The 64047-nt window shown below is 44.2% G+C and overlaps 2 protein-coding genes across 2 annotated transcripts; both read left to right on the plus strand.

The window, feature by feature from the left end:
- The first annotated feature begins 692 nt into the window (after positions 1 to 692).
- Positions 693 to 55604, plus strand: LPCAT2 (lysophosphatidylcholine acyltransferase 2). The gene is made up of 14 exons (XM_024551432.4): positions 693 to 993; positions 6835 to 6974; positions 9435 to 9652; positions 10953 to 11065; positions 12978 to 13038; positions 13877 to 13935; positions 15137 to 15171; positions 18355 to 18409; positions 26420 to 26502; positions 26745 to 26870; positions 28169 to 28322; positions 46867 to 46965; positions 50580 to 50715; positions 53748 to 55604. Exons 1-14 carry the CDS (start codon positions 823 to 825, stop codon positions 53930 to 53932), a joined length of 1635 nt encoding a protein of 544 aa, XP_024407200.3. The 5' UTR covers positions 693 to 822; the 3' UTR covers positions 53933 to 55604.
- Positions 40551 to 42207, plus strand: CAPNS2 (calpain small subunit 2). Its single transcript, XM_024551433.4, has one exon. The coding sequence runs from the start codon at positions 41288 to 41290 to the stop codon at positions 42026 to 42028; it is 741 nt and encodes a 246-aa protein (XP_024407201.1). The 5' UTR covers positions 40551 to 41287; the 3' UTR covers positions 42029 to 42207.
- Positions 55605 to 64047: the final 8443 nt, after the last annotated feature.

Raw genomic sequence — 64047 nt, forward strand, 5'->3', positions numbered from 1 at the left:
GACAGGCCCTTGAACTTCCTTTCTCAGGGTGGAATGGGGCCACAGGCGAAGTCATTTCTCTTTGAGAGAGCAGGTTTCTCACCTAGTGCAGAGGGCAATATTGTTTTTACCTTCTCATAATAGTAGCTCAATATTCCTGTCAATTCACTGTCAGCCATGTTTTCAGTGGAACAGATTCCACTCCTGGTATCAAGTTCTCTCTTAGCCAAGACTCTCAGTTCTAACTGATAAACATCCAACCCAGGCAGGTTTAAACAAAAGCAAAACGCCCACCACAAATAAAGCCCAGCTCGAGTAAATTAACTCACTTAACAGTACAAGCCCAGGGTCTCCCCTCCAATAGCTGGATTCAGGAGGTTCTGTTGATCTAAGTTCAGTTGATGCCCCTTTTACAAAAGGAGGCAGTAGGGTCATGGAGATGGTGATTTGGACAACCTCACAGAGTCAGTAAAACCGATAGGAAGCCTGACCCTGAAGCAGAGAACTCTGCCTGAACTGTCACTGGCGTGCGTTGGTCCTAAAGAGAAGCATTCACTTCCAAGGGGACAGAGTGCTATCACCCAAGGGAACAGCCAGATACCTAAGAGGGTGGGGCTAACGCTCAGGGGTGGGGCCAGTGCCTGGGCGTGTTCAGAACCAGAGGGGCGGGGCGATCAGAACCAGATAGGCGGGGCGAGACCCGAGGGTGTCCAGTCACTTAAGCGCCTGCGCAGAGGCTCAGCCGGGCTCGCGCTCCTGTGCGGCTCGGACTTAACCTTGGCTTCGACTGGCTCCAGTGTTCTGCGTGAGTCACTTCTGTGGGGTCCGAGGCCGGGCTCCACCATGAACCGGTGCGCCGAGGCGGCGGCCGTGGCGGCCACGGTGCCTGGCGCGGGCGTCAGGATCGCGGGGCCGCGGCCACCCATCGTGCCCCGCCAAGCGTCCTTCTTCCCGCCGCCTGTGCCCAACCCCTTCGTGCAGCAGACGCGGTTGAGCGCGGCGAGGCGCATCCAGGTGAGGGGGGAGGGTCAGAAAGCTGAGAAAGATCCAGGTGAGGGGCGTGGGTCAGAGAGGGGGGCGCAACCAAGTGAGGGGCATGCGTCAGAAAGAGGAGGTGTATCCAGGTGATGGGCGTGGGTCAGAGAAAGGAGGTGCGCCCAGGGGAGAGGCGTGGGTCAGAGGGAGGAGGCAGGTCCGGGTGGGAGGTGAGACGGTCTGAGGGTGCCATAGGTGTGACACGGGTAGCAGCCGAGGGGAGCATGAGTCTGGGAAGCAGAGGCTCTGACGAAGAAAGAAAAAGATGTAGATCTGAGAGAGGAGGGCTCGTGCTGGGGTCAGGAGTCTGCAAGGGGCAGCGACAAGGGTCCGAGGACAGAGGGCCCGTGGAGGATGGTCTGAGGGGTGTGGGAAGAGAAGGTGCAAAGAGCATGTGGGTCTGAGAGGAAACATTCACTGCATGCTGAGAAGGGGAAATGAAAATTTGAGTTCGTGAGAATGTAGCAGGGGGACAGCCTACGACAGGAGAGTGGGTGTGAGTAAGTCCCTTTTTCTTCTTTCTTTTCATCCCCCGCCCCCCAGCCCCCAGAGCCCAGGTCTGGAGTTAGAACAGTGAGTAAGGCCCTGGGATGATCTAGCTGAGCCGGGACGTCAAGGGTATGACATCAGAATCTAAGAAAAGGGACAATGGGGTTTGAGCTTAAGGTATTTTAACAGGTTTTGGTCTTGAATCAGTCTTCACCCAAACACTTGTAGTTTCAGGAACGAGAGGTAGCGCAGGCTTTTCCACTGTTACATGGTTACATACAGAAAGGTAGTTTCCTTTCCTTTTTCTTGTAAAGCACTGCCTTTACCATGAGCAGTCCCACTCTCTCTTTGGACTTCCTCTTTGGTGAAGTTAGCGATTAAAGAACAAGATAGACTATGTCCGGTGTGGTCTGTAGGGAAAAAAAAGTGGTTTTTGATGGTTTCTTGTCCATATCACAAGTTCCTTTACTTTGGATTTGAAATAGTGTAATTTTTGCACAACCTACGTGTGTGCCCTGAGACCGTGGTCCTCTCCAGTGGGCGCAGGTTAAGGGCTGGGCGCAGCAGGGGGGTGGTTACAGTAATGATAGATGGGTGTCTGCTGGAAGAAGGGTGTGAGAGAGGAAGAGGAAGATGATGTAGTAATAGCTCTTTGTAAAGACACAAAATGGGTAAAGCTTAGGTCTTCGAGTCTGTAAATGGGTAGATGTCCCCTTTGTATCTTAAAATTTGAGAAACACTTCTGAGTTAATTGACTATCATTCAAGATTAATTTTAGCCAACTCATTCATACTTAAATGAAAGTATGTCCATATATTTGGCCTCATATTTTTGAAAGAGGATCAAAGAATTTATATTGTACCTAGAGTAAATTATTAACTTTTCTTTTTTTAATAGCGTGGCCTGTTATGTTTAGGGTGCACTCCGAAGTAACTCTACAAGAGCTATGTCACAATGGAAAGGTCACCAGTCTCGGCCAGAAAACATCTCAGGCCCTGCTGTCTATTTGTTGTATGACTTTGGTCAAGTCCCTTAGTGGCTCTAAACTCCACTTTTCTCATCTATTAAATCGGAATAACAATACATCAAAGGAGGGTTAAAATTAAGTGAGGTAATGTGTGAAAGAATCTGGTATTGTTTGCTGATCTTTCCCAAGATTATTTTTGCTTTTCTTAAAATTTATTTTAGAGAGAGGGGAAGGGAGGGAGAGAAGCATGGACGTGAGAGAGAAGCATGGATCCATTGCCTCTCGTACGCACCCAGACCGGGACCAAACCCACAACCTGGCATGTGCTCTGACCGGAAATTGTACCCAGGATCTTTCAATTTGCAGGACCACGCCCAACGCACTGAGCCACACCAGCCAGGGCTTGTTTGCTGATCTTAATATTGATAATTTTCTTATGCTATTTGTTGTCTACATTTTTAACATAGTACTTAAAATTTACAATCTGTATTGAATGGAATTGAATATAGTTCGAGTATTTTTTAAAAATTAAAAATTCATGTAAACCAGAGATACCAAATAAGTTTTAATGACTTGAATGGTCTAGGTAAAGGGAAGATTAAATAGACATAATTGGAAAACAATGTTGGCTATATTTTCCAGTTTAAAAGATACATATACTTTAAGTATGACTTAATAGGATTGATTCAGACTCAATAAACTTGAATTCAAATTTAATCTTGAATGATAATCAATGTCTTGCTTAAGGACTGTTATCGCTTTTGCATCTCATAACAGGGCTTAGCTTTGTCCTTCCTCTTTCGACTGTTTAAGGGCCTGTTACTTAGTGGCATGGAGAAAAGTAGCCTAGCTCTCATTTCCTCAGTAGAATATGGAATGGAAATAAGTGTTTAGTAGTAACAGCGGGGTCATTTACTGTACAAAAATATTTGTTGAATGCCTACAGTGTGCGAGGCACGATGCAGTTCTCTGGAGATACAGCAGTGAACAAGAGAAATAAGGATGCTGCCTCTCTAAAGCTTACATTTCACTGAGAAAAACAAGTACAAAAACGTAATCTCATGGTTTAGTAAGTGCAATGAAGACAATTCAGAGAAGAGGATAACCCCAATACAGTGTTGAAAGAATGTCTCCCTACAGAGATGACGTATCACCAAATGGAAATATGATGGAGAATCCTCCTCATTTGTCAGAGTTACTCAAAAATGGTGTACTGTTAAATACTATTATTTGTTGCCAACCTGGAAGTAGCACAGAAAAAAAATAAAGTTGCCCAATGTTTGACAACTCACTCAATTAAAATCTATGTTAGCTGCTCGTTTTGAAAGTTAGTGAATATTATATGAATATGCTGTAACCTCATGTCAACTTCACATTCAGGGGCTATGCTATGGTTATTTCTTACATTCAAGATTATTTCCTGGTCATTTGCCAGACTGTCTGTATTTGACCTGCTTTGGAGCCAACCACTGCAGTCTTTGCTCTGGGGCTGTTTGTCAGAAACTATTAGAGGCAATTGCTTAACAGCACAGCTGCCGGAGGGAATAAATAACGATTGTGGCAAACACTAAGCTAACCAAAAACCTTACAAGAAAAAGCTTGTAACTGTATGCTGTCTGAAAAGACACACTTTCAATCCAAAGACCCAAACAGGTTGAAAGTAAAAGGACAAAATATATACTGTGGAAACAGTAACCAACAGAGAACTGGAGGAGCTACATTAATATTAGGTAAAACAGACTTTAAGACAGAAAACTAGAAATAAAAGAACGTTTTATAATGACAAAGGGTCGATGCATCGAGAAGATGTAGCAATTATAACCATATATGCATCTAACAACAGAACCCTAAATATGCAAAGCCAAACTGATAGACTGAAGGGAAAAATAAACAATTCAGCAAAAGTAGTTAGAGACTTCAATTCCCTACTTGCAGTAGTGGTAGAGCAGTGCAACAGAATGCCAGCAAGGAACTAGAAGACTTAAACAACACTATAATCGTCCGTACCATATATATATATATATATATATATGACATACTCCACCCAACAACAGCAGAAAACACATTCTTCTTAAGAACCTATGGAACATTTTCCAAGACAGACAATTATAAGAGGTCATAAAATAAGTCTGAGTAAGTATAAAAGGATTATAATAATACATTGTTCTATAACCACAATGGATTGAAATTAGAAATTAGAAATCAATAACAAGAAAACTTAGGAAACTCACAAATGTGTGGAGATTACATTACACGTTTCTAAATAATCAGTGGATCAAAGGAGAAATCATAAGAGGAGCTAGTAAGTACTTTGAGAAAAATGAAAATGAAGACACAACAGACAAAAACATGTGGCTAGCATTGTTTCAAAGTCTGAAAAAGATGTTTTAAGACAGGAAAATTATAGGCCAATTTCCTTCATGATCATAGATATAAGAATTCTCAACAAAATATCAGCAGGTAAAACACAGCAATATGTGGAAAACGAAATATATCCTTCTAAGTTTGGTTTATTCCAGAAATGCAAGGTTGGTTTAACCTACAAAAATTTCTATTTCAATGTAATTCATCATATTAGCAGAAGAAGCATATGATCATTTCAATAAAAGCAAAAATTTTGTTAACTCATTTGACAAAGTTCAGCAACTACTGATGTTTGAGAAAATTCTCAGTAAAATAGGAATAAAAGGGACATGTCTCAGCCTAATGAAGAGCACCTATCCATCGCAATAAAAATCTCGACAAGCTTTTTTGTTTGTGTGGGAACTGACAAATTAATTCTGAAATGTATGTGGAAATGCAAAGGATCTAGACTGGCCCAAAAACAGTTTGAAGAAGAAAAAGGTGGAGATCCCTGATTTCAAGACTTACTACGAAGCTACAGCAGTGAAGAGAGTGGGAAGTTGACCAGGGTAGATGAAGAGATAAATTAATGGAACAGAATAGAGAACCCACACATACATGTTCAATTGCTTTTTCACAAAGTTGCCAAGAAAATTCATTGGGGAATGTCAAGTCTTTTCAACAAATGGTGTTGGAACACTAGGTAAATCTATGGATAAAAATGAACCTCGATCCCTACTGCACACCACAGGCAGAAAAATAACTTCAGATGGACCTAGGCTAAAACATAAAAGCCAAAACCATACAGCTTCTAGAAGTAGAAGAAAATAGAAAATACCTTCCTGACCTTGAGGTAGGTAAAGATTTCTTAGGACACAGAAAAGAATAAAAATAAAATAAAATAAATTAGTTTTCGTCAGAATTACAATTCTTCTCATCAAAAGGTACCATTAAGAAATTGAAAGGGAAAGCCATGGAATGGGAGAAAATATTTTCAATACATACATTGACAAAGGACTTTAATGTATAACATATAAAGATCTCCTACAAGTTGGTGTAATAAGACTAACAACCCAATAAAATGGGCCACACATTTGAAAAGACACTTAAAGTAAGAAGTCAAAGGAATAGCCAAGAAACACCTGGAAAATGTGTTCAGCATCATTGTTTATCAAGGAAGTGTGGGTTAAAACCTCAGTGAGATAGCATTTTTCACCCACTTGAATGGCCACAAAGGCTGACCACACTAACTACGGGTGAGCATGTGGAGCGACGGGAGCTTTCATCCTTTATGAAAGTGGAGACGTAAAATGGTACAACCACTTTGGAAATCAGTTTGGCAGTATCTTACAATGTTAAGCATACCCTGACCCAACAGTTTCACTCCCAGTGAAATGAAAGTATGTGTGCACACAGAGACCAGAACATTCATGTTCATGGGAACTATATTCATAATAGCCAAAAACTTATAATAGATCCACTGCCCGTGAACAGATGAGTGGATAACTGGATTGTAATACTCATGTACTTATATCGTGTAATGGAACCACACGCCGCAATTAAAAAGTCTACACCACTAATGCACAGGACAGCGCAGTTGAATCTCAAAAATATGAAGTGAAAGAAGCCAGACATAAAAGTACATCCCATGTGGTTTAATTGACATGACGCTCTGGAACAGGCAGAACAACAGGGAAAGAAAGTTATGGGTGGCCAAGGGCCGGGGGAGCGTGTCTAGGCTGCACGGAGGCACAGGGGACCCTTTTGGGGTGACGGGAATGTTCTATAGGTTGAGCATGGTAGTGTTTGTGTAGCACTATACATCTGAAAAACTCATAATCCCTACACTTAAAATAGGTGCATTTTATTTTGTGTAAATGATGTCTTAATCAAATTGATATTTTAAAAAGACTATCAACACCAAATGTTGGCCAGAATGCACCGTGGCTGAAATTCTTATACATTGTCTGTGACATTTCATAATGATCCAGCCACTTATTTTTACCAACTTGGACTTTCAGATTTTCTTCCTCGGAATTTTCCTGCTCCCAATTCGTGGCTTATTCCTTGCATTAGTTTTATTACTGGCATGGCCGTTTGCTGCGCTTTCAACGCTAGGCTCTCCTGAAAAGCCAACCCATCCAATCACTGGTTGGAAGAGGTAAGACATAGTTATGTCTGAATACTAGGTAAATCAAGGTAAAGAAGAGTTTGTCATAGTTTAGTCATCAATGGAGTCACCTAACTGCTACCTATGCAATTTTAATTATTTTTGTTTCTCAGATGGCACTGTTCTTACTTTATCATATGTACAAATTTCTGTCCAAGAACAGATAGTCTTCTGTTGAAGTTATCACTTCCTAATTTAAAATATTTTGTTTTCTGAGTTCTTGCCTAAAAGTGATAGGTCCCTGGTTCTCAAAGACCCAGCTAGTATGGCTAAATCAATAAAGTTGAAAAATACCTGGCTTTTTTTTTTTTTTTTGCTTTTCCTCTGTTTCTGTTTCTCTCTAATAACTACATACTTTATTCAGTGATATAATTAAGTGGATCAGTTACAGTATATTTATTCACTGCTTTAGTTGTTATTATTAACAACAATTTAACTATTAATCAGTAGAGCCTAGCTTTATTAAACATTAGCGTTGAGCCCCCTGCACTGCTTTTCAAGCATTGTGTAATAAGCATGGTATTAGCGAATAGACGGACGATGAATTACAGTTACTAGTAGAAGTTCATTCCCATCAGGCTGGACCCACTTGTCACATGCATTGTGTCCTGAAAGTGAAGGTTCTTCACGTGCACTCCTTGGATGTTGTAGAAATCCATTGATGGGTTTTAGGGCACTGTTAAACTCTCTGAAGTTGTGCACATTTTTCTTTTTTTTTTGGTACACAAGGGTCTGTTCCTTTCAATCTAAACCTCAAATAAGAATGTGTCCTCCAAAAATTTTGAGAAACACTGTTGTACAAACTTTTTAAGAAATATGCAATTTGCTGTTCAATTCATGTTCCGGTGAACAAAGGTCAACATGAAACACACAGCTGGCTCGAACTGGAACCAGCTCCAAGGCTGGCAGTTTCTTGAGGGCAATAAGTCCCACCTCCGTCCTTGCAAATCACACGCCTTTGTTCTAGGACCCGAGGTTGTAGTCACTGAAAACATACTGTAAGTGATATGTTTCGTCACTCACTGATTCCTCTCAATCGTTTCCTTGGTTGCTGTGTTAATGGCTTATGGAAACCTATGATGATGGAAGGAACAGCCTAAATATCCAGAAAACAGGTCAAATACACGTTGGAAAAGAAAGGTCTACTTTTGTCAGTTAAACCAGTATCTCTACCTCCTTTCAAACAGGTAACATTGGAGTTATTATGCAGCACTAAACTTTTAGCCATTTATTTAAAAAACATTTTAAGTAGAAGTATTTCAGGACTTTGGATATGGGATACTTTGATCATAGTTGTCAGAAGCTACATCTCTATAAATCAGAAATCATGAAAGGGTGAGCTTTTTATCCTTACATCAACAGAGATCTGAACTCGAAATGAAAGGGCAAGAAGGGGAGAGAGACAGTCATTTCTCTGTGCTCTCTTGAATTACCATTCTTGGTCTTTCTGCATCTCACTTCTCCTCGCTGTGAAATAAAAGGCAGACTAACTTCCTCAGTAGCTTGTTGCTTAATAGTTCCTCACTGTCATATCACAAGATGGTTGAGAAAATTAGATAGGAAGTCCATTTTTTTAAAGCCCTCATTCATTGTCTGAGGGCAGGATACACACAGTACTTTCGTGTTTCATGAAAAGCTTTCTGCTCATTTGCATCCTGACATATGCAGGCTGCGTTTGCATTTCCAGGAATACGCTTCTGTGTCCCTACTCATCTGGGCTCATCGAGGACGGAGACTGGGCCTTACTTGTCTTGTGTGTCCAGCATAGCTCCTGGCACAGTGTGACGAATGAATTAATCTTTAATGACAGATGCTTTTGGAAAAGGAAGCGATTCCATTTCTGGAATTGTTGCAAGTGCCTCTCTGTTCCAAGGGAGTGAGAGAGTGGATTCCTTAAGATTTTTGATGATGTCTTAGAAGGCTGACTTTTAAAAAATTATTCTCAAAATCACTCTGAGGACAGATTCAGCAGAGAATGCTAACAGTGGTTGGGGGGAGAGCAGCATCTTGGTGACACAAGCGAAGGTCCCCAAGGTAGCTGCTTTGAAGGGCAATATCGATGGGAAGTTCTCAGAGGGATGTGTGTCGAAAATTCATTCTTTTCACTTGAGAGTCCCAGAAGAATGGAACCACTTATTAGCCATGTGTCCTGGGTAAAATTACTTCTCTGTGCCTCAGTTTTCCCATCTGTGAAATGGGGTTAATAATAAATAACACCTATTTTATAAAATTGGGCTGAGGATTTAAAGAAATTAATATGTGCAGCACCCTTAGAATAGCGCCTGGCAGATACTGAGTGCCCCGTGGAAGTGTGAGCCCTTCTTCTTAGCGTATATTTTCAAACGAAGTGTTCTGATACGTCCTGGCTTCTGCGTTGTGTTTTCAAGTAAAGCCCGGCGTCAGCTGCAATGAGCAAAGCTAATCCTGTCTTTTCCGTATGTATCTTCCAAGGCAAATTACTCAGCCAGTTTTGAAGTTTCTGGGTCGTGCCATGTTCTTTTCGATGGGGTTTACGGTGACTGTGAAAGGAAGGATTGCAAGTCCGGTGGAAGCCCCCATTTTTGTGGTCGCCCCCCATTCGACCTTCTTCGATGGGATCGCCTGTGTCGTAGCGGGACTGCCCTCCATGGTTTCCCGGAATGAGAACGTGCAGGTCCCTCTGATCGGCAGTAAGTACTTGGAAGGTGCCATAGATAAACCATTCTCGTGCTCATGCCTTACACCTAAAACATCGTAGTTAGTTTATTGGTAGACTTTTAAGAAACTTTAAGATAAAGAAAGATTTCAAACATCCTTGCTTTCTTTTAAGGAGGTACTATGTCAAAAGAATGACTTGGTAAAAAAAAAGATTAGTCTTCCCTATATAGGTACCCATATATATCTTTTAAAGTCTTATTTTTATCACTGTACCATCATCTTGTTCTGTTCGTATACATAAAAGACCAGTTTTTCAAATACCAAGCATGCTTGATGTTCTTTCCTTTTTGTGGGGAGAGAGAATTGAAGCAAAGAATTTGTGGGGACACCCGTGCATGCTGTTTTATGAACTTCTTTTCAGGGCTTTAGGCTGAAGCACACACTACGTTTTGTCTCCGAACTGTGTTTTCTTCATTTCCCCCAAATTTCCATGAGGAACCAATGTGTAACTCTTTGAAAATTAGGATGTGGAGCAATAAGTGCTTCCTGTCATAAAAAAAAGAAATAACAAAGCAAGTGAAATGCTTTTCCCACTGGATGCCTGGTCTCTCCCTGGGGTGTTCGTCTCCAAGTAACTTTCCCCTGTTGTTTCGAGGCCTGTGCACGAGTCAGATGATGAGAGAGTGAGTATGAAGGTTGCCTGATATCGCCTTGGTGCTCTGCAGAAATGATAGTGATTCTCGCAGCTCTGTCGTTCAGCTAAGACAGACTCTTTCTGCGTGTAATTCCTGCTTTATGTAATAAGGCATTTTCCTGAAAAATTGCGTAGCAGTGGGTTTTTGGTAAATTGAGGTTGATTTTGCGTGTGCTAGGAAGTTACGTATTTAGAAGACTGTTCTGCTGAAAATGTTACTAAAATGAGTAATAAAGCTTCTGACCCCTGTGTGCCATGGAGTCACATAATCAGTTTTCAGGATGTCCCCGAAATAAAACCAGATGACTTGTAGCACATGGCAAAGTTTTAATGGCAGTTGAGGAAGACCTGTGGGGAGTAAATTGCATTTCCTTTTTTTCATATTCCTGCTAATTTCTGTTAAATCAATGAACTGTTTTTTTTTTCGGTATAAATATCCACCACTCTTTTTGGAAACCAGAAACTAAGTTCTAATAAACATTGAATTACAGGGTACTTTTAAAGTTGTTTTTTTTTTAATTTGCTCTCATTTTAATTTCCACAAAATTTGTTTAATGATTGAGCCAGCGTAATTATTTTGGTAGCTTTAGTCAAAAAAAAAAAAAAAGACCTGACCGTGGATTTGTTTTGTTTTAAAGGACTGTTACGGGCTCTGCAGCCGGTGTTGGTATCCCGTGTAGACCCGGATTCTCGGAAAAACACAATAAATGAAATAATCAGGCGAGCAACGTCGGGAGGGGAATGGCCCCAGGTAAAACACAACAGCTGTGGACGTAAACGCTCTGAGAGTCTATTTATGGTACATTTGTAAACATATTCATTTGGACCCACAGACGGCAGGACATGGGGGACGCCCATGCTAGGCGTCTTTAGCGCGATAGAAGCAGAATAATTGAGTGAGCCTTAAGAAGTTCCTCTTCCCCATGAGATGCTCCACGGACTTAAACATATCCTTCTTTTTTTATTCTCCAAAGTCTTTGAACCGATTTTTACTCTGGATTCTAAAAAGTAATTCCCTACCTCTTGAGTTTATTGACCTTGAAAAAGATGAGATGCTAATGCTCAGTCGTACTCAACCATACGATGGGTTTACTAAAAACGTAATTAAGATCTTTACCCTTATCTGAAGTATATTGCAATAGTGCTTTTCAGTTGCAGGGGGCCTATCAGAGTCACCTGTAGACCATTTCAAACTTGACCATCTCGGTATCCCCTCCCCCTGGAACAAATGCCCCTTGAAGGTGAGGGAGGGGCGACACTGATGGGATAAAGAGAGCCCGAGGGTGGTGCTGAGAAGTTCGCCTCTGCCTTCACCCAGGGGAAAGCCAGTGATACTGGCAGAGCCAAGCGCCCTGCAGTGACCTGGCCATCCGTGACGATGGGTAGGTGGTAGAGTGCCCAGAGAGTAAGACCAGCCCGGAGGCTGTAGAAACCGAGGCATGTGTGGAATGGTTCAAAAAGTGACTGGGAAGAAGTGGCACTGGGAAGAAAGCTTCCATTTTTTCTCTTTGGATGTGAAAAATATACCTAGGACTGGTAGGTGGAAGTTACCAGGTAGGCAGATTTCAGCTCGTTTTGCTCAGCTCAAGGGACTTTCTGTCCAGAGGTCGAATCGCTCGATTGGGAATTCTTTCCTGGACCTCTCAGGCATTGGCTGGGCCACCTCTTGCGGGGGTATTGTAGAAAGAATTCCAGCCTTAGGCATGCTGGATGACTTTCAGTGCCCACTCCCGAAATGAGACTTTATGATTCATCACTGACAGTGTGGCTGTAGAATGGCCACTGAATGAATCATGTTTGCTATCGGGTCTCAGTGTCATAGGAAACTGATTTTTTTTTTAATAGGAGGATGGAATGGCACCTATTTGTAATTTTAATTTTAATTTTACAAATAACCTGGTATGGTGGCAATGTAGCCTCATGCTGTGTCCCTCTCTAATTACTCTACAATACACATTACCAACTGCTGGGGGAGGAGCAGGCATTTTCTGCTGCGTTTGATGTACTGTACTTGGCAATTTATTCATCGCTAGAGTTGAAACACTCCAGAAAATCAAGCTGTTATGCAGCTAATGGGAAACTGACTACTTACTGCCGGTCTTTCACATGGAAAACCTACGGAAGTACGTTAAGAGCTAGAAAGACTTCCTCAAAAAGATATTAAATTGTGTTCGATACGTCAACTCGGTCAAGTAAGCACGAAACATACTGTAAGCAGCTCTCCCTCCACGGATGCTGTTGGGACTGAGTATCATCTAATGGGAGACCTGAAACAAAGAGGCAGCAAATGGCTCGGTTTAGGATGTACAGCAGCAGCAGAAAGAATGTAATGTTGCCTAAATGTACACTTGACCGTGACTCAGGTCCCCATCTTCTTCTAAGTCTATGCAGATGCTAAGTATCATCAAGAAACATTTGCTAAGTGTCTACTCTATTCAAAGCTTGAAGCTATTTTCTAATTATCGGAATGGTGAGGCTACACTTTTAGCAGAAAACCAAAAACCCATCATCTGATTCTAGCTTCCACTGGAATCCAGGGTTAGCCTGTGAGTTCAGCTTTGTTTGGTAAGAATTGGCAGCTATCTGTGAAGTGATAAGAAAATGAATAATGAGCTAATCTATTCATTAGACTGAAATATTAAATCTATTCCTTTTCTCCCAAGATACTAGTTTTCCCAGAAGGTACTTGTACTAATCGCTCCTGTTTGATTACTTTTAAACCAGGTGAGATAAATTAAATTATGTATTGTGACAAAGTAGTGTGGGAGATTTCTCGAATGAGTTGATAGTAACACACGAAATAACTCGTTGGTTTGCTCTGAGCATTTCTTCTTCTCCGAGAAAAAAGTTTTTAATGTTGTGACACCACAGAGCACACTTCCTTACTTTCTCTTTTGGTATCACGGCTCCTTCGTCCTTGGAGAGTGTGTGCGTGAGTGTGTGTGTTTGCGCAGAAACCACCGGCGGGTGTTGCTTCTCCCCCAAGGTTTCGTCCCAGGCACCCTCTGTCATTAGGTCGAAAACCTGTGTCCATTATCGTGACAATGCCTTCTAAGGCTCACTTCCTTCTTTTGATATTATGAAGTCGTGCGTTTCATAGTAATGTGTAACTTTATAGCAGTTGGTCATACTTTAAAATGTTTCTGTACTGGCTGCTAGAAGGCTCAAAGCCAAAGTTAGAACTCACTTCCGATAACTGTGGTAGTTCTTGCTTCAAGCATTTGGTTTTGTCTAGATTTTCTTATTTTCTCCTTGTCATTACCTTACAAAAATCCTGTTGAATCATAGGTATTCGGAAAACGGAAACAAATGGAGATGTAAATAAATGAATATTTTAACTGAGGTGGGCACATTTCACATTTTGCTTAGCTAATTCTGAATTTTCAAAATCTCTCACTTCGGTAAACACTAGGGCTTTACCAACATTGAGCAACTAGTTTTTCAAATGTCAACTCTTAAACCATTCATTGTGGGTGTGTCATTTTTTATGAAATGTTTGTCTCTGTTGTAAAGCCTGTGCTCGCACAGAGAACACGCTCTCAAACGTCTGTCGTGGTTGCAGGGGCCTTCATCCCGGGAGTCCCTGTGCAGCCGGTCCTCCTCAGGTACCCAAACAAGCTGGTAAGCACCGAACCTCACTGCGGGAAGCCCGTCAAACATTCCAAACAGCCCCCAGCCCCCAGGGCCCCTTTTGCTATTTGACTAAAGGCCCGAGCAGATCAATGGCGGAAGCCAATGGTGGGACTCCTTCTCCTTGCCTTGTCTGGTTTTCAAACGTTGGGAAGATGGGCCTGTATTTGTCGATGCCAATGTCGCGCTCTGTTTTTGCTGCTGCTAAGCCACAGGAGGACACTTCCCTTGGCTTCTTGCTCTGTTGGGATGCGATGAAGTCTCCAATTTGTAGTCTCGGTAGGAAACTTACACATGTTTGTGACTGTCACTAAGCCTGGAAGGACACTTGCTGATTCCCTGGTCATTGCTGGTGGACAAGGGTTGAAGAGGCAGGGTAAATTGGGGATAGGCTTGGTGTTTAATTACCGGCTCAGTCCTTCCTAGCTGCGCGACTCTTTGCAAGTAGCTTAAAGAGGACAATATTTGGGAAGAACCAAAAATCCTGTGAGATGTCCCCAGCTGGCTCAGGAAAGAGTCCCCTCTGCTCCAGCTAAGCCGTGGCTATCTTCTAGACATTGGCTGTGTCACCAATTCCCCACGCACAGGTTTTTGGAGGATGTTTTGGTGTCGAGAGAAACTTCCTTTACGAGGGAATTTCCATTAAAAGGCAAGATGTAGTTATTAATGACCTAAGTTATTTCAGATTAAGAATTCTTGATCAAGGCCACTTTCTATTCAGTGGCTGGTGTCGCAGCCTTGGACACCTGTAGTTAAAATTTAAATCTACCAAACTTCTACTCATTGTATTTCTGACGGCGGGTTTGCATTTGTCCTTTACTCGAATTCCTTCACTTTGAGTTACTTAAATCTTTTCTCCCAAATTACTCTGTCTCTTTTTGAAAACTGATGTATTTCAGGTTTTGTAAGCACATTCGTTATCCAGGTATGTTTATATTCAGAGAAAAATAGCTAAGCATGCACGATAGGTTTGTAAAAATCCAGAGCAACTTAGCTCCACGAAAAGGTGGTTACACGAAGGACACAGATCTTTGCCGTGGAGATATACAATCCAAGGATGCAAACAAGCTCGTTTCGTTTTTCATCGTATTGCTTTTCATTCAGAAAGTGCATGAACGCCCATGGCAAGGTCGGGTTTTTGTTTCCCGTGGTATTCTCTGAACTAACAGTTTAAAAACTTTCATTATTTTAGGACACCGTGACTTGGACGTGGCAAGGATATACATTGTAAGTCACTCATATCTGTTATTTATATACATCTTATTCTAGTGAAGGAGATTTTTTTAAAAGACTTGTTCTGTGAAAGTAAAGATTTCTAATCGGATCCTTAAATCTTGTAACTGGTGAGCCTCTATACAGAGCATAAGCATCTTGCCCATTAACCCCCGCATCTCCCGTGTACTGGAGTCTAGCCATGTCATGTTCTGATGGGTCTTAACTCTTTATCTACCAACTTTTAAGAAACATTCTGACAAACAGTGACCTAGTATGCATCATTTCTAGCTTTAATTTTGTAGTTTTATTTTCATTGAAGATTTAGCATTCTCTAACATCCTCATTGTCATTTTCCTAAATACCAGTTCAGGCAGTCCAGAGCGGTTTAGTCATATGACTGAAATGCGAGTTGAGAAAATAGCTAACCAAGCTTTCAGTTTTGGTCTGGGATGTTAAAAGTATAGGCCTCAGCAGTTTCTAAAAGGCCTTCAGAGAGGAGAGGAATTCAGTTTCACTAACCAGCAAGCCGAAGTGAAATAGGACTTTAAATAGAACAGAACGCGTAGAGTCCAGCTTTCTCTCCAGCAGCCTGTGTACATTTTCGTGGGAACCACGTAGAACACGTGAATTTGGGGACTTTGCCCAGGGCCTTTCCCAGGAATGCCTTCTGATATGTTACATACAGAATTCAGGAACCATTATTGGGGAGCAAGTAACAACCACTGGGAAATATTAAAAGAAAATCGTTTGCCTTAAAGTATATGGTGGGCTCCTTTAGACTAACCTTTAATTTACACAATCCAAACTACTTCTGAAAGTCAGATTTTTTAAAATACTTTCTCCATTTTGTGTGCGAATTGCATTGCAGTAAGAAACGTGAGTCGGAACAGGTAACTGGCGAACCAGTTCCATCTGCTAATGTTGATTAGGATGTGGGATGCTTGTGGTCCCCTTAGGCTCCAGTCCTTGAAGTTAAGTAAATGACCCCGGCAATAAAGAACCTCAATCGTAAAGGCTAAGGCTTTTATTCATTTCGCTAGAAGACATGTTTCATGGTACTACTGGTTTTGAATGACTGGTTTTCAGCTTTTCTACGAGGGAAAATGAGGGGAAACAAGGAGAGTGAGAGCATTTTAGGAAAAGAACCAAAAAATCGGGGTGGGGGGTGTTTATATTTCCTAAGGCCTCGGTGTCGTCCTAAGTGCCCTCTTTGGGGCCTTTGCAAATCAAGTTCCCTGAGGAGCTGGTGACATTGACTGCTCAGTCAATGTGACTTCTCCCCCCGTAGATCTGAAGGTCAAAAGAGAGAAGGCTTTTCTGGAAGGGGGACCAGGGTTAGAAAATAGAGCACTTCCGTCCATCTAGCCTTCCAACCTGGGAAGTGTGTGATAAAGGGGGACAGGAAATAGGAGAGAGAATTCAGACAAGAAAGAGGAAAAACATACGGTTGGCGTGAAAGATTTCTTAGGACTTAGACTCCAAGACAAATTCTTTAAAAGGCACAACTTGGCTTTGTCCAAATGCCACACTGCACTCACCTGTGGGAACCCTCCTTCCCACCTCTGCCCACTAATCCGCTTCACAGCAAATTTAACACCGTGTCAGTTACTGCCCAGTCCGTTTCCTCAGCCGCCCTTGCCTCAAGGACTGCTCTGGACTCGGATTCTAAGAAAGAAATTCTATCCCAAAGCAGATACCCTGACGGAGAGGGCTAATGACCTTGGGGAATAAACTTGGAGAGGGCCCAGCTGTGGAAAAGGTGTTTTGTGTCAGTCTAAGAAGGGGTGTTGGGTTTGCGTGCAGCGTGGACGACACAGGTGTAAGGAGATCCTAGGTGTGGTTTTATTTGTTTTTTCTTAGAGCATTCAGAATTTTCAGAACAGTTATCTATTCAAATCACTCACTTCCAAAATGCAATTTAGATAGTTAAAGAATAATGTACCTTATGGCAGATAATTTGAATTGACTTTGTTTGCCCGAAGTGGATAGTGAAAGATTTTTTTCCCTTGCAGATGGAAGGTTTGAGTACTGATACTTATATTAAAAATTTATAATTAATTATGGAATTGGTAGGTCTATTTCCTAAATTTCCTCTTTAACTAAATGCCTTATTTAACTTTCTAAAATTTTTGTACTAAGTCCCTTCAAGTAATTGTTTACAGTTAAATCATATTTTAGTTTCTTTTTTAAAAAAGATTTTACTTATTTATTTTTAGAGAGAGGGGAAGGGAGGAAGAAAGAGAGGGAGAGAAACATCCATGTGAGAGAGAAACATTGATTGGTCGCCTCTCGAAAGTGCCCCGACCGGGAACCAAACCCACAACGCAGGCCTATACCCTGACTGGGAATTGAACCAGTGACCTTTCGTCTTGTGGAATGATGCCCAACTAACTGAGCCACACCAGTCAGGGCATATTTTAGTTTCTTAATAGCAAAAAAATTTTTTTTTTAATAAAAAAACATTTGATTGGTTGTTTTCATAAACATGTAGTTTAATCCACTCTGCCAGATTTCTGGGCCATCTGTCTAGATGAGGTTAAATTAATATCCCATAGAAATCTTACCCCGAGAGGCTAAATATATACTAGAAAGCTTCAGGTTGGAACAACTATTTCAAAAATTATCTTGGAGAGGGTTGATTAGAACCCCCTTCGTGAAAGCCTTAGTCTAGCTTTACAATGAAATTCGAAACCTTTCAGACAATTTCTCCACAAGGAAAACATTCATTAGTGACTGAGACAATTATGATAAAGTTTCTGCTTTTAAGAAAGGCCAACTGACATTGTTTTGTAAACATTGGAAAAGAGTTTAGTAACCCAATATTCCACTCAGGAGTCACCCTGCAAACACATTTAGCTGCCTTAAAATGTGCGGCCTTGGGTAGTTCCTTTAGGGACTTTATTAGCCTCCGAGTCTGCACCGTCCGGGAGACTTCAGATTTGGTGTTTAGTCTGCTGAGCTGTGGCTCTGACTCACAGATACATATATGGTATTGCATGGTGCCACTGAACTGTTGAATGTCAAAAATAGTTGTCGGAGCCCAAGCAGTGATAGAGCTGCCCTGTCGCATTTTCAAACCCACAATACGTATGAAGTGTGACCGGGGGTGCGGTGTGTAGAGAAAGGGGTGGCTAGGTAACATTAGATGATGCTTGTATTGCCTTATAAAGGGGACCTTCTCTTCTTCCTCTTCAGCTTTCAGCTTTGCGTGCTCACCTTCTGCCAGCCCTTCACAAAGGTGGAAGTTGAGGTAAGTCATTCAAAATGTAGCCGTGGAAGTGGCGATGTGGCCTTTCCTTTTATTCTGAATTCCTCGTCTGGAGAGGTGTGCAAAGGCTGGGAGTTAAACCCACCCTCTTTGAAATAATCCCGTTTATAATTCGTGTACCTACACCCAGGCGATCAGGTCCAGCCCTTAGAATTACAGCAGGAAACACCTCTCACTTCTGGGAACGTCCAACATGTATGTAACCAGTGTGGCTGGCCAGATTGGCATCACCGTTTCTACGTTTTTATTCTTTCCAAGGCTGCCCTCTGCCAAGAAGCCTTCATGTCCCTACAAGAAGAGCTGCAGAGGCTGAGAGCCCCACAACTCCTTGAAAAGTAGTAGGTTCCATGAGAGCTGAGACGTGCTGCGGGGGGCGGGAGAGAGGCACAAGGCTCAGAAGCCCGAGGAGGTCATACCAGCCCCTCATTCACAGGACGGTCTTTTTGTTCGAGCCGCAGTGGCAGACAGGGAGTGGGGGAGTAATGAGATCATTCTGGAAGTTCTGACCACATTTTTATGACTCAACATTGAGTCTCCAGAACTAGTCTTAGTTTCTAGGAATGATATGGAACGGGCCCCTGAAGTCAGAATCTAGATGGTGTTACTGGGACTCTCAGGCAGCCTGCGCGGGGAGAGGGTCACCTATACACACCCGCATATCTGAATTTCCTGTAAGGTTACCCCGTCTCCAGCTAAAACGGGATCCGGGGGCATGTGGAGATGCACGTAGAGCTGTCCTTTCTTCTGAGCACATGTGTCAGTGGTCACAAGGGGTTACGACAGAGGTTTACACATCGCTCATTGTTTCACCCTGACCACTGTTACCCCATTTCCTCTCTGTGTCATGGCTGGCTTTTTTTCTTTCTTTCTTTTTTCTTTCTTCCTCCTCCTCTCTCTCTCCCCTCCCCCTCCCTTTCCCCCCTCCCTCCCTCCTGCTCTCTCCTCCAGTTACAATATTTACTTTCTCTAACTGGTTCTCAGACCTGTTGGATAATATTTTCTGGCAAAGAAAGGAAAGAATATGTCCTTTGTTCAACAACTTCACAAACGAAATGGCTTTTGACCAGCTAAAAACACCTGAATTGGTAGGGATTTATTTCACGGATTGGAGTTGTGGTGGTGGACAGAAAGATGTGAATTTGTACACTTCAAAGGTAGAACGCTTATTTTAATTGTATGTATTTTAGATTTACGATGCTACCTTTCACCCAGGGGGCTCCTAACGACTTGGTGACTTTTGAATGTTTTTATTACCCACTGTGTAGATGCAACTGAAAGCTGTATCCCAGCAGCCCTTGGGGCACTAAGCATAACCACCACACACTGGCTCAGGACTGTGGGGGGCTGCACCCTGTCTCTGCAGCACCAGCGTGGGCCGCCCCGCACCTCGCTTAGTTAGAAGTCTCAGTTCATTTAGCTGCAGCGGTTTCGGTTGTCTTGGTTATTCAGAGGCACCCTCCTCTCTTTCCTTTTTCTTTAAAATTGATGGAGATCCTACGTATTATTATTTTTTTAAATCCTCACCCGAGGATATGTGTATTGATTTGAGAGAGAAACATTGATGTAAGAGAGAAACATCAATGGGAGAGAGAAACATCGATCAGTTGCCTCCCGTACGCGCCCCACGGGGGATCAAACTTGCAACCTCGGTATGTGCCTTGACTGGGAATCAAACCCACAACTTTGTGGTGAACAGGACGATACTCCAACTGACTTAGCCACCTGGCCAGGGCCTACGTGTTACTTTTAACGTGTTTTTAGAGCTTCCTCTTGAGTATTAATCGGGTAAGCCCAATGCACGATGTGTCTCTCAAGAATGTGGCATTAGTTTTATGGCTCTTAAAATGAACTCGGAGTGAATTGTTCAGATGTCCTTTTAAATACTTGGCTCTTGTGAGTCATAGTCATCTCACTATGCTGAATCCTCTGTTTATTAGTTTCACGAGTCTCCCATCCTTAACGATGATTGTCAGACTCATTAATTACAGACATCACTGAATATCTAGAGAATGTGATAGTGAGGAATATGTCCTCACCTCCCCTTTCCCTCCTTCTCTGCTTCCCCGATACGGAGGCTTGTTTTTGAAAAGGTGGTTACTTTCTTGACCCTTGGATCTTAAAAATACCATAAGTTCCAAACCTCACACCCTGTGTAATTGGTCTCCTGGTTTCCTTGAGGAAGGATGCCCTGGGTGTTTCCAGAATGGTTCTACCGAAAGTCATTCTTTGAATGAGAATGTGGCCTAGTGGGCGTACTCAGAGTCCTCCGTGGTGACCTCCATTGGCCCGCTCTACTATGGCTTAGGCGCATGGGCACTATGCTGGTAGGAAACCTCCCGACGTGGGACGTCAGTGAAGAGCCTGCTAGATTATCTCCTGAGAGAGGATACGGGTGAAGTCAGACTCCCTGGCACTACGTGGGCAGCAGCTGGTTTGCGAATGGAAGCACGGCGTTCCCACTGACTGTGGTGTTCTTTTTAGAAGCCATATCTCTGTGTGCATTCCAAGCACGTGGGCTTTAAAGCCACCCATTATATTATAAACACACCAGAATGTCTTGTCTGTAGGCACACAGACAGATTCGGCTTGAGGGAAAGTTTTTTGCTAAGCTTATGGTGAGCGTCTAGTGGCCAACATTAGACCTACAATCCTTTAGGATGGGTGATCGATTCCTTGTCTTAAGTCATAGAAAGAGATTTTTTGTTTCATTAAAAATGTGTGATTTAGGAAAGGGTGGTAATTGCTAATGAGTGTTAGGATCAACCCTCATTATTTATGTTGCTTTTAAAAATCTCCAAAGAGCTAATTACTTAGGAAAGGTTTGAATACATTTATGTAGCTTATTTCAATATCCAGATACACTAAATGCACACACTATTCGTAGTTTGGAATCTAAAATGGGCTTTTTAGAGAAGGTTTATCACACAAATACGCACACACACACACACACACATCACATATGTATTTGTTCCAACAAAGCTGATTTCTTCCGGAGCTTGGAAGAATTCTGGAATCGGTAAGTAGGAGCAGTTAGAGACACAGAGCATTATAAGAAGAGTGGAGCTGGGGTCTCCATTTCAATGCCGCTACGTCCCACCAACATCGAGCAAATGACTTAACCTCTCTGAGCCCGCGTTCTCACTGGTGAAATGGGGCTGACACATTATTTTATGGGGCTGTCAGGATTTAACAAGGTTATTTATGTGCTGACGCATGGCTTGGGGTTCAGTAAGCATTAACTTTTATTTCCCTTACCATGTAGATTTTTCTGTGCTCTCGAAAAGGAAGCAGCACGTGTCCTTGCTAAGTACCTCCCTTGTTTTACATTTTCTCTTCGTGAAAACCGAACAGGAGGCCTAGCATTACACACGTGTCAAGGCTGGCCTGTTAAAGTTCTTTTCTGTTTCTTGGAAAAAGATAAGATTGTGTAGTATCAGCACTCATCAATCTCTCTCCTCCTTATAATCATTTTTTTTGGAGAAGGGAATATGCTTGCTGTGGTCAGGAAGTGAACAAACCAGTTCTGGGGGACGAGTATTCATATAAAGCCTGGATGACAGGTGGCGTTAAATCACGGCTGAGGAATTTGGCTCTATCTTGTGTGCCATCTGAGGCCCAGGAGGAGGGAGGAGGCTCTGGGAACGGAGGCGCAAACAGGAGGTCTTGGTGTGGGAAACACCTCCTCACCTGGGGACAGGATGGAGCAGAGGTAGCAGGTGGAGCAGGTGGAGGACCGGAGGCCGGTGGAGGGAGGAGGGAACGGGGCTGTGCAGTCAGTTCCCAGGGGATGGAAGGGGAAATTCAGGTTCCCATGGGCTGCTGTAGGGGTGGAAAGACGTCCCTCTCCCCACCCGGATTCTATAACTGGGTCTATGAAATAAACTGGCAACAGGTAGATTAACAGGGGAAAAGGTATACAGATGTATTAATTTTAATATGTGCACAAGGGCATCCCAGGGGATAAAAACTGGACACCTGAAACAAAGGGGTGGCATGTTTGAGAGCTCATATACCATCTTCATAGACGAAGGGGAGGGAGGCTGTCGGCCGCTTAGCGGGGAGTAAATAAATGACTTCCAGGAGAGACACACCAGCCCTGAGAAGACTAGATGAGGGCCGTGAGGAGGCCATGGGATAAGGCTGGTCCGGGTGTGAGGAAGGCCTCTGGTCTCCTCTCCGCCGATGAGAGTCAGCGCCCCGGTTTGAGGAATCTGTGTGGGAGGTGGTTTATGACGTTGAACTCCTTCTGGAGGATCTGTCTTCAGGCGGATGATGGAGTTCAGAGAAAGCCACTCCCTGTATTTGCTGCTTTTCACGTGACTTCAGCTAAAAATAACACACCCACGTGGCATATTGTGGGGTGGCACGGCCTGATGTCCTTCACCGTCATCTCTCTGAAGGTGAAGGAGAAACGCCACCGAGATTGAAAGTGGCATCGCAACCCGAGAAGCACGGCCTGTGTCGCAGCAATAAAATATGGTGGCGGCAGATCAGAAAGGGACAGTGGAGGGCTGCCAGGCAGCGGCGAGATGCCACCCAAGTAACTTGACCCTCACCCATCACACAGACAGGGAGGAGATAGACTCAGTGTTAAGAAAACGTGTTGCCACACCGGCTAAGATAAAGGAATATCTTCAGCAAAAAGAAAACAAACCAAAGGCTGTGTTTGTGTTTTGAGGCAGGATGGTCACCTTGGGAAAAGGGCCTAGTTTTCCAGCAGCCGTGAGGACGCTGTGGAAGTCCACATGGATTGGTAGTAGCCTCAACCTGTAAGGTTTTCTCTCGCACCCCTCCATGGCCTCTGCCGGAGCGAGACCGTGGGACCAGGAGAGGTGACCGAGGCTTTGTCATTAGCACCGGCGGTGTGTGGCAGAAGCGAGAAATTCCGGGTGACAGAAAAGCCACGTGGAAGTGTCTGCCTGCCTACGACCAGTGTCGATAGGCAGGCAGATGGTGCAGGAGGGGCAGGTGAAGAGGTTGAAGTGGGTCCTGAGAGACACCACCAGGCAGGACCAGGTTGGGAGAGAAGCAAACACCCACAGGTAATGCGGGGAAACTGGCTGAAGAACTTGCCAGAGGAGCAGATTGGAGCCGTACGTTCGTTTCCATGGCTGAAAGAGACTCGAGAAGGATCTCTGTGACCAGGTGAAGAGGCTGTGAAATCAAGGGGGCTGCTGGGCCACCTGTGTGGCTGCTGGGGGTGATGAGAGCCTGGGAGGGTAGACAGGGAAACTCAGCGTCCTGAAGTCCCTGGGGTGTGTAGATGTGTCTTAGGGGACAGAGACAGATAGTAGCCGTCACACTTCTCTCTTTTTGGTGCATTGTCCTTCCCAAATAAAGGGCACGTTCATGCTGTGAGCCTTGAGGCTTCGTACAAAATGGAAAGGAGATAGAGAGGGCAAGGTCTTATCCAAGGCGAGGTGCCTTTGTTTAGAATTTCTTTTGAATTGCTTCTCAGGAGGCCTGGAGCCCACGTGCATCACATCCAGATTTTTTTTTTTTTTTACTCTCGGTGGATTTCTTTTTTCCTCCAGAATAAAATGCCATGCCAATACGAGAGTTATTAAATATTATTTTATGGAAAACATCTCCACTCGAGCAGTGGAGCCACAGTTTGTTTTTCAGGGGCTCAGTGTGTGCTACGAGTCAGATGTATGTTATGGAAATGGTCGTGTGGCTTTTTGAAAGAGGAAGCATCACAGGTCAGTTTAAGACTTCGTTATACTACTTTGTTGGGGATTTTAGGAACATTGATTTTAACGCAGTGTTTTCTTCCTTGGATTTCATGCTAAGCAAATGGAAGGGATTCTATTATGCTGGAACAGGCTGGAGGGAATTTTCAGAAATAGTTATTTGCAGTTTGATCTTCCGGATAGATAAGTGTTGTGGGGACCTCTGGTGGCTCCGTTGAATTTTCCATCTCAAAGAATAACGAGATACTGAACTGAAAGCCAGACACAGGATTCCTGTCGGGAGGACCTCAGAGATCATGTAGTGGCACTTTCCACTCAGCAGGAGAGGGATCAGAGGCCCACAGGCTGAATGACTTCCGGGGTCACGCGGCTGAGCCAAGACAACAAGTGTCATTTCCGCAGCATGCCACTGCCCCTTGGAGAGGATGGTGTTACCAGAATAAATGTGGAGAGTAAAATGACATATAGCAGATTATGCTCTGGTTCCTATTCATTTTACCTTAGACACTCCACTACCCCCACCCTGCCCCCTGCATCCTCACGCCCTCTATTCCTGGCCTTGCCACCTCCTGCAGGTGGGTTGCACGGGGCTCTCCCTGCTCTGAGTCTCTTTCTCTTTGGCTTATCCACTCCCTGCCACCAAAGGTGCTGCTCAAAAACTTGGGCCTGGGCACGTCGCTCCCCTGCTCAAGCTGCGCCTCTGAGTCACCATTGCGCATCGGCTTCTTAACATTGACTAACAGGGTCTGAGAACTGGCCCACGTGAGTCTGGAAGGGGTGTTACTTATACAGATGCTTCTGTTCTTTCCAACTGTGGCCCTGACCCAGGTGTGGAGTTGTAGCTCTATTGTTTGCCCTCTCCTAGCCACGTTCTTGTAGCCAATGGAAATGGTAGAACGTGCCTCAAGGAATCGTTAAGTGAGTTCATCTCATGAAGACCCTCTCATAGAGTACACAGCACACAGTAGGTCCTTAACGGACAGACTTAGCTCCTTGTCATAAATTCCCGCCCCGGTACTGGGAGAGTCCTGGAGGGCAGGGACTTCACTGTCATATCTTCAGGGCTCACTGCAGGGCCCGGCACATGGCAGGCACCTAAGCAGTATTTATCGAGTGGAAGTGGTCCATGGAATCTTGAGCCAGTCATTCGACCTTTGTGAACCCAGTTCCTTATGGCTAAAATTGGAAGGGTCAATGAAATGCAGTGATGCACATAGAGCACCTAGCACGGGACCCGGTTCGTAGGTATAATTCCATGAACAGTAGCTGTTGGAGAAAGCATGTTCATCCTTAAGAAGCCAAGGTCAACCATCAGCTCTCTGTAAAGCCTTTTTGGCTGCTTTTCCCTGCCCACTCCTGGCCAAATGAATCATTTCCTCTCTCTCCCTGGCATGCTCCAGGAAAGGCGGTTTAGTGGGGAAACCAAGGGCTTTAGAATCTGATAGACCTTGGACTGAATCCTGGTCACATGAGCTGTAGGTCTTTAACTAAGTCAATGAAGCTTTTTGGCCCCATCTGTAATTGGGGGTAATAAGGGTAGTGGTACTTAGCACATGCTGTGTTGGTCTATCCCACAGAAATATCTCTCTTCTTTAGAACATGAGTAGGGTCCTGTTGACCTTGCCTGGTATACAGTAGGTGCTCAAAAAATATGCCATGACTTAACAATGGCACCAAAACCTTGTTAATGTCAGAAAACCATTAATAAAAAGAAGGACAGTACAAATGAGGCATCACAGAATGTCAACTACAGAAAAAAGTAAGATTTAAATGATGGTAAAGCCAAACCAGGTGTTACATAAAAGCTAGAAAGCCAATACTAACTTAAAAAAACAAAAAGAAGATGAAATGACCAAACATGAAGTTCCATCAAATGATAAAAGTATGGCTGATCGAGGAATGGATGGAGAAGATAAACTACAAGAGACAGAATAATCATCATCGCTATACCATTCTTATGCAAAGGGGTCATAGTGGTAGAAAACACAGCTCTGAGAAGATCTTAGTAGCTACGGCTTTCCACCTTCCCAAATTCTACGTGCTGGTTCATTTCCTCCTCACCCCAGCCGGGGAGGTAGGGGATCGGAGCCCTCCTTGTAGAGTCGAGGAGACCGTTCAGAAAAGTTAAAGGACATGCTGTTAAAGGTTAACACACGGGAAGACCCAGGGCTTGGAGGCAGATCTCCTGAGGCTAGAAAGGCAGGATAAACAGAAAGGTAGGTGACTTGTCAATTAACGACTTCAGCATTTAATGTCTGAGTCCCGCCAATTGTTACGGAAAGCTGTATTTGTCTTTCAGTTTATGCCTGTTCAAGTGCCAAGTGATGAAGAAAAGAGAGACCCTGTCCTTTTTGCTGGAAGAGTCCGGAATTTGATGGCTCAGTAAGTGTCTACGTGTGACCGCAATCAGTAGAGAGTTGGGACATTATTAGTAAATGACATTTAATATACTTTTAAGGATTTGGGTGTTTCCCTGCCCTAAGGTCCTCATGCTAGCTGAAACTCCTGGTTTAAAATGCAGGAACTCCTCCATTTACTGCTGTTTGTTGGCCTGTTCAGGCCTCATGAAAAATCACTAGCTTTTTAAACAGATCGAATGCCACTTTGCCTTTGAATGCCTTCAGGGCCCTGGGCATCCCGATGACAGAGCACACCTATGAAGACTGCAGGTTGATGATCTCAGCAGGCCAGCTCACGCTGCCTATGGAAGCCGGGCTGGTGGAGTTTACCAAAATTAGCCGGAAGTTGAAGTAAGTACATTTTAAAATTACTAGACTTTCATGAAGGTGTCCAAAAGAGATCTACATCCCTGTATGTTTATTTTCTCTGGATTCATTAAGGCCCAGCTCTGGGGTTTATCAGGGAAGCTGGGGTAGTGAATTCATCTCCCCTTTAGTTCACCTCCTTCTGTTTTTTTCAAGAGCAGTGAATTCAAAAATATAGGAGTTGGCCACAGGAGGGCAAGAGACAGCAAGTGGGGGCAAGCAGAGCTCCGTCTCTATACCCCGAAATGGCTAAGTTCGTCCCGATACCCTTGTACCAAAAGTACAGCATCGTTCGATGACACTGGCCTGCGGTGGTCGGGACTTCTCTTGTGAAGTAGGAATTGACTTGGAGAGTAGCAATCCTGGCCATCGCTAAATCTTACGTGCTTACTCAGGATGCACCTTGTTAACTTCTGGGCATGTGATTTTGTATAAAAGGGCAAAAACACCCCTTTGTGTTTCTATGATGTAGTTTAAACTATTTGGAACATTCCTTTTGAACTGTCTGGTATGAAAGGTGGAACCCCCGAATCCTCTGTTCCTACATTTCCTTCTCTTTTTATCCCTACTGGGGATTTGCTGGACCTATCGATTTGATGGCCCTCAGCACCCTCCCTCAAAGGGAGCGCCAGTTCCTGTATGAAAAACATTTCAGACGTGCGGGGACAGAAAGAGTCTCGCCTTCGGGTGGTAGCACCCAATGCTACATACGCAGGATGTGTTGTAGAATTCTGCACTCGAAAGTCATATGATCCCACTAACCAATGTTGCCCAAATAAAATTAATTTAAAAAGAAAGAAGGTAGTGTACGCGGCAGTGTATTTTCCTGCATTTATCACCCTGACTTTACTGGAGGAAGTGTGTATGGTCTGATGAGTCTCCCTGTCCCAGCTTTTTGTGAAATATGAATTTATCAGCCTGAAAGCTCCTTAAAAACAAACAAAAAAAATTCTATTTTTTAACAACCCAATAAGTACTATTGACTTACTAAGTAATGTTTAGATTTAAATCTCACAAGTCATTTATTATTCTACCACATTGCTCTTCTCAATTACTTTTCTTCCTCTCAGATATTTGGGAAAATTACAGTTATACTCATATCCTTTAAAAATAATTAAAAGCCTGGATACCTGTACAGTTTGTACTTTAAAACACACATTTTACTCTCCTTTTCAAATTCAAGACTTGAAATGCTTCCCTAAGACAAGCGAATAAAACTGTTCACAAAAAGGTCACGTGGGTTGCAAAGGGCTAAGACGCCGTCTTTCTCATTCTCTGCGTAGATTAAATTGGGACAGTGTCCGTAAGCATCTGGATGAATACGCAGCTATCGCAAGTTCCTCAAAAGGAGGAAGAATCGGAATCGAGGAATTTGCCGAGTACCTGAAGTTGCCTGTTTCTGATGTGCTGAGACAACTTTTTGCGCTCTTCGACAGGGTATGTGAACATTTCATCGCCGACACGCCGACGTGCTCAGGCTCTCCGCGGGGTGGGGACCGATATGGAAGGCCACAAAAGTTTGTGGGCGCGGTGTCAGAAGAAGCCGGGCCGAGCCCCTGGCTTCATGGCATGATTCTGCTTTGTCCCTGAACAGGAATAACAACATGTGTGTGTGTGGGGGGGGGGGGGGGGTGACAGTTATGATAATGTGTATTGATTTTAAACACCCGGCCAGAAATAAATATTCTGACCATATAATCATGTTTGTGATATAGAAGTGGGAAGGTTTACATAACTGGTAAGAATTTCTAAATTTATGTCAAAACTCATACATCAGTGACCCAGGTTGGACGATTCTATTCTGAAGAATTGGGACTGTCCCCAGAATGGGCGAAAACCAAGTAGATTTCATTTTAAAATAACGTTTGATAACAAAGGTTTCAATGAAAGCTTGGCCATCCATTTGCCATAATATATTGAGGATACAATTTTCTGCTTGTGAATCTGTAAGTGTATTTAAGAACTTAGATAACTGTCAAATAATTTCCTTGGCACAGTGTATCAACACTTCAGGTTCTCTATTTTTTAAATTTGTTTTTAGTATATAAAATTATTCACTCTTTGGGTTACAGTTGTATGAGTTCTAACGAACACACAGAAGTGTGTAATACCACCCCAGTCAAGATACAGAACAGTTATAAAAAAAGTCACCTTGTAGCGCATCTTTTGTAGTCAAGCCCTTCCCCGACCTTTAACCCCTGGCAACAGAACCTGCCCTTTCGAGTCCGGCTTCTTCCACTTAGCAAACTGCCCCTGAGATTCAGCCAGGGGAGTGTTGTGTGTCTCAATAGCCTCTTTCTTGTTATTGCTAGGCCGTATTCCGTTGCATGGACATACCATCCTTGCTTTATCTATTTCTCAGCGGAGGGACATTTGTTTTGTTTCCAGTTTGGGGCAATTACAAATGTCAGCACTCGGAGCCTTCATGCATAAATTTTTGAGCAAACATAGGTTTGGCTAAATACCAAGGATTGGGATGACTTTATTTTGCACTCATTCCCGGAGGGTATATTTGTTGCACAAGCAACACGGAGTTGAAAGCTCTTTCCTTGCAACAACCCATACAGGAAGTCCTGCTGTCCTCAGACCTCCCCACTTTCCCTGCCTTCCTGATGGGGCCTCAAGTTCTGACTTTGCTCACCAGTCCTCCTGGGGTGGCCTGTTGCCCAGAGGTAGCTGCTTTTTGTATTCTGACCAGGGTTTGTAGTCGTAATCAGGAGAGGTAGACGAAACGGGCTCATTTCATCTTCTCTGGCGCCAGTAGTCCCCGTTCTCTAGGAACCGCTGGAAAAGATACTTTGCAAAGAAACTGTAGCCTGATGACAGAAACGAGGACAAGGCTCTTTGTGTTTTTCCCCCAGAGCACCCTAATATTCCTAATGACTTACTCTGTGACCTCATAAATGAACTATTCTTTAATACCATGAAGTTAAGAACCTTCTTCTGCCCTCGATGGTGTAGTTCAAGTGGCTTGAGTGCCAGCCTGTGGACCAAAATGTCACTGGTTCAATTCCCAGTCAGGGAACATGCCTGGGTTATGGGCCAGGTCCCCAGTTGGGGGTGTTCCAGAGGCAACCAATTGATGCTTATCTCCCTCTTTCTCCCTCCTTTCCCCTCTCTCTGAAAATGAATAAATAAAATCTTAAAAAAAGAAAAAAAGAAAAGAAAAACCTTCTTCTATAGGGAGTACCAGGCCTCTCTGCTGGGCTTGCTTGCATGATACAAATAATCTTTCCTCGTCCCTGCAATGTCCGATCTTCACGACCCTATATAATAGCACTTCTGCAGATGGCTATAAAGTGTAATGAAGATTTGGGGGAAAGGAGAAGAAAATTATTGGGTGTAACTACAAGTTGGGAAAACAGGAACTTTCTGCTCCTGCTATGACTAGTCTCTCTGAGAGAGTTCCATAGTGTGGCTCTAGAAACCATGCAAGTGAGTTTCAATAAAGTGTCTATAAATGTGAACTTGGTGACAGGAAGGAAGATGACAGGGACATACAAATAAGGACAGGAGACAGGGAAGTGGGAGATGACCTGAAATAGGAACCGAGGAGGAAGTTTAGACTTCGAGCTCCCCAGGATTTTTCATCCAAATTAAAAATAGTATCTAGACAGGGTTCCCTCTCTTTCAGGTGTCAAACTGTCATAACTGGCTGTGACTGGTGACACCTGCCACCAGCCCCATTGTTCCTATAGCCCTCAGTATGGGGGGATTTGGGAGTGGGGAAGGGGTTGGGAACCAAGAATGAAAATGACCCTGGCCGGACAGACTGAGGCACTCTGTGCACGAGACTCCAGCCACCTCCCGGAGGTAGGAGGCAGGTGAGCCTGGGGAGCCGATGTGCTCGATCACATTTCAGCACGGTCTGCGTCAGCTGGCTCGCGTATCAATTATAACTGTGACTTCTCTCCCCTTCTTTGTGTGCTGTTACTTGGCTTCTTTAGACAGAGACCACGAGCTGGCCTTCAGAGCACTTTTCTTTCGACCTCTGACATACTGGAAGGCAGAGAAAATTGTCCGGAGCATTAATGACTAATGCGTTTGACCGTCTTTTCTGTCCTCCTTCCCTGCCTCCTTTCTTTCTCTTTTCCTCTGTCTCTGCCTGCTGTCTCTATCTCTTCTGTTTTGTTTGTAACATACCTGCATGTCTGTGCCTGTGCAGATCTGCTTTGTTTTGAGAAGTTCAATTATGCAACTGGCTGTCACACCCTGTCCCCAAACCCACTTCCATGCTAGGGAATGTTCCATCGGAAAGACAAGGAAGTTCAGTAACTTCATAGTTTGTTTCTCTCCCAGTGGCTTATCTTGCTAACCTCAATGCTTAATGAGGGATGGGGGGGAAGGGGAGGAAGGGTGGGAAAGAGAAAGGGTGGGGTGTTCCTGTTGCTCTTCTGGCAGCTATCAATTTGTGCGTGGCTCCCAGAGGCCCCTCCCGTGTAGCTCCCAGAAGCTCCTTTCCTACTGTATCCTCCTTTCCCCCTTCTTATTCCTCTCTCAGTGTTTCCCCACATCTCCCATAGTGTGGTTGCTATTTTGGGGATGGGGGACAGACCTGAATATCTCTCCACATTCTCTCGCTCTTTCTCCCCACGTACATTCTTGGCTGGTCTACGAAAATGTCATAATGGCTTTTGTCGTGATTTGTCATAAAAAATGGCCTATCCAGCTCCTTCTGATGTTCTGACCTGTTCTTCTAGACTCTCAGATATTTGACAACAGGTAGGGTCCAAGAGACAGGTGGCATTCATGGTCCACAGCAGGGCGCAGTCATGATTCTGGGACACACTTCCCTTCAGAGAGGTCCCATCTCTTTAAGAAAAAAGACCCTTTTCATCGTTAGGTTTCATTTAGCTTCTTTAGTTTCACTATTGTGTACCGAACTTTCTGGGTTCAGAGAATCATTTGGGGTTAGTCAAATGTCGGGATGGTTGGAGTTGAGGGCTGAGAAGCTAGTTTAGAACAGTGTCTGCTCAGCATGTCCGGTGTCAGGAGCCAGTGTACAAGACAGTTGTCTTCACAGTGACCGCAATGTCCTGCGATGCCACCACAGCATCGGCACTCCTGCCGTCCTTCGTTGTCACCATCGTTGGGAAAGCCGCATGGTGTCTGGCTGACAGTGTCTCATTTACGTGGGAGACCAAGTCCTCGAGTGTCCCAGCGCACACGTCACCTTTGTTTGCAGCCTCACAATCTGCCTCTTTCTAACCACTTACAAGGAGCTGGGTTATGTCTCCCCGACACTGTATCACATGCTGCCTCCAGCTGAATGTCGCATTTGACGCGTATCACCACAGCAGCCTCCATCTGCCCTGGTGACAAAGCCACGTTTCGGGTTCTGGCAGACGTTTTCTGTGAAACAGCCAGATAATAAATCTTTTTGACTTCGCAGGACACACGGTCCCAAACTTTCAGAACAACTTGTACAATTGAATAGAAAAGTTCCTTATTGCCCCTCAGAACGATTTCCCTGTTTATTTCCAATCACGTAAGCCTTGTACGTGCCCATCCTGCCTCTTAGCCTGAGCAGAGAACCTGCAGAGTGCGGCGCCCTGCCTTCTCTAGCAGGAAGGCACAAGCAAGGATGCTTGTTATTATTGGCATGCATGATTTAGCACTTGAACCAAGACCAAGAACAGGGCAGACAGGAAGAACTTGGGATAAAGAAGCGCATTCATTCCACGTAACGAGAAACGGTAGTAAAAGATCTACAGACGTTTACAATAGCCACAGATGCTGGATCGTCAAAGTGCTAAAGGGAACGCACATGCTTCCTGTCTAATATTTAAACAGAGTACGTGGTAAAGCCAGAAGAACTAAGTGCCAGGTAGAAGGCAGAAATGGGAAAACTCATGACCGTTTTCAAATTTTTGCAGAATGGAGAAAGTATCTAAATTTTATTCAGCTCTGGTCTCTTGTGAGCATGATAGTATTTGGTAGAAGGAGAGAGTGAGCTCACGCCAGACTGGAGCTTAGGAATTAGACATCAATCTCACTCATCTATAAAGATGAGCAATATTCCACTAGTTAGAACTGTGGGAAAATATCAACAAGAAGTAGACAGAGTAGTCCAGAAAAAAGATTCAGAGTAACCTGCTTTCAGTAAGATATGGAGGATCCTACAAACTAGCAATGATTATTGTAAGTCCCGACTGCGACCCTCCAGCCCAGTCCTTAAAACTTCTCAGCAACCTTTGCTATCATCAGCTTAACAGGGGTCAGCAAATTACAACCGATGGACCACATCCAGTCTGAAACTTCTCTTGTTAATAAAGTTTTATTGAGACACCACCACGCCCATTCCTCTAGGCAGTGCCTGCAGCTACTTTATCACTACAGTGAATCGATGCAACAAACAGTGACGTCTTCTATCCTTTACATTTCCAGTTCAGGTTTGATATGGAACATAGTCATTATTTCACAGCTCATGTGAAACAAACTCATCTTGATTCCCACCTCAGTCGATCAGGATTTGTTGTACAACATCTGCTCTATAACGTATAGATCTAATGAACAGAAAAAGGCTATAACTTTCTGAGTGGGATGGTGGAACATTTCCATTCGGTCGTACGAGTTGTCCCGGAAGTTTGGTGGTCCCATCTGTCTGACCCCTCCCCTATTCAGTTTTCAGGTTGACTTAGCTCCCGCATCAAGTCCATCATCCATCAAAGTGTTTTCCCTCACCGAGCGGTGGTATGCTAGGGATACCTGCACAAGCAGGAGGCTTGTCTGCTTTGTTTTTGGCTCCCTCACGCAAGTATACCTCGGAGAGGCTTAAAGGAAATGGAAAGGAGACTGCAGCATTTAAAGCTTAACTTTCTAACTGGAGCACGTGAGCCATTGCTGGCCTCCTCCAAGAGCGAAAGGAAGTAATGCACAGGGCTCGGTAACGAGCAAGTTGTGTCAGATCAGTTTAATTTCCTCCTGTGGCAGAGTGACAGTCTGTGATGGCGAAGAACAGAGGAATAGATACTATCTATACGGACTCTAGAAAGCTATTGGGTTCCATCCAATGTGACATTCTTATGGATAAACTAGGAAGACCTGGTCCAGGCCACGGTGCAGTTGGGAGAAAACCCCGCCTGGGAGAAAGGCTGCCCTCAGGGTGGGGGTTCTGTGTTCCCTCCACGCTGTGCCAGACCTGGTTCAGTGCCCCCACCTTGGAATTGTATTTGGCGGTGCTTCAGACTTGGTAGGTTGCAATCAGAAATATTTTTGAAAACCAGATTTGTCAAAGTGGGGAAAAGGGTAAGTAACCACATGTTTAAATGCTTTGGGACTGGACCCAAGATAAAGAAAGACTGACTTGAATTCATATGTAGCAAACAAAGACCTGGGCACCAGAAGGAAACTGAATGAGTGCCAGGTAAGAAGGATGCTGTTGTCACAGTTTCATGGAACATTAGACTCAGAGAATGTTAGAGCTGAAGGACTGAGGTGTCACTTGGCCCATCTTCCTCATTTTGCAGAAGGCTCCAGCCCTGGGGAGGAAGTGGCTGCAGGGCCTGGACGAGAACTCCTCGTTCAGCATTCTTGTTACAACAAACTGTCCTGCTGACTTTTTAAAAATGACTTTATTGAGGCATATTTTACATATGATGTCATTTACCCCCTTGAAGCGCACCATTCAATGATCAATTTGAGTAAATTTACCAAGCGTGCGACCATCAGCATCAGTCAGTGTTGCAATATTGTCATCACCCTGGTATGATTCTTTGTGCCTTTGACCTCTAATCCCTCAGCTCTAGGCGACCATTGTAAAGTTGTCCTCCTAGGTTAGTCTAGATCCGCTGTACGATAGAGACCTTCTATCTCTATAGATTTGCCTTTTCTAGACATTTCCCATAAACACAGTCATACGGTATGTGGTCTCTTGTGTCTGGCTGCTTTCACCTAACAGGTTGTCGAGGTCCATCCAGGCCAGAGCATCCCAAGTAAAGGAAGTAATCCATTCCTTTTTCATGCCAAAGAGCGCTCCACTGTGTCACATTTTGTGTATCCACTCACCCGTCGGCGGACATTGAGGTTGTTTCCACTCGGGGGCGATTCTGAAGAACGTTGCTGGTGGCATTTATGGGTCACTTCATGTGTCAGTGTGTGCTTTTGAAGTTCAGGAACTCTTCCCCCTGAAATTGAGGATAAATTTTCTGTCCGATGTCATCTGTCCCCCTACCCTTTGTCTCCAGGTTTTAGACAATAGAGCTTCCCAGACAGCGACCAAACTAGCTATTACTGTTTTAATAAAGAGCCCTTGGGGGTTAAAGGGTCCAGAGGAGAAAAGGCTTGTAATGTAATAACAGTGTTTCATTTTGTGATGGCTTATGAGAAACTGTGAGCCAAATGCCCTCCCTCTTCACAGAAAATAATTGAGAGGAAGTAGATTTAAAGCTCAGTGAAAAACACTTCAGGTAGGTGTAAAGGGACATGTTTTGGGGTTTTTTTTAATATTTTATTTATTTATTTTTAGTGAGAGCGGAAGGGAGGGAGAAAGAGGGGGAAAGAAACATCAATGTGTGGTTGACTCTCAAGTGACCCCCACTGGGGGGCCTGGCCCACAACCCAGGCATGTGCCCTGACCTGGGAATTGAACCGGCAACCCTTTGGTTCGCAGCCCACACTCAATCCACTGAGCCACACCAGCTAGGGCTAAAGGGACATGTTTTATATGGCAGTGGATGCTATGAAGGTAATTTCTAATGCCCTAAAAAACAAAGTCCATGGAATTTCCTCTGAGAGAAGCTTGTATGCATGGGTTTAAATCTGTCAGAGGCCAGTTGGCCCCTTGTGATCCCCTAAAAGGAAGATACTCCCTTTACCAAGCTGATTCTTTGTGATTAAGGAAGCCATTTGGCCTTAGGTGTTCCCAGAGGCCAGTTATTGGAGTGGTTGTGCCATAAAACCAGTCAGAGGGAAATTTTACACGAACCTCTGGGTGTGGCAGAAGGAGACATCACTGTCACATCCTAAACAGAGCTGTGTCCCTTCCCTACTCTCCTGTCCCTAGTAACAGTTAGCATAGTCATCATTCAAGTCTAGAATTGTAAAGTTCACAGAGTCACTTCATAGCTAGTTTGGGGTTTTTTTTTTTACGTCACAATTGGGCTGTCCGTGGTCTCCGTAGTGAGCTGTGAGATGGGCTGTTACCCGTCTCCAGTCCAATTCTACGCTCTTCTGTCCCCTCATAGTCCACATCTGTGTGGAGACCTCAGCGTCAGTCTATCGTGAGGCCTCCACGTGATCTCTCCTGTAGGTAAGCGCTGTCCTTGCCTTTGCCTCCTCGGAATGCATTGCCCCCCCCCCCCGTGGGTGCTCATAGTAGTTGATAATACAGTGGAATGTGTTAGTAGCTGTACGACCTTCAAGTGGTAGCTTCTCTGAGTTTTTCTTTCCTTATCTGAAATCCTATTGTATCCATCAGAGGAATTGCATGACGCCTAAATCCCAAAGAATATGACACACACATGAAATGGTTTAGTATCAACAGTAGGGATATGAACACAGACTGCAGACTGTAATTACAGCTAGTGCTCTGTGGGGGTACTCGATTCCCAAGCACGGTGGTCCTGACGTGTTCATCGCTGGGTCCTGAACACTGAGCCCAGGTGCTGATGCATGACAAAGGAGACTGAATCATTACGAAATAGGCAGGGTAGATACTCCGCCTAGATTTGAAATCGAGGCCCCAAATGCTAAGTGACATAACAATTTAGTTATTATGTCCTGACCATCTTGCCCTGAGCTCACCAAAAGAACCTCCAGAGGCCTCTGGAGGGTTGCGCCCTGGCTACTTGGTCTCAAAGGTAGGATTTCTCCTAGTGCTATCTTGGTCTAGCTGGCCTAGACGGACTTCTGGACATACTTACTAAAACTATAAAATCAAATCTCACAGATGTGATTTTGAAGGGGAAAAAATCCAGACACATAAGATAAGAAATGAAAAAGAGGACACTCTCTTTCACAGAAAAGAGGACCACTTTCACAGAAAGAGAAAGTGTTGTAAGAGAGTACTATGAGCAACAGTGTGCCAGCAAACTGGATAACCTGGATGAAACTGAGAAATTTCTAGAAACACACAATGTACCAAGACTGAATCATGAAGAAACAGACCATCTGAACAGGCCTACAACTAGAAAGCAATGAATCCATTAAAAAAAACAACAAACAAACACCCTGACTGGTGTGGCTGAGTTGGTTAGGTGTCACCCCACAAAGCAAGGGGTCGCCAGTTCGATTCCCGGTCAGGTCACATGCCTGGGTTGTGGGTTCAGTCCCCAGTCAGGGCATGTGCAAGAGACAACTGATCGATGATTCTCTCGCACATAGATGTTTCTCTCCCTCTTTGTCTCCCTCCCTTTCCCTCTCTCTAAAAATAAATAATTAAAATCTTAAAAACAAAACAAAACCTCCCACCAATGAAAAGCCCAGGACCAGATAGTTTCCCTAGCGAATTATACCAAACATGTAAAGAAAAGAAAAATTAACAGCAATTCTCACACTATTCCCAACAATTGAAGAGGAGGGAATACTTCGTAACTCATTCTACGAGGACAACATTATCCTGAGAGCAAAGACAGAAAATGATAGCCACCTGAAAGGGAAACTGTAGACCAATGTCTCTTGTGGATATTGGTGCAAAAATCCGGACAAAATACTAGTGAATGAAATTCAGTAAGAGGATTTTATATCATGACAAAGGGGTATTTATTCCTGGAATGCAAAGATGGTTCAATACAAAACCATGTATCACACCACGATGTAATACACCACGTTAACAGAACGAAGAGGAAAAAACATATCATCTCAATTGATGCAGAAAGAGCATTTGGCAAAATTCAACACCCTTTCAGATAAAAACACTCAACAAACTATGAATAGAAGGAAAATACCTCAACACAATAAAAATCACATATGAAGAGCCCACAGCCAACAGCATACTCAGTGATAAAAGACTGAAATCTTTTCTCTAAGATCAAGAACATGAAAACGATGCCTGCTTTCACTACTTTTATTCATCATAGTACTAGGATACTTGCCAGAACAAGTATGCAAGAAAATAAATAAAAGGCATGTACGTTAGAAAGGAAGAAGTAAAATTAACTCTGCTCATAGACGGCATGATCTTATATGTTAAAAAAAACAAACCCTGCAGATCACACACACACACACAAACTGTTCAAAGTAATAAACTAATTCAGCAAAGCTGCGGGTTACAAAATCAACACAAAACTTAGTTGTGTTTCTATACACTGACAAGAAACAATCTGAAAAGAATATTAAGAAAACAACTGTATATACAATAGCATTAAAAAGAATAAATACTTAGGAATAAACTAAGGAATTGAAAGACTTGTACACTAATAACTATAAATAAAGCATTACTGAAGGAAATTAAAGACACAAATAAATGGAGATTAATCCTGTATTCATGGATTGGTAGACAATATTGTCTAGGTGTAAGTACTACCCAGATGATCTACAAGTTCAATGCTATCCCTATAAAAATCCCCCCCAATTTTTTTTCTAGGAATAGAAAAATCTACCCTAAAATTCATGTGGAAGTTCAAGAGACCCTGAATAGCCAAAACAATATCACAAATAAAGAACAAAATTGGAAGTCTTACACTTCCTGATTTCAAAACTTACTACAAAGCGACAGTAATCAAAACAGTGTGGTACTGGCACAGAGACAGCCATATAAACCAATGGCATAGAATAGAGAGCCCAGAAATACACCCAATGCTTTCAGACAAGGGGGCTAAGACCACTCAATGTGTAAAGAATAGTTCTTTTCAATAAATGGTGTGGGAGAACTGGATAACCACATGCAAAAGAATGAAGTGGACCCTTACCTTACGCTATATAAAAATTTACTAAAAATGACCCTGGCTGGTGTGGCTCAGTGGATTGAGCACTGGCCTATGAACCAGGCTCAGTGGATTGGGCACTGGCCTATGAACCAAAGGGTTGCCAGTTCAATTCCTAGTCAGGGCACATGCCAGTGTTGCGGGCTAGGTCCCTGCTAGGGGGCATGTGAGAGGCAATCACACACTGATGTTTCTCTCCCTCTCTTTCTCCCTCCTTTCCCCTCTCTCTAAAAATAAATAAATAAAATCTTTCTAAAATTCACTGAAAATGGGTCAAAGACCTAAACACAAAGGCTAAAACTATTATTAAAAAGAGCTAAAACTGTTGTTTTGCCTTAGACAAAAACATAGGGGAAAAGCTTTGTGACATTAGATTTCTCAGTGATTTCTCAGCTATGACACCAAAAGCACAAACAACAATATAAAAACTAGATAAATTAGACCACATCCACATAAAAACTTTTGTATATCAAAAGACTATCAACAGAATGGAAAGGCAACCTATGGATAGAATAAAATATTTACAAATAATATACTCCATAAGGGGTTAATATCCAGAATTCATAAAGACCTGCAACTTGACAATGATTTAAAAAAAAAACCCAATTAAAAAATAGCAAAGAACTTAAATAGACATTTCTCCAAAGAAGCTCTAAAAATGACCAACCAGTCTGTGAAAATGTTCTCAATATCAGTAATCATTAGGGAAATTAAAAGTACTTCACATCCAATCAGAATGGCTATGTTAAAAAGGAACAACAGAAAATGACAAGGGTTGCCAAGGATGTGGAGAAATTGGAACTCTCATGCACTGTTGGCAGGAATGCAAAATAGTATGACCGCTGTGGAAAAAAGTGTAATGGCTCATCAAAAAGCTAAGAATAGAATTACCATATGATCTGGCAGTTCTATAATACTTCTAGGTATATATCCAAAAGAAAGCAGGAACTTAAAGAAATATTTGTACATCCATGATCATAATGGCATTATTCACAAGAGTCAAAAAGTGGAAGCAACCCAAGCGTCCACCAATGGATGAGTGGATAAGCAAAACGTGTTACGTACAAGAAATGTAGTATTATCTAACTTTGGAAAGGCAACAAATGCTGATGCTACAACCTGGATGAAATTTGAAGACATTACACTAAGTGACATGAGCGAGTCACAAAAGGACAAACTTATGATTCCACTTGCAGGAGGTACCTAGAGCCGCGCTCTTCATACAGATGCGACGTGGGGTGGTGGTCGCCAGGGCCTGAGTGGGGGCAGGCATGGGAGCTGTTGCCTAGTGGGTACAGAGTTTTAGCTCTGCGAGATGAAGCATTTTCTGCAGAAGGACGGTGGTGATGGTTGAACAAGCGTGTGAATGTCCTGAATGCCACTGAACTGTGCGCTTAAAAATGGTTAAAATGGCACATCCTATGTTACGGATTTTATTACAATTTTTTTTAAGACCTCAGAAAGGTTATACTGCATGATTCCATTGATTTAAGCTGCAAAAATGAACCAATGGTGTTAGATGCCAGTAGAGTGGTATCCCTTGAGAGGAAAGAGTTAGTTACTTTAGGAAAGAGGCATGAAGAGGCTTCTGGAGTGCAGGGGGTACTCTGTTTCTTGACATGGGTGTGTACAGTCTGTGTGGAGTTGCTCATGCTAGATCTTTGTGATTCGTACATTTTTCTATATAAATGTCACACTTCAGAAGATACTCCAGTAATGTAGGTCACAAACCCCATAGCAGACTACAGAATCAGAACCCCTGCATTTAAAAAAAACCCTCTTCCAAGTTTTTCTTTTAAAAAAAAGATTTTATTTATTTATTTTTAGAGAGAGGGAAAGGGAGGAGAAAGGAAGGGAAAGAAACATTGACGGTTGCCTCTCCCATGCACCCCAACCGGGGTCCTGGCCTGCAACCCAAGCACATGCCCTGACAGCGAATCAAACCAGCGACCTTTCGGTTTGCAGGATGATGCCCAACCCAATGAGCCAGACCAGTCAGGGCCCAAGTTTTTCTTAAGAACATTGGACTTTGGAAGTCTTTGCTAAAGGAAGGCGATGGGATAAATAGGCTTCCATTGCCCAAGAATTCTTCAACTCTGCGCTTACAAAAGCACTTCTCACTTTCCTTGAATCATTTACCTTCCGCTAGGAAACTGCCTGGCATCCTTCAGGTGCTGAGAAAGAGCTCTAAGATCAATGACACACAGGACGTATAGTTAGCATAGTCACTTACAAATATTATTGCTTCTCATTTGTCCTACATACTCTAGTTTGTGAATAGTTATTAGACATATTAGGAATATATGGTGGAAAAGCTCGATATTATGTTGAGCCCCGCCCTTATAAATGGCAGGTGCTAGGACCCAATGGAATTCAGGCAGCTTCAGTCCAAGGGAAGGCATCACACCCACACGGTGGGGCGCAGCACGGAGGAAGCAGGTACAGAAAAGCCAGTTCTTCCACATGGGAGCTCCGCAGACTCCATTTCAGCTCTCTTCATCTGTCTCCAAGACTTTGGCAGCTTGTTAAGCCGAAAACATGTTTCTCGCAAAGGCTTTTTTGGAAGGAGCAGATCGGGGCCTTGGGGAAGCCCTTGGAGGTCTTCTTGGAGGAGGTGGTCAGCGCGGAGGAGGAGGAAATATTGGAGGGCTAGTTGGAGGAATTGTGAATCTGATCAGCGAGGCTGCAGCAGCTCAGTATACCCCAGAACCCCCTCCCACCCAGCAGCATTTCACCAACGTGGAGGCCCACGAAAGTGAGGAAGTCAGGCGGTTTCGGCACCAATTTGCACAGCTGGCAGGACCAGACATGGAGGTGGGTGCCACCGACCTCATGAACATCCTCAACAAAATCCTTTCTAAGCACAAGGACCTGAAGACCGACGGCTTCAGCCTGGACACCTGCCGGAGCATTGTGTCCGTCATGGACAACGACACCAACGGGAAGCTGGGCTTTGAAGAGTTCAAGTACCTGTGGAACAACCTGAAGAAGTGGCAGTGTGTGTACAAGCAGTACGACCAGGACCATTCTGGGTCTCTGAGAAGTTCGCAGCTGCGCGGGGCCCTGCAGGCAGCCGGCTTCCAGCTGAACGAACAACTTTACCCCATGATCGTCCGCCGCTACACCGACGACGACGGGAGCATGGATTTTAACAACTTCATCAGCTGCCTGGTCCGCCTGGACGCCATGTTCCGTGCCTTCAAATCCCTGGACAGAGATGCAGATGGGCTGATCCAGGTGTCCATCCAAGAGTGGCTGCAGCTGACCATGTATTCCTGAGCCGGCCACGAGAAGGCCAGCCCTGCCCCGAAAGCCACGCCGCGCCCATCTGCAGGGCTGCTGATGCCCCGGCTCCCACAGCTGTCATCTCCTCCCGGCCCCTCTTCCCACACCCCCACCTATGTCTGGGCTTGTGCCCGCTTTTTACTGCTTAATTAAAACAGATTTGCCATGAGAAATGTGGCGGGTGGTGTGTGTAGCCGCTGTTTGAGATGCTGTATTTATGTGGACTTCCAGATGCGATGAGGGTGCAGGGCGGAGCTGTAGGAGACTGGATTTGAGTAGGTTATTGCTCCTTTAGTGGACGAATACCAAGGAGCAGGGCATTTGTTGGTAAGAATGAAATTTTGAGGGAAAAAATTGGAATAAATCAAGAAAGCACTCAGGAGATGCATTTTTCCCCTTGAGAAAGGTGAGGAGGCGGCAAATTCAAAACCTGTTTTTCCTTTTAATTTTACAGCTGATATTTCCATTATGTAAAAGAAAAATGAAAAATGCTTTCCTGGAATCCTATTTAACTCTATAGAAACAAGTTCAGGAATGTGGATGGAGCTGTTTTATATAAGGGTAGTAATATATATTTTTTAATGGTGGAGCAAGTATCTGAAATTCTAGAATTCTTTAGGTGTAGAAAGCATGTAGCAATTTTGTTTTGTTTCAATGTTTGTGAAGAGGGTCAAGGGCACTGGGGAGTGTCTGGCTGTTGTAAGGATCCAAATGATCACTCCGGCACGCATTTCATTCACACTCAGGCGTGCCCAGCCTGCAGCCAGCTCTTGTCATGTCTTGCCTTGCCTTGGAACAAGGAATATTTTTTTAATTGTTTATGCTATGTCAGTTGTCCCCACCCTCCCCCCGCCCCCCACCCTCCTCCACCCAGCCCTAACCCTACCCCTCCCCTCAGGCATCCCCCATGCCATTGTCCGCGTCCACAGGTCATTCCTTTATATTCTTTGGCTAATCCCTTCACCTTCTTTCATCCCTTCTCTGCCTTCCCCCCCCCCCATCCCTCCAACAGCTGTGGGTCTGTTCCATGTACCCACGCCCCTGTTTCTGTTTTGTTCATTAGTTTACTTTGGAACGAGGAATATTTTGGTGGTTGTTGCCCCTCTCTGAAAACCAGGCAGGAGAAAAAGTAAACAATGAAAGAAAACAAGAAAAGAAGAAACACTTCCACAAATCCTCATCAGTTCTGTGGCGTATAAAGCAACACAGAGAAATGTGTCAGCGTCTCTGGCACTGTGTCGCAGCGTTTTCCGCCCTGGCTGTCCTTCAGACTCCCTGGGCGGGCCCTTGGGGGATACTGATGCCTGAGTCCCACTCCAAATAGTTTACTCAGAATCTTCAGAGGTGGGGCCCAGAGTCTTTTCACAGCTTCCTGGTGGTTCTAATGAGCAACCAACGGTGCCGGCTCTAAAGTAAGGCTGTCTCACCGCGTTTTCCAAATGTCTTCCCCAAGAGAGGCCCGGCCAGAGAGTCAGTATTGCTAGTGTCCAGAGAAGCGAAAGGGGCCTACCAAGAAACCAACACCCCAGGCCGGGGCAGTCCCACTTTTCTTGTGTATGTGGCCCTTGGTTTGGCTCTATCATTTTGATTCAGGTCGTGATGGCAGGGCAAGGGGAATCCAGCATCCAATCCATTGCGCGGAGATGCCGCCAGAGAGGCCTCATCTGCAGGTACTCAGTTTACCTGCCCATAGCCAATTGGTTCCCCCTCCTGCTCGCCTGGTTTTCGGTCCATTTCTTGTCTCTCCCAGGCTACCTCGGAGGCTCCTGCTGAGTTGGAAGATAAATTCTTCCTTTCTCTTTTGACTCATGTAGAGGAGAGTTGTAACTGTGGAAATGATGTGACTGGTTTGTTAATGGCTGCCTGTGGGAAATCCCCCGTGAAATTAGGAGAAGGTGGCATTTGGCCTCTGTGGTCACCGTCCTCTCCGTCACATCATATTTATGAAACCACATGCATATAACTCTGCACCGAGCTGAGCACACGGGCACCCCAGCCTTGCTCCTGGGATTTGTGACTCAGGCTTGGCCTGGCCTGCCGCTCGGAGCAGGCGTGGTGGTGGGGTCAGCAGGGGGCTGCTACCTGCCCCCGCCCGTTACCATTGGGGTGTGCATCTTAGGGTACACCCACTAATGCACTCAGCGTGGGTGCAGGAACGCAGCCTGGAACGGGGGAAGCTTCCAAGGGTGCCTTTCAAGGTCTCAGGATATCGAGTTACAACTTAACCTTTCCGCGTGATGGCTGTGGAGCGAGCAGAGCAGCCACACTTTTCCCTTCGCCTCATTGTAAATGTTTTGTAAACATTAAGATGATTACCTCACACTGTGGGCGGTAGGAAGTGTTCTCTTGTTCCTGAGGGTAAGGGTCCCCCTGCTCTTTCAAGGTCGTCTCCGCGCACGCCAGCAAAGTATCCTGAAGCTCCCTGCGGGCTTCCTCTCTGTTCTCTTCGGAGAACAGAGAGCTTTGCGGATTTATACAGACACATTTGATATGAATTAACGTTGTATAACACTTGTACAAATAACCTCAGTCTCTAGAGTGGATACTAGAACACTCAGTCCGAACTCTGGATTTTTCCAAGTAACCAAATCTTTGGTGTAGAATGAGTAATTCAATTTCTTAGTTTGCATCCAATAGTTGGTGTTCTAAAGGCACAGTTTTCAATGTAAGAAGGAGCATTTACCAAATACTTTTCTTTTTAAATTTTGCCACTTCAGCATGGGAGGATACCTAGTTGCTTAAAATAAAGGCCTTTGATTCCTGTAACTCCCTCCCATTATTTTAAAATTTCTAGTATTAAGCATTGCAATCAATGTAGTAAGGTGAAAATAATATTCATTGATACAAAAATATGTGAAATTGCACCCTCTACACTTTCTAATTTTAAAATGCCCCATAGGATTTTGAGGACCACCTTTATCTTGACATCATCCACTAAATTCTGAAATCTGTAGCAGGAAAAAGTGTGCTATGTGCTCTGTACCTAAGAACAGCAAATCTCCAAAAATATTCAGCATTTGTATATCATTTTAAGACCACTTTTAAAATAGTTTTTGAGTTGCCCTGGCCGGTGTGGCTCAGTTGGTTGGAGTGTTGACCCACACCCCAAAGGTTGTGGATTAAATTTCCGGTTAGGGCATGTACCTAGGTTACTGCCAGATCTCCAGTCCTGGCACCGGCGAATGCGACCTCCCTGTCCCCGTCTCTAGATGCCTGTGATCCCTTCCTGGAGCACACGAGAGGCAACCAATCAATGCTTCCCTCTCACACTGATGTTTCCATGTCTCCCTTCCTCTCTCTACTATCCCTATGTTTCTTTCTTAAAAAAAAAACAATAAAAAATAAAATATTTGGGGGGTAATAGTTCATATATTTCACAAGTCAATTTATTTAGCAGCCTCAGTCAGAAATCTCATCAAGTAGTATTGCCTAACTAATCCATAGTGCAGCCTAGAAAATATTTTGGGATGTACCTGTTGATCTTGAAATGCTCTTAGACTGACTTACTTCAAATGTTTACTTGTAATGCTAAGTTAATTCCTACAAAATTAGTAATACAATTACCTACCTGGGTAGAAATATACTGTTAAGGAATATTCAGAATATGCGCAATACCTCTTCCCTGGCTCTTCTGGATAACTGAGACTTTAATGCGTTTGAGTAGTAATACTCCTGTGGAGCTCCAGAGTATCTTCAAAGACTCAAAGTCTTTCCCTCTCGCTGTACAGTCACAGTCCAGTCTGATTTACGTGAGGAGCACACTCTTACTGATGCCCAGCATCTGTTCATCTACGGAGTCCCGCCCTAGAGCTGTTGTTGCTACTGGTTCGCTGCTTATCTGGGAACTCATCACTCGCCCAATGTTGCTGCCAAAATGATTCTGACACCTGGGATTGTAGTCACAGTGCTGTTTCTGGTTCTCTTGCTTCCTCCCTCCTCCTTTCTTTCCTTATCTCCATCTTTCCCTTCCTCTCCCCACCTCTTTTCTTTCTCCTCCCCTCCTTTCCTTCTTTCTTGTTCTCGCTCTTATCTCTTCCTTCTGCCCCTCCCTCCTCCTGTGTCTTGCCCCTCTTTCCCTTTCTTCCTCCCTTCCTTCTGGCCACTCCCTCCCCTCACAGTTCCTGTCTAGGTGAGCTGGTTCAGTTCCTGTGAAGAGAAGAGCAGAGCTCAGTCAGCCAGGGTTGGAATGACCAACCCCTTCTCTTGCGTGCCATGGTGGAATACCTCCAGACTGTATGGGTCCTGGTATCATGCTGCTTAGGCTTAGTTTCCGGATGCTGAGATGTGCCTAATCTTTTGGAGCCTGGGGTCAATCACCAAGGGGCTGCTGAAGCTGCTCGGGTTTGCCCCTTGCTGCTGGTTTATTGCAGATTAAGCCTGGAAGGAAGAAGGGACGTCGATGGGAATATTGCCTCAACTTGCCCTTGTCCTCTTTCTTCCATTTCCTGCAGGTAGAGGGTTGCTTAGTGACCCGTTGGTGTTGGCCCCCATGGCAGGGCCACTGTCAATGGTGGAGGGAACACTTCAGCCCCACCTGGGATGCAGGTCCTAGATCCTGCCTCCCACAGGGGCTCAGGGAGCCACAGAGACCCTCTAAATGAGCTTCAGTGATAAGATGTTTGCATCTGTCGCTAAACAGAAATATCGTTTTCTTCCTTTTGAACTGGGACTGGGTGGGCCACCTGCTTGCTGTCCCACCTCACTTTTTTCCAGATGGGCTCAGCTATGATGATGTTGAGCTGTGTGGCATCCCCGAACGTCCCCTTGCAGGCTGGGGTCAGTAGCAGTTCCACTCGTGTCCCTGCTAATCGATGTCTCCCATCCCCTCTCAGAACGACGATGGCAGCATCGACTTCCGGGAGTACGTGATCGGCCTGGCCGTCCTGTGCAACCCCGCCAACACCGAGGAGATCATCCAGGTGGCATTTAAGGTACCGTCGGCCCCGCGGAGAGCATCGGGGGCTGCCTCGTCAACAAGCGTTGACTCTAAGTGTGTGATATGAAAGCCAGTGAATCCGCCACATGAGTTTATAGATCTGCCGTGACAGGTGCACAAGGCTAATGCGGTTAAGGTGCTTGCTGCTGAGACAAAAGGGAACACAGGCACCAGTTTAGGCAAAAAGGTGGCTGGAAGCAGCCCAGGCCATCACACCAAAATCCAAGAGCAGGTGACTTCCCAAATCAGCTTAAAAAATTATCTCTTTCCGGCCTCCCTAGTTCCAAGCCCGGAAGTGAGGTTTATAAATAAATGCCACCTGTCACCAGGCACCCTAAGTCATTGTGCGGAAAGTTCTGATCTGTCCATCCGTCCCCTCTGCGTGTGGCTGAGGTTGTCTCAGAGGTATTTTCCTGGGAGGTTTATTTTGTGGCAGTGGTTTCAGGCAAATTCCATCAAAAATGCCCTAAATGCCCACCCTCTGTTTCCCTGTGGGATACCATAGGAAAATACCATGTATTTTCCCAGCAGTCTTGGGGGACAGATGAATGAGACCGTGGCCCCGTCCCCCAGCAGGCCTTGATGGAGGGTTGAATTATGAGGAGCCCGATTTCATGGATCATTCCCAAGTGCAAAAAGAGGGCAAAGAATACATTCTCAAAGTATGTTTCCACTTCTTCTGAGTTGATAGGTGCTTCTTCCAATTAGTATTGAAATGGGGCGCTCCCTTCAGAACCCTAGTCTTGTACGGTCTGCTCTCAAGTAAAACAGAAACCCCGTCTCCCCCCTATCCTGTCACCTGGTAGCTCATTTACCATGTGCTGGGCTCCGTGCTCTGTGCCCCAGCAAGAAGCTGGAGGACCTTCTCGTTCCTGCCTCCTCCTCTCATTCCTTCCTGGTTTTCTCTGAGAAGACAACACCCCCCGGGACCCCAACAAGTTTTTCCCTCTATTATCTAGACAGACTCTTCCTCCCAGAGCCCTATGTCACACCCTAGGGACCACCAGGGACAGCCGCAGGAATGTCCGTGCCTTCTGTCCTTGGCCCAGGAGTCCCCAAATTAATTTTTTGATGTCGGGTCAGTTTAACCCGAGTTAACTGCGAGGCCTGGGAAGCACCCACGTGGTTGATGGTTAGCAGATGGTAAGAAGACAAGACCCAGAACTTCTTCCAAGTCAAAAACTTTTGGCTTTCACAGCCTTATTCATCTTAAAACCTAAATTAGACCCATGGCTAACTCATTCCAACCCAGATACTTCTGTTTGTTTGGGGATTGTACGCGTAATGATAAGTTGAGCTGGGCAAATGCGCACTTTGGGTTGACCGATGAAAGACCTGATCAAAACTGCGGCCCTCAGTCACGGTAATGACTGTTTTTAAAGATGCCTTGAGAGTCTGTCTAGCCTGGACCTTGGTTTGGGGACAGCATAAGGAAATGAGGGCCTAAAACTATAATTAGCTCTTTTTTCAGGAAGGCAAGGGTCATGCTTTATGTCGGTTATTTTTGGACCTTCTCAGATGTGCTTGAAAATACTTTGGCACACTTTATATTTGTATATGTATGTGTGTATATGTGCATGTACATGTGTGTACACGTGTGTGTGTGTGATCCATTCACATTCTTTCATTTGGGCAGCACGTCACAGTTCACGCCCCATCCTTGACCTCATCCCATCCTCACAGTGGCCCTTGGAGGTGGAATATCGGTCAGAGCTCCTCGGCTGTAGCAGTGGGCATGGGCTCCAGCTGAGGACTGGGCTCCAGGAGCGACTCTGCACCCTCCCTGGGGCCTCCAGTGAGAAGGAGCCAGCCCTCCTCTGTCCCTCGTTCCCATGGCAGGGCGGGCCCAGATGGTCTCCGGCCACGGCTTGGGAAAGACAGGACATTTTGATTCAGCGTTTGACGGTATTCTGTGCCACGGGGAGATAGCAGTCCCCAAAGGAAACTTGGGTGTTAAACTTCCCACCAGAGCCTGGGATTTCCGTTAGATCTGGGGACTGTGTAGCAGGGAGGCCTTTGGGAATGATGAGTAATTGAGAGAAAATTGGGTGTTTTAGTGAAGGGAGTAGTCTGGGTAGTGTGACAAAGGACAGATGCAGAAGAAGTAGAAGTCCCTGACAGGGACCCATGGACGCATGAAGGGAACTTAATATGGAAGTGAGAGCCACCAAAGACCAAATATGATGACAATTTAGACTGTGATTGAGGAGGTGAGAGCTGTTTTGGGTAGAAGACCTTTGAAGGAAGCACAGAGCTTGCGGGAGGGCAGTGGGGCCGGATCCTGGCAGCTGCCTTTTCAAGTCTCTGGCCCAGAGAGAGCCCTGGGGCTGCAGTTGGGGAAAACAAATGCTAATTTCCTTTTCACTCTCCAACTATCTTAGCCCGAAGTAGGGAGGGAGTCGTAGAAAATGGAGTAGAAGTCGGTGCTTTCTCAGCTGCCCGCCACAAATCACAACTTCAGGTGACATTTTTCTCCCCCAACCCTAATGGACAGTTACAGCACTAAGCTCTATTTGCTTGTTGCTCATTTCATGATTACCACACCTTACCCAGTGTCTGGGTTTTTTTCTTGTTTTTGATCATGTGTTTGGTCAGAAGTAGATACCTTAACAGCAGGACCTCTAGATATTGTCTGCCTGGATGCGGGTCCCAGCTCTACTGCTTACGAGGTGTGTGGCATTGGGAAAGTTACCCGACTTCCCTGCGCCTCAGCTTTCTCACCTGGAAGACGGGCGAGGAATGGCACCAGCCACACCCGAGACTATTGTAAGGGCTGAACGAGTTCATGCATGTCCAGTGATTTGAATCCTTTTGATCAGTGCTTGCTCAGAGTAAGTGCTTCTATCATTAAAAAACGTTAATGCCCGGGAGAGGATTTTGAATATGGGATATTAATTACCCATCAGCTGTTCTGTTCTGCAGCTGGACTTAAAAATTCCTTCCACTCTGTCACTCCTGACCTCTACCTGATATGCGTCCTGTCTTTGCTTCCTTAGAAAGTCTTCCCTTCCCGCGTCCCTCATGCTTCTCTACTCCAGACCCTCAATTGGTTTTCCTGTCTCTAGTTTTATTAACCTTCTGCCCCCAATCCCTCCTCCACGCTCCGCTGCAAAGAGCTCCGTCAGTTCCCACGTGATCACACCACCTCCCCAACCATCGTAATCCTACAGGGTTAGTGAGGCATCCTGTTTCCATCATGGTCTCGTGCCTGCTTGTCCTTCAGTCCCCTGACCTGAGTCCTGAGCAGCTGCTGGCCAGTCCTTGTGCATTCGGGGGTCTCTCCCTTTAGGTTCTGAGACCAGCTCACGTGTCACCTCCTCCGTCCAGTCTTCCCTGACCTGTCCGGGTAGGAGTCATCTTTTTCTCCTCCACAGGGCTCCCGTGTCCTTTGTCCCTGGCACCGTGGTAGCCCCTATTTTAATTGTCTCATCCCGCCACTAATCTAGAAGGATTGTGACGGCAGCGGACACCCCGCTTTCTTCATGAACTGTATCCCTGGCCCTGGCACAGTGAACGTTTCAGTGATTAAAGAGTCTATTGCCCAAGACCATTCCGTGCCAGTACGGCTCTGAAGGAGCCAGTTCCCAGCTTCTCTTCTGTTTCCTGCAGCTCTTTGACGTTGACGAGGACGGCTACATAACGGAGGAAGAGTTTTCCACCATTCTTCAGGCTTCCCTGGGAGTGCCCGACCTGGATGTCTCCGGTCTCTTCAAGGAGATAGCCCAGGGGGACTCTGTGTCCTATGGTGAGTGGGCGGTTTGGCGCCTGACCCAGTTGGCAAAAGAGAGTATCCAGACTATGGGCTGCCTGTCATACGAGAACGTTTTTGCCCTCCGCTCACTGTGTTAACAACGGAAGTAACAGCGACGATGATGACGAAAGTAAAATAGTTGTAGTGCTGTCATGGCAGGAGCTAGTTACTGAGGACTCACCGCATGCTAAGGACTCTTTTAAACATTTTACGTATGTTAACACATTTATTCCTCACAGCAAGCCTTAATCAGTACTCTTGATTATTCTTATTTTATTGAGATGCCGAGAATTTCAGTGAGTTACCTAAGGTCATCCAGCTAGAGAATATCGGAGCCAGGATCCCAGAACCAAGCCCCTCTAAAGGCCGCCTCATCAACCTCCACGCCTTAGTGCCTCTCACATCTCTCAGACCTGCTGCCCCTCCTCGAGGGGCTTTTCCTTTGGGCTGTCAGCATGGCCAAGCCACACTGAGCAAGTTCACCCAGCAAGTTCACCCAGCTGGACAGTGACCACAGAGAGAGATGTGGGCTGAGGTACCAGGCAGAAGGGTGGCGCCTCAGTTTCCCCATGTTTCACGGTGTAGCCCTTGAGCGACCGAAGCGACTTCTTTCCCTGCCTGAGCTTTGATGTGGTCGCAGAAGTCAGGGCAGCTTACGTCCCCCAGTCTCCCCCCTTGGGCTGGCAGAGGAGTCCCCTTGAATGTCTTTTTCCTTATGGTGTTCAAAGAGTTTCAGCTTAACTTTTATGGGATGGGGAAATCAGATCGCATACTTCTCCTGCTCTCTGTTTTTCATTACTGTTGCTTTGGCTGCGCTTTATTCTATTTTAGGTAATTAAGTGCCATCGGTACTTGCTCTGTTGAGTTCATTTAAGAAAACAAGAAAGATAGGGAGAGTTGGGGAAGGGAGGAGAGAAGGAAGGACAGCAGGAAGGAAGAAGGAAGGGAGGAGAGAAGGGAGGGAGGAAATGGGGAAGCATATACTGAGATAAACCCTGTGAGTCACAAACCCCATGTACACGCATTCTCTGACCATTTTGCTTTTATAAGTAAGACTCTCTACTTTTCTGAACTACCAAATTTTGAGAAACCATTTGGAATAACTATTTTAATGCAAGCTAATACTAAAACTTATTTGTAGGTAGCCATAGCTTTGCCTGTCGATTTTAATAAATTTTTAGGGAAACCCACATTGCTTGGGAGAGTTCAACCTTTTTCTCTTCAGAACACACAGAATGTCTCCCTTTTCCCAGATACCAGTCCACTGCTTGCTTATCTGTCTGTTTTTACAGGAATGTTTGGGATATTTAAGTATTATTTTGTGAAAGAATAGGTATTGAAATACATCATGAATGTGACCTTTTAAATTGTTTACATTCATGGTTTTCCATTAGCCACATTACTGTTCAAGTTCCACTTAAAGTTAGTTCACAGCACTTCGTCTGGAAATGAGTTACTCTTTAATGCCACTGGCGCCCCCAAAGAGGGGAGAGACCTGGAACTTTTGAACAGACCACAAGGCTTGAAATTAAAGCCTTTGGTTTCAGCGGATCGACTCTCACACGCCCTTATCGTAGAAGTCACCTGAGTTCTCTGCGTCTCCGTCATTGAAACACTTATGAGGATGAACCTTTCTTTAGGATGTTAAGAAATAACAATTCACGGCTTCCCTGACTTGGAACTGTAGAGTGGCCTGTGAATGCAAAATCACGCTGCAGTTGCAAAGAATGATCCAGGCCCAACCCGGTGACTTCCTCAGCACCAGAGACCCGTTGTAACGTCGAGAGTTGCTGGGTCGTCGGATGTGCTGTGAAGGAGGCTCTTGGTTATCAGAGGCCTTTTAAAAAATACGTGGATAGAAATAGGACATTGGGTTTAAAATCCTTTTATTACAGATCCACACAGCAAGCTGATTCAAAGACCAGCTTCCCTTTGCTGTAGAAGCTCCATAACCTTTTCTCCACCCAAACAGAAAAGGATGGAAATTTTCAGAATTGAGGGCAGCATTGTGTTTCGGAAACTCCAGGTTCTTGGAGGCTTGTGGTTCAACTCTGACAGTTAACTTACTAAGCTTTCCATACGTCTGCCTCGACACTTGAAATAAAAAGAGGTCAGCTACTCAAAGGGCTTGTGATATGATTATTATGCATTATATGCTCTTATTTTTTTTTATGGATCAAAAGTCAGGGCTCAGCTTTTCTAGACTATACTATGGCAAGTCCCAAGGGTGATAGAATTTTTAAAAGTTTTTTAATTACAAAAAATAACAAAAATACAGAAAACTGAATAAAACATAAACATGGAGCATGACGAAGTTTTATAAAGTGAACACTTGTGTAACTACCACTCAGGTCAAGCAATAGAGCTTGTCAAGGAGTCTAGAAGCCCTTCCCAGCTGCACCCCCTTCTTCTCTCTTAAAGGAGGGGATGCTGAGCTGACTTGAAAGGGGTCTCCACCTCACTTTACTTTAGCATCTAACCACAAAAGGACACATTTTTAAAATTGCCTTTCAGTTTTCTAGCTTTTTGGAATTTATTTAGTAGACTCATGTAATAGGTCTTCATGTGTGTCTGGGTTTTTTCATTCAATGTGGCTTTAAGATTCATCCGCCTCGTGGCAACGCAGCTGTCCGTTCATTTTCATTGCCGTATAGCATTATTCCCACCAATGTGTCAAAATGTATCTTTCCATTTCTACTGTTGACAAACCTGTGAGCTGTTTCCCTGCTTTTCCTATCATGAATAATGTTACCATGGACGGTCTCCTGCATTCTCCCCGGATACAATACGCACCCATTTCTCTAGGTTCTACACTTCGGCACAGAATTTCTGGGTCACAGAACATGCATGTCTTCCGTTTGACTAGATCATGGAACAACTGTCTTCCCAAGTAGTCGTACAAATTTATGAGGGTTGAGTAATGGGATTTTGCAATAATTATATTATTAAAGTCACATGTTAATCTGTATCATGTCACATGAAGATTCCGCTCAATTTATTGGATTTTGTTTCATCCCTTCTTCTAGAGGAATTTAAAAGGTTTGCCCTAAAGCATCCGGAATATGCGAAGATCTTTACAACGTACTTAGACCTCCAGACGAGCCATGTGTTTTCACTCCCTGAGGAAGACCAGGCACCGCCCCCCGTCGCCACTAATAAAGTCAGTCCAGAAAACCTCGATGAGAGCCCCTCAGACAAGAAAGATGACTGAAAACAAGTGTCCCCAGGAAGGAACATGGAGTGGCTTTTACTCACATAGAGAAGGCATTTATCGAGAGTACTGTCAATGGGGTTTATTGAGTAATGGTGATGTATAAAATGGAAAGCTTTTTATAAAAATGGTAGACTTTTATTAAGATGATTTTGTTCACATGTGTGGATCAAGGATTTTAATATTCCTCTGTTCTGTTATATTATGCTGTACTGATTGGTTTACTGGGGATAAATGTCTTTCTATGGAATCTTCCAGTTTAATTTGCACATTTAAATGAATGAAACACTCCCATGTACTGATGAGCATTCATCGAAATGCCCAAGAGTTTTCTAAGGAGGGAAAAAAAGTACTATATTGTCCTGTCTTGTGCCCTAATAAGAATGAAGAGTCTGAGGAATGTTGCGGAATTTTGCACCTTTACCATTACAGATTCATTGTTTTCCATTTCCATTTCAGTTTCTTGGATCACTGACTATGGTTGGATTGGAGAGGAGAGCTCCGTCAATTAGATGAGACTCTTAAAAACCCCTCTTCTCTCTAGCATGCATCCCCATTGTAGATTTCCTCCACCACTCGCTAAGGGAACTCACGCCATTCTGCATGGTCTCCCGATTTAGAACTCTTGTGTTACAGACGACAGCTATGGCCAGAGGCTAAGGGAGGGTTGCCTTATTGAAGGCAATGTTGACTGTCTAACAAGAAAATGAATTGTTGGCCACAGAGTTTAGTTCCATCTGAGTTGGATAGTTCAGAATGTAGCTCTTGCCCAGTAAATGAATCAGATTTGCTCTACTGATAATAACATTAAAATTAAGAACGTGTCTGAAATATCTGCAGGGAACACACAAAAGTTGCCAAAGCGAGGGAATCCAAAATCCTAGCAATCCCCCCACCGGCCCCCCCGGCAAGAACCGGACAGTGGCATCATCCTTAGGTCAGCCGGTCATTTCCCTCTGGTGCCGTTTTTATGGGGTGTCATGCGTATCTGCATGTCATCGATATCACTTATGTTCGAAATTTCAAACAGAGGACCAATTTTTTAATGTAGAAAAACAGGTGGTTCAAATTCTGAGTTTAGTCTCTGAATTTAAACTCTTCGTTTTGGCTGTGTTTCTGAATATAACGGCGATTCACCCCCAAGCTAGCTTTTCAAGGCCATTTTTCGATGTCAAAAGTCTTGTGAGAAAGGTGTTGGAATAATGATCTCAAACTAGTTTTCCATGCTAAGCACCTAGTGTTCCAAGGTAATGAGTAAACACGTATTTGGATAATTGCTTACTAAAAACCCAATGAAAGTAGAGATAATTGTTTGCTTTTTTATATGTCTTACAGCTATTTAGACAAGGCATTGAATGAGCTGAAAACAATTGGCTGAACTAGGAAAGTACATGTTTACAATAGTGTTTGGCATCTGCAATTAAATGTATTAATACTCAGGTACCATGATTATTTTTATCATAGAAAAGCCACATGGTAACCCTATTAGTCACGACAAAGTAGCATTGGAAATTAAAAGCTTTCTATGAGGCTCTTGTCTTCCTGTTTTCAAATAATATTTTATGGTCTTAAATTCCACTTCTGCCAACAGAATGTTCCTATTCTGTCATGTTACGGAACAAACAGAATTGCTACATACAATCTTGGTAATTAAAAAATTCTGGTTTTGCTATTTTGTCTCAAATGCAATATATCTTTTTAATATTGGGGTTTGAATTTGTTTGCATGTTGAGGAATGGGATTCATCATTTTTTATTGCATTTAAGCTTTATCACACATGATTTTACTCTAATGAAAAGCTCAACTTTTAGCCAAAGCAGCAATACTTAGTGTTTAGTATAAAGAAGTTGACTTCTGATTTGGGGGGGTGGAGGGGTGGCGCCTGACAACACAATCCATGAACCTCAGTGTTGCCACAGTGAGGCCTTCACTTAACCAAGGTCTCTTTCAAAGGGGCTTTTCTCCTTGTAGGATATAAAGCAAGGAACTGCATCTCACTAAATCAGTTAAATGCACCGTGGTTTTACATAATCGTTTGAAAAAAAAAAAATAAGTTAGTCTTTGAAAGGAGAAATCCTAGCTCCTGAGACCTATAAACCTTAAAATGACCATCGGAAGAGTTCTGCGGAGGGATGAGGACTTCCCGAATGCCGCAGAAGGAGCGGCCTACGTCCTGTAAACGTATTTCGGTCTCCTACGTGTACGGTGCGCGGGGGCTGAGCGAGAATGCTGGTGCCCACAGTGGGTATTTCAGAGAGACTGCCTCCCTTTCAGAAATATGTTGCCTGCTCTCCTCAGGGGGCCCACGCTGTGCAGATACTGGTCCCCAGACCCAGAACTCACCCCTTCGGAGGACTGGCGCTGGAGTTCGGTGCCTCCCTGACTGCTGTTGGTGGATGCTCAGGGCGGGGCGTCGAGTGAGTTGGGACAGGCGAGCTCCTCCCTGCAGAGGCCCTTGTGTGTGCGCCTGTTCGCAGCAATCACTGCAGAGGATAAAAACAGGCCGGTGAGAAATCCTCTAGGAAAGCAGACACACGTGCAGTCTTCTTTTCTTCCTGGTTCATTTTTAATTTGGGGAGGAATTACTATAGCAGAGCATTAAGTGAGTGCTATGTTGTCCTAAGACAGAGGCGAAGGCCCTCACCCAGCCGTTGATGTATTTCCCATATACACGTCACCCACTTGGGTAAGTAGGGCAACAACCTGAAGAACCTCTGCTCTTGTTAGCCCGTTTAATTACCTCTTCTTTCTAGGTAATTATTCTCTCCCAACAAACTTCTCGAGTGTATTGAAGGGCTAGCAAGTTCTAACAAATTGTCTCCATTATATTGTGTTATACTTTTTCCTAACATGTTAACCTTATCATTTTCTTAGCATTCTTATAAAATAGTCTATATACATTAGAAGAGCTAAAAAGCAGAGAAAGGAATAAACAAAAGAAAGTCATGTGTATTTTCACTACCCCACATGCAGTGTTACTAATTTTTGACACATTTTATTTTACTCTTTTTTTAGATATTCTTACGCTCTCAAGAGAACAATATTTATGGTATTTTGTATCCTATTCTTTCACTCACACTATAACATTTTTCAATGGCATTAACATTCTCTGTAAATGTAAATTTTAAAAAGTACCTACTCTCCCTTCAGGGAGCTATAACATAAAATGTGTAACCATTCTTCTAATAATGAACACGTGAGTTTCATTTTCATTTTGGGACTATTAAAAATACCCAACTCAATACTCCATAAGAGTTCATAATTACAAATAGCTTGCTAAGGGACTTATTTAGACTTTCTAAATTCCAAAATGAAAAATTCACTGAAGATTTTACAATCCCTAAAATTTGTTTCAAACTCATTTAACTACAGGAAAAAAAATTGATATTATCTTAGATTACATACAGTTTAGTAATTTCAACTTCTTAGTGATTAATGGCCCATGTCTCTTAAAGGTAAGTAAACTTACGTTTTAAAAATATTTTTCCTTTTGTAAAAGTAACAGACTTCCTAGTTACTACAATAAGGGACAATAGTAGTAGTAGTAATAGCTACCAATTTGGTGTGCTTACTATATATCAGATGTTGTGTTAAGGCATCTACACGCCTGAACTCATTTACACACTCAAGCGCTGGTATTGTTTAAAACTATCCTTAAGTCACTCAAGTGGCACAGCTTGGAACGAAACCTCATTTTGTCTGATTCCAAAGGCCGTACTTGTAATCATTTATATAAAGCAACACAGCCACCTGGTCTATAGAACTTACAGGTGTAGCATCTGCCACGTATTTGCCACGTGACGTCAAATTCCCACCTGTCACGGAGCGTGGCCTTGACGGTACCCATCTTCTGCTTTTGCCCTCCTCTAACTTCTCGTGCCGTACAGAAAGCGCAGCGCCCTTGTCACAGCAGAAACCGGAGAGCACTGCTCCTGTTGTCGAAGGCTACCCCGTGCAGTTTGGGTAGAATCCTGATTATCCTCCAGGGCCCTTCGTGGTCCCACCCCCGCCTGCGGCCTACACCTCAGCCATCTCCCTCTCCTTCACCAAACTCCTACCACCGACCTTTCTTTCCCTCAAACCAGCTAAAGCCCCTCCCCACCTCAGGGTCTTTGTACGGCCATTCCCCCTGGAATATTCTTTCCCAAAGACCTTCACCTGGCTTTCTCTTCTTCATTCAGACTTAAAAGAAAAGCTTCGTCGAGATGTGATCTGCACGCTGTGTGATCCACCCATTCGAAGTGCTTAGCATCTTCGGAGGGTTGTGCAACCCTCGCATCTGACTTTTTCATTTTTGACTTCATTCAGATTTTAAATCAAAGGGCATGTCCTCGAATAGGAATCCCCCCATCGCCTAATTTTAAAAGCCCACTTCGTCTCCACAGGCATTCTCAATCCTGTTGCCTTTTTTGGTACGGCATTTAAACTTCTGTGACATTATTGGTTTCTGTGTTTATTGTCTGTTGTCCCTGGCACTTAGGTGGGCCTGACACATAGGAAACACTCAATATTTGATGAATGAATGAGTAAGGATAATGTCACCTTTTATTTACTGGGTCTTGCATTGTGTTAGAATAGAGATCATCTTGACAACAAACTTGAAAACCTGGGAGTGTGATCCCTAAAACTCCTAAGGCAAGGAAGGCTCAGAGGTTTGCTCGAGTCAGGTCGCTGGTGAGTAGCAGGGCTGGAGTGCAAACCCAAGGCGGCCTGGCTCTAAATATGGGCATGTTTCATTAGGCCAAGGCAACTCGAACCCGTGCAATAATTCAAGAGTTACATGACAGGCTTCAGGTTCCAGAAGCGTGGAAACCGGATCACCTGAGAGCCCTCTGGCCACAAACCCCCTAGAATGCGGAACAGAGCATCTCACGCTTATTTGAAAAGCACGGCTGAGTGTGCCAAGGCCAAAAACTGAAGAGGGAGCCAAAAACCAGAACTGTGTGAAGGCACAAAAGTTACGGTTGACCCGTGGACATCGGTCGGTAGCCAAAGAGACTTAGTATTTGTGGTGACGGGAGACCTAAGACAAGGGGCTTTGGAACTGAGATCTCGGGAGGGAAAAACAGACATTTGAAGGACCACCCTCAGTAAAAGAATGAACTAGAAAAATTCCACCTCTGGAAAAGGAAGACAGTGAAATTTTTCTGTCTTGGCCTAGGTTGCGGTGGAATATTTTCCTATGGTCATTTTGAAAATTTCAATTCCTTTAAATGTTTTAAGATTCACTTTATGTCCCAGCCTATGGTAGATCTTGGTGAATGTCCCATGTCTACTTGAAAAGAATGCATTCTGCCATGGTCAGGTGTAATGTTCTATAAATACCAGATCTAGTTAGTTGATAGTCCTGCATCCTTCTTTATCCTTGCCGATTCTTTGTTTACTTGTGCTGTTAATTATTGAGAGCGGGATGTTGAAATCTCCAGCTATAATTGTGATTTTATCAGCTGTCATTCGGTCTGAAGCTCTGCCGTAAGGTTCATAATCACTTTTGATTGTTATGTCATCTCGACGAACTGGCCCTTCTGTCATCAGAAATAGTCCTTTTTCATTCCGGTAACCCTCCCTGTCCTGTTAGTGACATCACCACTGTCACCACCCAGCTTCCTTATGACCAGTGCTTGCTTGCATGGTTTATCTTTTTAATCTTTTTTCTTTTAACCATCTGTGTTTTATATTCCACATGCGTCACTTACAGAAGTGTTTTATGGCCCGTTTGGGTCTCGCATATTTACCTTCTCTGACAGGTTGCGTGTTTACATTGGAGCATTTGGTCCACTCCCATTTACTTGATTATTGCTTGAGTCCACCGCCTTGCTTTTAGTCTGCTGTTATTTCCATCTGTGCTTTGATCTTTTTTCCTCCTTTCCTGACTTAATAAGAAGTGAATTAATCAACTTCTTATTATTTTATATTTTCTTTGGGCTTATTAGCTAGCTGTACTTAATTTACTAACTGTTAAGGGTTGCTTAAGAGCTTGCGATATACATAGTCCATTTAATATAATCTACTTTCGAATAATAGCATGTTTCTCACTTAGCACAGGAACTCCCCAACACTGCACTTCCATTCCACCCTAGGTCAGCATGGGGGCTGTTGTAGTGTCGTCTACGGATCTTCAACTGTGCAGGTGAGACAGGCCACACGTTGGGAGAAAATACTTGCACAGCACATATCTAACAACAAAATGCCCTAGGATATATGAAGAACTCCCAAAATCCAATGGTAAAAATAAAACAATCCAATCAGAATCTGGGCAGAAGACGTGGACAGACTTTTCACCGCAGAGGATATACAGATGGTAAATAAGCACGTGAAAAGATGTTCCACAGTATAACTCATTGCGGAAATGCAAATGGAATACTACTCGGCCGTTAAAAAGAAAGAAGAAGAAGAAGGAAATCTTACCCTTTGGGACAGGATGGATGGACCTGGAGAATATTATGTTAAGTGAAATAAGCCAGCCAGAAAAAGACAAATACCATATTATGCCACTTATATGTGGAATGTAATGAATGAAATAATTTAACAAACAAAATAGAAACAGAAGCACAGATACAGAGAACAGACTGACCGTTGTCAGAGGGGAGGGGGCTGGGAGGCTGGGTAAAAAGAAAAGGTGATAGGGACTTCTGGCCAAGATGGAGGCGCAGGTAGACACACTGTGCCTCCTCGCACAAACAAAAGAAGGACAACAACAAATTTAAAAACAAAAAACAACCAGAACTGACAGAAAATCAAGCTGTATGGAAGTCCGACAACCAAGGAGTTAAAGAAGAAACACTAACCCAGACCAGCAGGAGGGGCGGACGGGTAGCCGGGCAGAGAGGACTCATGGAAAGGTGGTGGCTGGCACACCCAGCAAGGCGGCAGCTGGTGGAGCTGGTGGTCCCACATTCATGCGCAGATAAACCGGGAGGAAAAACTGGGGAGCGAGACAGACTACACAACCCAGGGATCCGGTGCCGGAAATAAAGTCTTAAACCCCCGACAGCAAACACCTGTGGGGGTTGTGGCGGCAGCGGGAGAAACTCCCAGCCTCACAGGAGAGCTCGTTGGAGAGACCCACGGGGTCCTAGAACATGCACAAGCCCAGCCACCTGGGAATCGGCACCAGAAGGGCCCGGTTTGCTTGTGTGGAGCGGGAGAAGTGAGTGAAAACCGGCAGAGAGCGGCGCAAGTGGCACTGTTCCCTCTAGGACCCTCCCCCACATACAGCGTCACAGCGCAGCCACGTGGTTGCCCCGCCCTGGTGAACACCTAAGGCTCCGCCCCTTACTATGTGACAGGCATGCGGAGACAAAAAAATGGCCCAAATGAAAGAACGGATTAAAGCTCCAGAAAAAAATATAACTAAGTGACGAAGAGATAGCCAACCTATCAGATGCACAGTTCAAAACACTGGTAATCAGGATGCTCACAGAATTGGTTGAGTATGGCCACAAAATAGATGAAGACATGAAGGCTCTGCTAAGTGAAATAAAGGAAAATGTACAGGGAACCAACAGTGAAGGGAAGGAAACCGGGACTCAAATCAACAGTGTGGACCAGAAGGAAGAAAGACAAACATTCAACCACAACAGAATGAAGAAACAAGAATTCACAAAAATGAGAGGCTTAGGAAGCTCCAGGACATCTTTAAACATTCCAACATCCAAATCATAGGGGTGCTAGAATGCAAAGAGGAAGACCAAGAAGTTGAAAACTTATTGAACAAATAATGAAAGAGAACTTCCCCAATCTGGCAAAGGAAATAAAGTCCAACTTCTTTGGGACTCTGAGCTCCTTAGGAAGCTCAGAGTCCCAAAGAAGCTGGACCCAAGGGGGAACGCACCAAGGCACATCATAATTACATTAGCCAAGATTAAAGATAAGGAGAGAATCTTAAAAGCAGCAAGAGAAAAGGAGACAGTTACCTACAAAGGAGTGCCCATAAGACTGTCAGCTGATTTCTCAAAAGAAGCCTTGCAGGCAAGAAGGGGCTGAAAAGAAGTATTCCAAGTCATGAAAGGCAAGGACCTACATCCAAGGTTGCTCTATCCAGCAAAGCTATCATTTAGAATGGAAGGGCAGATAAAGTGCTCAAGTTAAAGGAGTTCGTCATCACCCAGCCCTTATTATATGAAATGTTAAAGGGACTTACCTAAGAAAAAGAAGATAAAAAATAGGAACAGTGAAAATGACAGCAAACTCACAGTTATTAACAACCACACCTAAGACAAAACCAAAAACAAACTAAGCAAACAGCTAGATCAGGAACAGAATCACAGAAATGGAGATCACATGGAGGGTTATCAGTGGGGGAGTGGGAGGGGGAGAGAGGGGGAAAAGGTACAGAGAGTAAGCAGAATAAATGGTAGGTAGAAAATAGGGGGAGGTTAAGAATAGTATAGGAAATGTAGAAGCCAAAGAACTTACAGGTATGATTCATGGACATGAACTAAGGGGGGGGGGATGTGGGTGGGAGGGGGTATGCAGGGCAGAGGGGAATAAAGGGGGAATGGGACAACTGTAACAGCATAATCAATAAAATATATTAAAAAATGAAAAGGTGATGGGATTAAGCAATATATATAAAATACATAGACCACAGTATGGTGATAGGCAAGGGGGAGAGGGGGAACAGGGCAAAGGGGGGATAAACAGGGACAGAAAGAGACTTTATTTGGGCAATGGGCATGTGATGCAGTGTGCAGATGGTGTTTTGTTGAACTGTACACTTGAAACCTGTCTGATTTCATGAACAAATGGCACCCCAATAAACTCAAACCCCATAATGAGATACCTATCAGAAGGGCAAGCAGGTGGAGAAACCAGACCACTCCTGTGTTGCTGGCACAACCGTGAAGTGGTACAGCCGCTGTGGGGAATAGTTTGACAGCTTCTTACAAAAAGAAACACGCAGCACTCAGTGACCCAGCAATTACCCCCTTGGGCACGAGTCCCAGAGACGTGGAAGCCATGTCCATACAAGGGCCTGTAGCGACTTTACTCATAATAATAAAAAACGGGAAATAACCCGGACGCCCATCAGTGGGTAGAGGGTGAAGGGCACTGTGGTATATACACCTCGTGGAAGAAAAGCACCACGTTCCTGATACAATCGGCCACCTGGATGAATCTCCAGAGAAATAGGCTGAATGAAAAAAGAACCGATCCCCCAAACATGACCCACCGTCTGATTTTGTGTATGACACGCTCAAAATGACACATTATAGGCGTGGAGGACGGATAAGGGTGGTCGGTGTTTCTGTCTGGTGGTGACATCGTACAATAGTTTTTCAACCTCTAGGAAAACTCGGGGAAAGGTAAGTGAAAGACAATTTTGGGAATCTGAAAGTGGCACAATTATATAAATTATAAAATCACAATTATAAAATGACAAGAGAAGGCTATGAAATATATTCTGCAAATATATTTGAAAGTTTAGATCAAATGAATATTTTAAAGAAAAATCTGCTAAGTCTAATTTAAGAGGAAAGAGATCCTGAATAGCTCCATTTGAATTAGTAATTTAAAATCAACCCCCCAAAAGAACCCCCAGATGCAGTTACAGACAAGATTTAAACATGCAGGAAATAGATAATCCCAAGATCATACACGCTTAACAGAGAAAAGTAACCTTGATACCAAAATTACGTAAGGGCAGTATGGGAATGATCAGTAATTACTCTGCTTCATTTATAAATATAGATTCAATGGTCAAATCCAATCCAACAACAACGCATTAAAAAATTCACGATCACATGGATTTTATTATTCCAGGAATGTAAGGATGGTTTAATATTAGAAAATATTTCTGTGTAATTGAATTCATTCTGTATTCATTTCCTATCACATCTGTAGGAAGTTACCACACACTTAGTGGCTTAAACAATTCAAATGTGTCGTTTGACCCTGGATGCCCTGGAGTCTCAGTGGGCTCAAGCCGAGGAGTCAGCATGGATGCGTTTGCTCCTTCCAGAGGCTTTGGGCGGGGGGGGGGGGGGGGGGGGGGGGGGGGTCGTTTTCTTGCCCTTTGCAGCTTCTTGAGGTTGTCAACAGTCTAGGGCTCCTGACCCCTTATCCCCATATAGAGACTGGGTCCCTGAGCCACATTAAAACGAGCGAAGACA

The sequence above is a fragment of the Desmodus rotundus genome, chromosome 12, assembly GCF_022682495.2.
Source record: "Desmodus rotundus isolate HL8 chromosome 12, HLdesRot8A.1, whole genome shotgun sequence".
NCBI lineage: Eukaryota > Metazoa > Chordata > Mammalia > Chiroptera > Phyllostomidae > Desmodus > Desmodus rotundus.

Excerpts from the sequence above, each read along its gene's own strand:
- LPCAT2 (XM_024551432.4), top strand. The coding sequence starts at position 823 with ATGAACCGGTGCGCCGAGGCGGCGGCCGTGGCGGCCACGGTGCCTGGC. Across the intron at positions 994-6,834 it reads GCGCGGCGAGGCGCATCCAG|ATTTTCTTCCTCGGAATTTT; the intron begins GTGAGGGGGGAG and ends TTGGACTTTCAG. Across the intron at positions 13,936-15,136 it reads TCAGGTACCCAAACAAGCTG|GACACCGTGACTTGGACGTG; the intron begins GTAAGCACCGAA and ends TCATTATTTTAG.
- CAPNS2 (XM_024551433.4), top strand. The coding sequence starts at position 41,288 with ATGTTTCTCGCAAAGGCTTTTTTGGAAGGAGCAGATCGGGGCCTTGGG.